This window comes from Triticum aestivum, chromosome 3A (assembly GCF_018294505.1).
Source record: "Triticum aestivum cultivar Chinese Spring chromosome 3A, IWGSC CS RefSeq v2.1, whole genome shotgun sequence".
Taxonomy (NCBI): Eukaryota; Viridiplantae; Streptophyta; class Magnoliopsida; order Poales; family Poaceae; genus Triticum; species Triticum aestivum.
The window spans coordinates 174,048,149-174,120,237 of record NC_057800.1 but is presented as its reverse complement, the minus strand read 5'-3'; the positions used below and the strand labels follow the sequence as shown (position 1 = coordinate 174,120,237).

Here is a 72,089-nt window from a genome sequence, read left to right as displayed (position 1 = left end):
TCTTGAGGTCGTCGTCGCTGGCGCCGCGGTCGACGCCGAGGACCTTGTAGTAGTCGACCCCCATCTCTTTGGGCGCCGGAGCTGCCGGCTCCGTCCGCCGGCGGCCGCCCCGCGTGGACGACGACTCTGCTGCCTTCCGCTTGGTTCCGCCGGCCCCTCGAATCTTGCCGGCCTTGTCGTCCCCGTCCCCTCACCGGAGAGGTTCGCTCGCTCCCTCGGTCGGTCTCCCTTATCGCACGCCGCTGCGCCGAGCCGTGGGTGGCCTCGGTGCCCGGTTCCGTCTCGTGCTCGTGACGGGAAAGGCGGCTCGCACCGGGTTGCGAGGAAATTAGTAAGGGATGGAAGCTTCCAGAAGCATGCCATACGTGTACAGGTAGATAGAATTCGGTCGCGGTTGGGCTCTGCGGCGCGGGCCGTCCGGTGGGACCTGTCAGCCCATCTATCTTTTGATGCGCTTGTGGTTAAGAATGTGCCCAGCAAAAAAAAGCCCGAATGATCATCAAAATAAAGAGCAAAAAACCCCAACTGACCCTTAACAAAAAAAGCCCGACTCAGGGCTCCTTTGGTTTGATTTGTATAAGTTGAAGATACTCTTTTTTTTAGGAAATGCCATTATGGCGATTTATATTTCATGTGAGAATAAAGATACATCGTTTGACAAAACGTCTACTAAAAACCTCGGAGGCTCCAACTTCTAGAGAATTATTCGAGAAGTCTCCAAGTTCCTAGAAAATATATCCGCCGCCATATTAGCCTCCCTAGGACAGTGATGAAAATATATCGAAAAAAAATGCGAGCTAAAAAGAGCATTCTTCATAGATTGCTGCCGCTGGGCCAAGGGAATTGCCGCCATTCTGCATGATCTCAATTACCTCCATACAATCCACCTCCACGTAGATTTTGTTGCAGCCCATATCATTAGCCAGAAGAAGCCCATCCCTAAGACCCCGAGCTTCTGCTGTCCCAACATCTTTCATGAACGGAATATCAACACAAGATGCAGCCAAGAAAAAAGTTGTGTCATCACGTAAACTTGCACCCGTACTTCCAGTACCTCTGTCTTGATCAAATGTAACATCAACATTGAGTTTAACTAGACCATCCAGCGGCTTGTTCCATCCATGTCTCCTGATTCTCATATTTTTGAATTGTGCATGTGTGAAGTTTTTTGCCAAAGCTAAAATTGCTTGTGCTGATCTCGTTGGCTCAAAAAGGAGCTCACCATGAGTGAACTGGCGACGCTCCCACCACACATACTAGACACCTATGGCCAGTAGATCATTGCGGTTAACATCAGCCACCAATGACTGAATTTGACTCCTGGACAGTAGCATATCCGCCGGCACAGACCCCCTTCCCTTTCAGATGTACATACCTCATTGATCAAGGGTCCCAGACCAAGAATTCGCCATATTTCTTGCACCCTTGGGCACAGAAACAAAGCGTGCCTAATTCTCTCATAGTCGGATGTACAAAGCAGGCATTGGGAACTACTCCCTTCTTTCCAGTTTATGGGCTCAATTCAAAAATCCCACCAACCAAGATAGATGGTGAGTGATGGAATACTTTTTGTAATTTGCAAAAGCACCCAATTAATGCTCTTGTTTTCCTCAAAAAATTATGTTTACCAATGTATTAATTGCAATGCATGCATGCATAAAGTACACACATTGGTCAATTTTCTCTTAATACTTGCATGCAACGATTTAATGCACCTTGGAATCTGAACTTGTGATGAGGAACAACCAAATTGAGCCTTATAAAATGAAAAAACTAAGATTTTGAGATAAGCCATATAAACCGAAAAGGAGGGAGTTGTTATCATATGCCTATTCGCAAGGACTCCGTAACAAGGAATTGCTCCAAGCAAAGCTCTCCACACATGGATTTTTATTTTTGTCGGCACACGCAATTTCCAAATGGTTCGCCAGACTGGACTAGTACTTGAGGCTTGAACTGAGTTTGTCATTCTCAACTTTCGTGGTAAGCCATTCTTCATGATAAGCCGGTCTAACAAAAAAATCCCACTTCTGTTAAAGTGCCATGAGACAAAATCATCCATCATACCCATTGCCAAAGGAATGTTCATAATTCGTTGCACATCAATAGGCCAAAATATATCATTTAATAACTGTTCATCCCACGTCCTTTTTTCGGCATCAATGAGTTCAGAAACTCTTATAATCAAAATTTTACCTCTCGATGTCATAACTTTCTGTGTAGGACTGCTCGGTATCCATGGATCTTCCCAGATCTTAATTTGAGAACCGTCGCCTACTCTCCAAGTAATTTCATAAGCACCGCCTCGTCAAGGTGGACCTCCTGAGGCCGACCCAAAGCTTGTAAGAGCATATATAATCAGGACTGACTAATTTTGATCCCCAAACATCCGTGGATGTGCTCGGTCAGTGACCGGGCGTGTCCGTTTTGAGTCTTTATTTGTGCATGCATGTAACCATGTCCCCTACATTCTCCCAAATTGCCCAGTCAAATGCATCTGATTGATGGGCATGAAGAAAGAGAAAATGTGGTCCGAGGTAGGCCGCATCCTACATAGAGGGCTGCCCGAACATCCTCATATCCTTCCCACATATGAATTGAATATAGGAATTTGTGGACTTACCGGACACGTTGGGACAAAGTGAGGGTTGTGCTTGGGCGACTCCTTTCCTCCCCTCATCTGTCCGAACAATGTTCAAGTTGTCTGATTAGACGTTTGAGAGGTCAGATTGTACACGTCCAGAGTAGATGCTAAGAATGCAAAATGGGTTGCACCCTAAAAAACTGGAGCTCATGTTAACTTTTAATCTCTCCGTTCCAAATTACTCGTCGCAGAAATGGATGTATCTAAAACTAAAATACATCTAGATACATCCATACCTGCGACAAATAATTCCGAACGGAGGAAGTACAATCGTTCGTTTCCCGTTTCAACCATCCAGATTCATATAAGAGATACATATGAAGTTGTGTCAGGGTCGTGAAAAGCATCGTCCTAAAATGTCTCGAGAAAGAACATGTTTTGCCTCTACGCGGCGTCGTTTATTTAGGTGAGACGTGGGAAGGAAACACGACCAAATCATATCTCCGGCCTCTCGTTCAGCAAGCATGCAAACTACTCCCTCTGTCCGGAAATACTTACAATAAAAATATATGTATCTAGACGCATTTTAATTCTAGATACATCTACTTTTATTTATTTCTATGACAAGTAATTTCAGACGGAGGGAGTACAACTGAAAACAAGATGACAACATTTACTTCAGAAGTACAATTGAGCAGCCTAGCAGGGGATCTGCCTGATGAACCAGCGGATGACCTTGACGGGCATCTGGACGAGGCCCACCGCCAGGTTCGCCACCGCCGCGCAGCACACGCAGCACGGGCACACGCAGCTCAGCGCCGACCTACCAAGAGAAAACGAGTTCAGACACACACTCACGTTATGCTAACAAGCCGAAGCAGAGAAACCAAAGTTTAAGCCAATGTCGCAAGCACCCAGAAGATGGGGCTGGCATGCATGAGGGTCGAGGGAGCAGCCAGGAAGAGACGCGCACGCACCCGAGGATCCAGACGACGGCGCCGGCGAGCGAGAGCACTAACGCGAGGGCGGCGAACGGCAGGCCGATCAGGAGCCCCAGCGGCCGGCACTGCCAGCCGTCGTCGTCGCGACGACCATCGTCCGCCCCCATCGATCGATCTCCGGCTCCTCCAGCCGGTTGTTCTTCCGCAGCGTCCTACGTAGGTGCGTGTGCGAACTGGGAGGTTGGAACTATGCCCGAAACCGAGAAACCAAACGGTTGGTAAAGAACGCTGTGAATTGAACTCGAACTGCCAGCACCGAGTACGTGCGGTGCGGGGCGGGGGAACTCCACTCCGGAGAGTGGCGCAAAACCGAACGGGCAGCGTGCGTGGCAGTCCTTTCTTTTTCCCGCCAATCACAGCCTTTGGTATGTTTTGGTTAACTGTTCTTACCAAAGCGTAGAAGCTCGTCATGAGGTCGGTTGCCAGGTCCGCCTGGGATCCGGATGCGCCTGCGCGAACGACCACGAAAATGAATCCGATTTCGCCTCGTACAGTGTTTGCTCCGGTGCCGCGGCTTTAAGAGGGGGATATCGCCGCCCTGGTTTTCGCTTGCTCACACTGATTCAATCCCGAGTTTACCCGGTACTGAGTTTGCGAGGCGATCCGCTCCTGCTCAGAGCGCGGGTATGTTGGCGAACAGCATGGAGCCGATCATGGCGGCGGGCAGAGTGCCGTGCGCACAGGGGCAGGGCCATGAGCTGCAGCAAGATTTCAACTAGTGGACTTCGAGGCGACGTGCGAGAAGGACGCGCGGATCTACAGATCATCGAGTTCCCCGCCGTCCTCGTCGACGCCGCCACCGGCCGCCTCGAGTCCGCGTTTCGCCGCTACATCCGCCCGAAACACCACCCCGTGCTCACCCAGTTCTGCAGGGACCTCACCGGCATCCGGCAGGAGGACGTCGACGGCGGCGTCGACCTCGGCCAGGCGCTCCGGCTGCACGACGCTTGGCTGAGCGCGGCGACGACGGGGGGCAGGGGACAAGAGATGCGGCGGCCGATTGGCCGTCGTCACGTGGGGAGACTGGGATTGCCGCACCATGCTCGAGTTCGAGTGCCGCTTCAAGGGCATCGAGAAGCCCTCCTACTTCGATCAGTGGATCAACCTGAGGGTCCCCTTCCAGGCGGCGCTCGGCGGCGGAGGGCGGTTCACCCTGCAGGAGGCGGTCCGCGCGGCGGTACTGGACTGGGAGGGACGCCTGCACTGCGGGCTGGACGACGCGCGCAACACGGCGTGGCTTCTTGTCGAGCTCATGCTGCGCGGGGTCAAGATGAGCATTACCGGCTCGCTGGCGCCGCCACGACCGATCCAGCAGCAGCCGCCTCACACAAGCCCTTGCCGTGGCTCCTCAGCACTGGCGCCGCCGCCCATCCAGCAGCAGCAGCAGCCGCAGCCTCACGTAAGCACCTGCAGTGGCTCGTCTGTGACGTGCTTCTCCTACTGCGGCCAGCGGGTGGCGACCAGAGGAGGTGTGGTGTCGGTGCCGGGATCGATGCAGGGGAAGTGCTTCTTTGCGTGCGTCAATGGGTGCCGTGTGTTGTTCGTGTGTAGCAACTGAACGAGCCACGACATGAGTCTAGTATATGGAGTAGCATAATACGGTGCGTTGCCAACGATGTTTGACGAAACAAAGATGTACAGACTCTTCCAATAATAATTTATATATTTTCTTTATTATTTTACTATATGTAGAATAGGGCACTCTAGAATCAGACATACTCTACATGAGTCGCATGTTCCTTTCCATAGAGTTCTTCAAAAGTGTTAGATGAACGATGAAGTCACTAAACAAGTGAAAATAAATAATGCAGAAGAGTGATAATTATGAACGAGAATATTTCTTAGTTCAACATCAACAAGCATTTATAATTTATTCTTTATTAATTTTGTCTGGACGAGAGCTAATCGAGCTTATTTTTCTGGCTTTCACAGGCGGCACGGTGTTATACCATATACAAAAACATATATTTCATCACAGAGGGGTTCCATCGTGGTAGCATGCCACCAAGACGTAACATGTGTCATGTCAGAGTCTCTTCAAGCCTGGGCTTCTTTGTTGGAGGCTCTTTGATTAGTTCAGCACGCTCGGCAGTTTATCAGAAACATCGCCCAACTATATTAATATCAACCAAAAAAATGTAATAATGCATGCCAAAGAAATATGCATGGTCATCATGTGAGGATGCACATTGTATAGCACATGTTGTAAGTCATAGTTAACTTGGACATGGAACTGCAGATGGTAAATATATTTAGAGTCAAAAGAAGATTGCCACCCTGGCGCGGCGGGCTTGCTCGCCAACACGCACAAGCATCGATGGGACAATGCACGCGGCACCGTCGAGCTTGCCTTATCACCCCAACTCAGTGCGGCGCCCAACAGGCTGCGAGGCAACTAGGCTGGGGAGTTGTTGTCGTGATACGGTGCATCGACGGTGGTAACATGGTTGCGACATAAGTCTGCTTATCCGGGTGAAATTCGATATGAATGTCCCTAGGCTCCTCAAGCTCCCTCCTGTGATGACGTGTGAGGGAGTCCTGTATTAGGAGGTCTCCGGACAGCCGGACTATAACCTTTGACCGGATTGTTAGACTATGAAGATACTAAATTGAAGACTTCGTCTCGTGTCCAGATGAAACTCTACTTGGCGTGGAAGGCAAGCTAGACAATACGAATATGCATATCTCTTCTTTTGTAACCGACCTTGTGTAACCCTATCCCTCTCCGGTGTCTATATAAACCGGAGGGTTTTAGTCCGTAGGACAACAATAACATACAATCATACCATAGGCTAGCTTCTAGGGTTTAGCCTATCTGATCTCGTGGTAGATTACTCTTGTACTACCCATATCATCAATATTAGTCAAGCAGGACGTAGGGTTTTACCTCCATCAAGAGGGCCCGAACCTGGGTAAAACTTTGTGTCCCCTGCCTCTTGTTACCATCCGCCTAGACGCACAGTTCGGGACCCCCTACCCGAGATCCGCCGGTTTTGACACCGACATTGGTGCTTTCATTGAGAGTTCCTCTGTGTCGTCGCCGTTAGGCTTGATGGCTCCTTCTATCATCGTTAGCGATGCAGTCCAGGGTGAGACTTTTCTCCCCGGACAGATTTTTGTATTCGACGACTTTGCAGTGCGGGCCAATTCGCTTGGCCATCTGGAGCAGATTGAAAGCTACGCCCCTGGCCGTCAAGTCAGGTTTGGAAGCTTAAGCTACACGGCCGATATCCGCGGAGACTTTATCTTCGACGGATTCGAGCCTCTGCCTTGTGCGTCATGTTGGAAATATGCCCTAGAGGCAATAATAAAAGTATTATTATTATATTTCCTTGTTCATGATAATTGTCTTTTATTCATGCTATAACTGTATTATCCGGAAATCGTAATACACGTGTGAATACATAGACCACAATATGTCCCTAGTGAGCCTCTAGTTGACTAGCTCGTTGTGATCAACAGATAGTCATGGTTTCCTGGCTATGGACATTGGATGTCGTTGATAACGGGATCACATCATTAGGAGAATGATGTGATGGACAAGACCCAATCCTAAGACTAGCACAAAAGATCGTGTAGTTCATTTGCTAGAGCTTTGCCAATGTCAAGTATCTCTTCCTTTGACCATGAGATCGTGTAACTCCTGGATACCGTAGGAGTGCTTTGGGTGTATCAAACGTCACAACGTAACTGGGTGACTATAAAGGTGCACTACGGGTATCTCCGAAAGTATCTATTGTTTTATGCGGATCGAGACTAGGATTTGTCACTCCGTGTAAACGGAGAGGTATCTCTGGGCCCACTCGGTAGGACATCATCATATGCGCAATGTGACCAAGGAGTTGATCACGGGATGATGTGTTACGGAACGAGTAAAGTGACTTGCCGGTAACGAGATTGAACAAGGTATTGGATACCGATGATCGAATCTCGGGCAAGTAAAATACCGCTAGACAAACGGAATTGTATACGGGATCGATTGAGTCCTTGACATCGTGGTTCATCCGATGAGATCATCGTGGAACATGTGGGAGCCAACATGGGTATCCAGATCCCGCTGTTGGTTATTGACTGGAGAACGTCTCGGTCATGTCTGCATGTCTCCCGAACCCATAGGGTCTACACACTTAAGGTTCGATGACGCTAGGGTTATAAAGGAAGCTTGTATGTGGTTACCGAATGTTGTTCGGAGTCCCAGATGAGATCCCGGACGTCACGAGGAGTTCCGGAATGGTCCGGAGGTAAAGATTTATATATAGGAAGTCCTGTTTCGGGGTCATCGGTATTGTACCGGGACCACCGGAAGGGTCCCGGGGGCCCACCGGGTGGGGCCACCTGCCCCGGGGGGCCACATGGGCTGTAGGGGGTGCGCCTTGGCCTACATGGGCCAAGGGCACCAGCCCCAAGAGGCCCATGCGCCTAGGGAACCCTAGAGGGAAGAGTCCTCGAGGGGGAAGGCACCTCCGAGGTGCCTTGGGGAGGATGGACTCCTCCCCCCTCTTGGCCGCCGCACCAGATGCCATCTGGAGGCTGGCCGCCACCCCTTGGGGTGGGAAACCCTAAAGGGGGCGCAGCCCCCTTCCCCCCTATATATATGAGGCCTAGGGGCTGCCCATAACACGCGATTTGATCTCTCGTTGGTGCAGCCCTGCCCCTCTCCCTCCTCCTCCTCTCCCATGGTGCTTGGCGAAGCCCTGCGGGATTGCCACGCTCCTCCACCACCACCACGCCGTTGTGCTGCTATTGGATGGAGTCTTCCTCAACCTCTCCCTCTCTCCTTGCTGGATCAAGGCGTGGGAGACGTCACCGGGCTGTACGTGTGTTGAACGCGGAGGTGCCGTCCGTTCGGCACTTGGTCATCGGTGATTTGAATCACGACGAGTACGACTCCATCAACCCCGTTCACTTGAACGCTTCCGCTTAGCGATCTACAAGGGTATGTAGATGCACTCTCCTTTCTACTCGTTGTTGGTCTCTCCATAGATAGATCTTGGTGATACGTAGGAAATTTTTTGAATTTCTGCTACGTTCCCCAACAGTGGCATCATGAGCTAGGTCTATTGCGTAGATTCTTTGCACGAGTAGAACACAAAGTAGTTGTGGGCGTTGATGTTGTTCAATATGCTTACCGTTACTAGTCCAATCTTGTTTCGACGGTATTGTGGGATGAAGCGGCCCGGACCGACCTTACACGTACTCTTACGTGAGACAGGTTCCACCGATTGACATGCACTTGGTGCATAAGGTGGCTAGCGGGTGCCAGTCTCTCCCACTTTAGTCGGAACGGATTCGATGAAAAGGGTCCTTATGAAGGGTAAATATCAATTGGCATATCACGTTGTGGTCTTGCGTAGGTAAGAAACGTTCTTGCTAGAAACCCATAGCAGCCACGTAAAACATGCAACAACAATTAGAGGACGTCTAACTTGTTTTTGCAGGGTATGCTTTGTGATGTGATATGGCCAAGAAGAATGTGATGAATGATATGTGATGTATGAGATTGATCATGTTCTTGTAATAGGATTCACGACTTGCATGTCGATGAGTATGACAACCGGCAGGAGCCATAGGAGTTGTCTTTATTTTTTGTATGACCTGCGTGTCATTGAAGAACGCCATGTAACTTACTTTACTTTATTGCTAAACGCGTTAGCCATAGAAGTAGAAGTAGTCGTTGGCGTGACAACTTCATGAAGACACGATGATGGAGATCATGATGATGGAGATCATGGTGTCATGCCGGTGACGATGATGATCATGGAGCCCCGAAGATGAAGATCAAAAGGAGCAAAATGATATTGGCCATATCATGTCACTATTTGATTGCATGTGATGTTTATCATGTTTATGCATCTTGTATGCTTAGAACGACGGTAGTAAATAAGATGATCCCTTACAACAATTTCAAGAAGTGTTCTCCCCTAACTGTGCACCGTTGCTACAGTTCGTCGCTTCTAAGCACCACGTGATGATCGGGTGTGATGGATTCTTACGTTCACATACAACGGGTGTAAGACAGTTTTACACAGCGAAAACACTTAGGGTTAACTTGACGAGCCTAGCATGTGCAGACATGGCCTCGGAACACGGAGACCGAAAGGTCGAGCATGAGTCGTATAGCAGATACGATCAACATGAAGATGTTCACCGACGTTGGCTAGTCCGTCTCACGTGATGATCGGACACGACCTAGTTGACTCGGATCATGTGATCACTTAGATGACCAGAGGGATGTCTACCTGAGTGGGAGTTCATAAGATGAACTTAATTATCTTGAACATAGTCAAAAGACCTTTTTGCAAATTATGTCGTAGCTCGCGCTTTAGTTCTACTGTTTTAGATATGTTCCTAGAGAAAATATAGTTGAAAGTTGATAGTAGCAATTATGCGGACAGTAGAAAGCTTATGTCCTTAATGCACCGCTTAGTGTGCTGAACCCCAAACGTCGTTTGTGGATGTTGCGAACATCGGACATACACGTTTTGATAACTACGTGATAGTTCAGTTAAATGGTTTAAGTAGAGGCACCAAAGACGTTTTTTTTGAAACATCGCGGAACATATGAGATGTTTCGAGGGCTGAAATTGGGATTTCAGGCTCGTGCCCATGTCAAGAGGTATAAGACCTCCGACGATTTTCTGAGCCTGCAAACTAAGGGAGAAAAGCTCAATCGTTGAGCTTGTGCTCAGATTGTCTGAGTACAACAATCGCTTGAATCGAGTGGGAGTTGATCTTCCAGATCAGATAGTGATGTTTCCCCAAAGTCATTGCCACCAAGTTGCTAGAGCTTCGTGATGAACTATAACATATCAGGGATAGATATGATGATCCTTGAGGTATTCGCGATGTTTGACACCGCGAAAGTAGAAATCAAGAAGGAGCATCAATTGTTGATGGTTGGTGAAACCACTAGTTTCAAGAAGGGCAAGGGCAAGAAGGGATACTTCATGAAACGGCAAATCAGCTGCTGCACCAATGAAGAAACCCGGGGTTGAACCCAAACCCGAGACTAAGTGCTTCTGTAATAAGGGGAACAACCACTGGAGCAAGATTACCCTAGATAATTGGTACATGAGAAGGCTGGCAAGGTCGATAGAAGTATATTGGATATACATTATGTTAATGTGTACTTTACTAGTACTCCTAGTAGCACCAGGGTATTAGATACCGGTTCGGTTGCTAAGTGTTAGTAACTCGAAATAAAAGCTACGGAATAAAACGGAGACTGGCTAAAGGTGAGCTAACGATATGTGTTGGAAGTGTTTCCAAGTTTGATGTGATCTAACATCGCATGCTCCCTCTACCATCAAGACTAGTGTTAAACCTGAATAAGTGCTCTTGCACCTAAAGGAATGGTTTATTGAATCTCGATCGTAGTGATACACATTTTCATGCCAAAAGATATAAGATAGTAATGATAGTACCACTTACTTGTGGCACTGCCATGTAAGTCAAAATGGTATAAAACGCATGAAGAAGCTCCATGTTGATGGATCTTTGGACTCACTCATTTTTGAAAAGTCTGAGACATGCGAACCATGTCTATTGGTATATATGCATGAAGAAGCTCCATGCAAATGGACCGTTCGGACTCACTTGATTTTGAATCACTTGAGATATGCAAATCATACCACATAGGCAAGATGACTGAAAAGCCTCGGTTTCAATAAGATGGAACAAGATAGCAACTTGTTGGAAGTAACACATTTTGATGTGTGCAGTCCAATGAGTGCTGAGGCATGCAGTGAATATCGTTATGTTCTTACTTCACAGATGATTCGAGTAGATGTTGAGAATATTTACTTGATGAAACACAAGTCTGAATTATTGAATGGTTCAAGCAATTTCAGAGTGAAGTAGCAGATCATTGTGACAAGAGGATAAAATGTCTATGATATGATCATAGAGATGAATATCTGAGTTACAAGTTTTGGCACACAATTAAGACATTGTGGAAATTGTTTCGCAATTAATACCGCCTAGAACACCATAGTGTGATGGTGTGTCTGAGCATCATAGTTGCACCCTATTGGATATGGTGCGTACCATGATGTCTCTTATCAAATTACCACTATTGTTCATGGGTTAGGCATTAGAGACAACCACATTCACTTTAAATAGGGCACCACGTAATTCCGTTGAGATGACACCGTATGAATTATGGTTTAGAGAAACCTAAGTTATCGTTTCTTAAATGTTTGGGGCTGCGACGCTTATGTGAAAAAGTTTCAGGATTGATAAGCTCGAACCCAAAGCGGATAAAATGCATCTTCATAGGACACCCAAAACAGTTGGGTATACCTCCTAATTCAGATCCGAAAGCAATATGAATTGTTTCTAGAATTGGGTCCTTTCTCGAGGAAAGGTTTCTCTCGAAAGAGTTGAGTGGGAGGATGGTGGAGACTTGATGAGGTTATTGAACCGTCTCTTCAACTAGTGTGTGGCAGGGCACAGGAAGTTGTTCCTGTGGCACCTACACCAATTGAAGTGGAAGCTTATGATATTGATCATGAAACTTCGGATCAAGTCACTACCAAACCTCGTAGGACGACAAGGACACGTACTACTTCGGAGTGGTAAGGTGATCCTGTCTTGAAGGTCATGTTGCTAGACAACAATGAACCTACGAGCTATGGAGAGCGATGGTGGGCCCGGATTCCGATAAATGGCTCGAGGCCATAAAATCCGAGAACGGATCCATGGACTTTGGTGGACTTGCCCGATGATCGGCAAGCCATTAAGATAAATGGATCTTTAAGAAGAAGACGGACGTGGATGGTAATGTCACCATCCATGAAGCTCGACTTGTGGCAAAAAGTTTTTCACAAGTTCAAGGAGTTGACTACGATGAGATTTTCTCATCCGTAGCGATGCTTAAGTCCGTCGGATTCATGTTAGCATTAGCTGTATTTATGAAATCTGGCAGATGGATATCAAAACGAGTTTCCTTACCAGTTTTCGTGAGGAAAGGTTGTATGCAATACAATCAGAAAAGTTTTGTCGATCCTAAGGATGCTAAAAGGTATGCTAGCTCCAGCGATCCTTTTAAGGACTGGAGTAAGCATCTCGGAGTTGGAATGTACGCTTTGATGAGATGATCAAAGATTTGGATTTATACAAAGTTTATGAGAAACTTGTATTTCCAAAGAAGTGAGTGGGAGCACTATAGAATTTCTGATGAGTATATGTTGTTGACATATTGTTGATCAGAAATGACGTAGAATTTCTGGAAAGCATATAGGGTCATTTTGAAAGTGTTTTTCAATGGAAAGCCTGGATTAAGCTACTTGAACATTGAGCATCAAGATCTATAAGGATAGATCAAAATGCTTAATAATACTTTCAAATGAGCACATACCTTGACATGATCTTGAAGGTGTTCAAGATGGACCAGTCAAAGAAGGAGTTCTTGCCTGAGTTGTAAGGTACGAAGTTAAGACTTAAAGCTCGACCACGGCAGAATAGAGAGAAAGGACGAATGTCGTCCCCTATGCTTAAGACGTAGGCTCTTCAGTATGCTATGCTGTGTACCGCACCTGAAGTGTGCCTTGCCATGAGTCAGTCAAGGGGTACAAGAGTGATCCAAGAATGGCTCACAGGACAGCGGTCAAAGTTATCCTTAGTAACTAGTGGACTAAGGAATTTTCTCGATTATGGAGGTAGTAAAAGAGTTCGTCGTAAAAGTTACGACGATGCAAGCTTGACACCTATCCGGATAGCTCTGAGTAGAGAGACCGGATACATATAATGGAGCAATAATTTAGAATAGCTCCAAGTAGAACAGTTGTTTGGAATAGCTCCAAATAGAGCGTGGTAGCTGCATCTAGGAGATGACATAGAGATTTGTAAAGCACACACGGATCTGAAAGGTTCAGACCTGTTGACTAAAACCTCTCTCACAAGCAACATGATCAAACATAAAACTCATTGAGTGTTAATCACATAGTGATGTGAACTAGACTACTGACTCTAGTAAACTCTTGGGTATTAGTCACATGGCGATGTGACCTGTGAGTGTTAATCACATGGCGATGTGAACTAGACTATTGACTCTAGTGCAAGTGGGAGACTGTTGGAAATATGCCCTAGAGCCAATAATAAAAGTATTATTATTATATTTCCTTGTTCATGATAATTGTCTTTTATTCATGCTATAACTGTATTATCCGGAAATCGTAATACACGTGTGAATACATAGACCACAATATGTCCCTAGTGAGCCTCTAGTTGACTAGCTCGTTGTGATCAACAGATAGTCATGGTTTCCTGGCTATGGACATTGGATGTCGTTGATAACGGGATCACATCATTAGGAGAATGATGTGATGGACAAGACCCAATCCTAAGACTAGCACAAAAGATCGTGTAGTTCATTTGCTAGAGCTTTGCCAATGTCAAGTATCTCTTCCTTTGACCATGAGATCGTGTAACTCCTGGATACCGTACGAGTGCTTTGGGTGTATCAAACGTCACAACGTAACTGGGTGACTATAAAGGTGCACTACGGGTATCTCCGAAAGTATCTATTGTTTTATGCGGATCGAGACTGGGATTTGTCACTCCGTGTAAACGGAGAGGTATCTCTGGGCCCACTCGGTAGGACATCATCATATGCGCAATGTGACCAAGGAGTTGATCACGGGATGATGTGTTACGGAACGAGTAAAGTGACTTGCCGGTAACGAGATTGAACAAGGTATTGGATACCGACGATCGAATCTCAGGCAAGTAAAATACCGCTAGACAAACGGAATTGTATACGGGATCGATTGAGTCCTTGACATCGTGGTTCATCCGATGAGATCATCGTGGAACATTGTAACGCCCGGATAATCTTGCTACAGTAATCCCACGCTAATCAGGGCACGTCATCCCGATTACTGTTGCTATCCTCGAAATAATTCGAAACCGTTCAAATTCAAAATTCAAATTGATGAAAACAATAAAAGTTTTCAAAATTTAAAATAAAATTGTTCGGTGGTTGACGAATATTACAAGGGTAATTATGATGCAACAAACAAATTTTTATTAAATGCCTAAGTGTTTATAGATAAATAAAAAAAACATAAAAGAAAATAAATAAAAGGAAAACAGAAAAACAATACAAAAAAAAAGAGAAAAGAAACCCCCTGGGCTTCGGCCCAGCTGACCACAGGCCAACTGGGCCACCACCAGGGCCCAGCCGGCCACTCCCCCCCCACCTTATCCACTCCTTTCCCCCCCCCACTCACCACCGACAGCCCCCACTCCCCCCCCCCCGAAATATCCCCTCTCCCCCGATCTGGATCGGGAGGAGACCCTCGCCGCCGCCCGGATCGCCCGTTGCCGGAGCCCTCTCCGCCGGCCTGCTCTCCCTCGCCGGACTCCTCCACTCCGTCGCTCATCCCCGTCGGCCTCCCCAACCTCCCCCGAGCTCGCTCCCGAGACCCTACGCGTCCCTCCCCGTGAGCTCCTCTCCTTCCTTTCCCCTCTGTCGCCGGCGACGTCCGCGCCCAGTCGCCGCGCCCGACGGCGTGCGCCGCGCGCCGTCGCCCCGTCTCGACGCGTCTCGCCTGGTCAACCGCCCGCACGGGCGCCCCTCCTCCCTGCCCCCCCCTCCGTGCCGACTGCGCCATGGCCTCGCGCGCCCCGGCCGTTCTCCCCTCGCCTTGGCCTCGCCTCTCCACGCCGGCCTGCGCGTGGTTTTGGTCGCCGACGCCCGCGGCCGGCCACCACCGCTACCTGCCGGCCTCACCCGCCTGTGCCCCGCCTCCTCTGCACACGGCGCCCGGCCCCGTGACGCCCCTGTTTCCCCCCGCTCCGCCCTGTGCGCCGTCGCTGCCGCCGGCGAGCCTGCGCCCCGGCCTCGCCGTGCCCTGCTATCGCCGGCGCCCCCCTGGTGGCCCGGATGGGCGCGTGCCCGCACCCGCGCCCGACCCGCAAGGCCTCTGTGCCTATGACAAACGGGGCCCTCGCCCCAGAACATAAAAAAAAATAAAAAATAAAAATAAAAATAAATAATAATAATAAAAAAATATAAATAAATAAATAATAAATAATAAAATAAATAAAAACAATGAATATAATTAATAAATTAAAATGATTTAATAATATTATTAATTAATTAATTAATTAAGTTAATTAATCCGGTTTAATTAAATTAATTAACTAGTTAAGTTTAATTAAACTGTAATTAGATTAACCTAAACCCTAATTAATTTAATTAGAGAATGACAGGTGGGTCCCACTGGACCCACATGTCAGGGTTGACTCAGTCAACCCCTGTTGACTGCTGACGTCAGCATGACATCATGCTGACGTCATAAATACATTTTTTTCGAATTAATTAAATAAATAATTAAATTCCAAAATTGTTAAAATCTTTTAAAATTCATATCTTTTAATCCGTAACTCGGATTAAAATATTTTCAACGTGAAAGTTGCTCAGAACGACGAGACGATTCCGGATACGCAGTCCGTTCGTCCACCCCACCCCCTAACCTATCGAACCCGCAACTTTCCCCCTCCGGCTCCTCTGCCCGAAAACACGAAACACCGGGAATACTTTCCCGGATGATTCCCCCTTGACCAGTACCACCTTATACCACGTTAGGGCACGCCTAGCATCGCTTCTTGACATGTCATGCACCGATATGCATCTGTTTACTTGGTATTCATTGTTTCTTCCCCCTCTTCTCTCCGGTAGACTACGAGACCGACGCTGCTGCTGCCCAGTTCGACTACGGAGTTGACGACCCCTCTCTCTTGCCAGAGCACCCAGGCAAGCCCCCCCCTTGATCACCAGATATCGCCTATTCTACTCTATACTGCTTGCATTAGAGTAGTGTAGCATGTTACCGCTTTCGTTAATCCTATTCTGATGCATAGCCTGACATTGTCGCTACATCTGTTGATACCTTACCTGCAATCCTAAATGCTTAGTATAGGATGCTAGTTTATCATCATTGGCCCTACATTCTTGTCAGTCTGCCTTGCTATACTATTGGGCCGTGATCACTCGGGAGGTGATCACGGGTATATACTATACATACATACATACTATACAGATGGTGACTAAAGTCGGGTCAGCTCGAAGAGTACCCGCGAGTGATTCACGGATTGGGGGCTGAAAGGACCTTTGTCCCGACGGCCCTCTGTGTGGATCTTTGTGGCGGAGCGACAGGGCAGGTTGAGACCGCCTAGGAGAGAGGTGGGCCTGGCCCTGTTCGGCGTTCGCGGACACTTAACACGCTTAACGAGATCTTGGTATTTGATCTGAGTCTGGCTACGAGCCTATACGCACTAACCATCTACGTGGGAGTAGTTATGGGTATCCCGACGTCGTGGTATCAGCCGAAGCACTTCAGACGTCAGCGACGGAGCGGCGCGCGCCGAATTGGACTGGAACGCCACTAGGCTAGGTCTGCTTTCGGCCGCGTACGCAACGTGCAGGTGTGCTATGGGCGATGGGCCCAGACCCCTGTGCGCTTAGGTTTAGACCGGCGTGCTGGCCTCTCTGTTTTGCCTAGGTGGGGCTGCGACGTGTTGATCTTCCGAGGCCGGGCATGACCCAGGAAAGTGTGTCCGGCCAAATGGGATCGAGCGTGTTGGGCTATGTGGTGCACCCCTGCAGGGAAGTTAATCTATTCGAATAGCCGTGATCTTCGGTAACAGGACGACTTGGAGTTGTACCTTGACCTTATGACAACTAGAACCGGATACTTAATAAAACACACCCTTCCAAGTGCCAGATACAACCGGTGGTCGCTCTACCTCAGGGATATGAGGAGGGGATCGCCGGGTAGGATTATGCTATGAGATGTTACTTGGAGATGCTACTTGGAGGACTTCGACCTACCCTCTTCTGCCTGTTGCAAGACGAAGGTGACCAGAAGCGTAGTCTTCGACAGGATTAGCTATCCCCCTCTTATTCTGGCATTCTGCAGTTCAGTCCACTGATATGGCCTCCTTACACATATACCCATGCATATGTAGTGTAGTTCCTTGCTTGCGAGTACTTTGGATGAGTACTCACGGTTGCTTTCTCCCCCCTTTTCCCCCTTTCCCTTCCTTCTGGTTGTCGCAACCAGATGCTGGAGTCCAGGAGCCAGACGCCACCGTCGACGACGACCCCTACTACACCGGAGGTGCCTACTACTACGTGCAGCCCGCTGACGACGACCAGGAGTAGTTTAGGAGGATCCCAGGCAGGAGGCCTGCGCCTCTTTCGATCTGTATCCCAGTTTGTGCTAGCCTTCTTAAGGCAACTTGTTTAACTTATGTCTGTACTCAGATATTGTTGCTTCCGCTGACTCGTCTATGATCGAGCACTTGTATTCGAGCCCTCGAGGCCCCTGGCTTGTATTATGATGCTTGTATGACTTATTTGTATTTGTAGAGTTGTGTTGTGATATCTTCCCGTGAGTCCCTGATCTTGATTGTACACATTTGCGTGCATGATTAGTGTACGATTAAACCGGGGGCGTCACAAGTTGGTATCAGAGCCGACTGCCTGTAGGAATCCCCTTTCCAACTCCTTGGCCGAAGTCGAGTCTAGACGTTACAAAAACTTTTACTAACTTGGCTGTGAGCCTTACGGGCCCACGTCGCCATCGGGTGGTACTAGGATCTTTTACTCCTCAACCTTTACTCTGGGACTCTGAACTCTTTTCTACTCGGGTTAAACGAAATTACTAACTCTGACTTTAGGATCCCGTTACCACGTTCACCCCAAAGTTGGATAAGCCATAGTTATTTTGCAGGATAGCATTTTGAATAGTGCCCGTGTTGTCATTTGACTCCATTGAAACATCTTTGTTTTCAGATGGAACCCGCGAGGCAGGTCGTGCGCCACACTGCGGCCATTGGTGCCTCAGGATCACCTGCTGTGCTAGCTGATATGATGACCTATCTGGGTTATCGCTGGCACCCTGAGTACACCGTCTACGAGGAGTACCAGGACTTTAACCAGGAGCAGTACCGTGCCATCGTCCACCTCTACTCTCGGGAGTATGAGTCCACTACCGTGCTGCACACCGCTCATGGTGTTGGAGTGACCATCGAGATGGCAGTCCACGATGCGGCTCATGCTGCTCTGACACGTCTTCGTGGAGAGTATCAGGCATTGGACACTTCCCCTTTCAGGCACATTCCTATCGCATCTGACGTTGGTGCGGAGGGATACTACACTGCCGCCTACTCCACCGTCACCCGAGAGCCTTTCCACCATCAGCGCCTGGTTCTGCATGCTGATGGGCTGGACCGAGCTAACAGAGCTCTTCGCCACGAGTTGTACACCACTCGTCAGCACCTTTACAGGGCTCTGACGCGGTTGCACCCCTTTGTCCGGTCTGGACAGCTGCCGCGTTCTGCGATCTACCCAGCCAGGACCGTGATGCCCCACGGTGTCGGATGGCCAGAGGTGGGAGGCTACTCTCCCGCACTTGGTCCTCTTCTGCCACCTGAGCGTCGGGTTCTACACCAGAGTATCCGCGGCCCCCAGGCCACTGACGTGGAGGACTATCCGTTGCCTCACTACCAGCTGTCAGGTTACAGCTACCTTCACAATACCTCCTGGGACTGATGTAGTCTTGCTCATTAGTTTTAGATGCACTCGCGAGCCTGCGTGCCGCCTATGATGACTTAGTCTATGTACGGAACTCTGTGTACTGAACTCTATGTCCGACCCCTTTTGTAAGTTATGCCGGCTATCTATGTGGTATCTGTCGTGCTCCTTTCATTATGCATGTTTCATCATGAATGACTCTTGTCTATGCAAATTCTCAATACTGAACTACCCCTGTTATATATTAGCAGGATGGTTAGACCAGCTGGTCGTGGTCGTGGTGGCAACTTCCCACCACCGCCTGAGTACATGGCTGGTATGATCCAACAGCTTGAGATGAATCGCCAGTTCATGGAAAACATGATGGCTCAGTTTCCTCGCCCCAATATGAACCAGCATCCAAACACAACAACTCTGCAGGATTTCATACGCCTCAACCCAAGTGTGTACCGCAGCTCAACCCAGCCGCTGGATGCTGATGACTGGCTCCGTGACATCACCTATGAGATGGAGTCTGCTGATGTAGCCCCTGCCAGCTATGTCACTTTTGCTTCCTTCTTCCTGAAGGGACCCGCAGCGCAATGGTGGGACAGCCACAGGCGTACTCTGCCAGTTGGAACAATCATCACCTGGCCAGACTTCCAGGCTGCCTTCCGTGCCCGCTTCATTCCTCAGGGAATCATGGACAGGAAGAAGCGTGAGTTTCGCAACCTCACCCAAGGCAACAAGACTGTTGAAGCTTATCAGCGGGAGTTTCTGGACTTATCCCGCTATGCTGAAGAAGACATTGCAACTGATGCTCGCAGACAGGAGAAGTTCCGTGAAGGCCTTCAAGCTGACATCAAGCTCACACTTCTAGTGCATGACTTTGCCGATTTCGCCACCTTGGTGAACAAGGCCATCAATGTCGAGACTGGTCTGCAAGAACACCAGAGCTCTCAAAGGCGCAACCGTGACACGGGCTCATCTTCGGGCCCGCCCTCGCAGAAGCGTAAGATATGGATCCCGAACAGCATGTACCGTCCAACTGCACCTGCCCCAAGGCAGTCTTATGCTGCACCTCGTCTGCCGGCTGCTCCAACCAGGCAGCCGAGGCTTCCAGCTCCACCACCCCAAGCTCCTGTTCCTACCCCCGAGAATGGGTTGTGTTTCAGGTGCGGACAGCCAGGGCACCGTGCTAGGGAATGCAACCAGAAACAGAATCAACTGGCCCTTCCAGCAACTGGCCGTGGGAACAACCAGGCCCGCAACAACAATGCCAAGTCTTATGGCCGTGTTCATGCCAACCACATCGATCTGAATGAAGCTCAAGACCAGCCTGCTACTGTGATGGGTACACTCCTCGTAAATTCAGTACCAGCATCCGTTTTATTTGATACAGGTGCATCGCATTCATTCATGTCAGAAGATTTTGCATACAAGCACGATGTTAAATATGAGCAGATGAACACTTCGGTAGTGGTAAAAACCCCCGCGGGACAATGTCAGACCTCCATGGTTGGCATTGACGTCCCTGTGGAAATCGAAGGGTTGGAGTTTCGTGCCTCGCCCATTATACTGAAATCGTCTAACATCGACCTCATTCTGGGAATGGATTGGTTAAAGGCGCATACTGCTTCTATCGTTTGCGCCACTAAGACCGTCCATCTGCTACACCCTTCTGATGAAATAATTAGCTATGATGCTCATCTGGTTCGGAATGCCGAGGCCAGGCTTTATGCCTTAAACGCATTGAACGTTACACCACTCAAGGGCATTGAAAACATTCCCGTCGTGCGTGAATTCCTAGACGTCTTTCCTGAAGAACTCCCAGGGATTCCCCCTGCTAGAGCTGTCGAATTCGTCATCGACTTGAAACCGGGCACCACTCCTATAGCCAAGCGACCCTATAAGATGCCGCCGCATGAACTCCTTGAGCTTAAGGAGGAAATCGATAAATCTCTTCAAAGTGGTTTCATCCGCCCAAGTTGCTCTCCTTGGGGAGCACCTTCTCTCTTTGTCAAGAAGAAAGATGGGACAAACCGATTGGTCCAAGACTACCGTCCTATAAACCAAGCTACCATTCAGAATAAGTATCCTCTTCCTCGGATCAATGATCTGTATGATCAATTAGCTGGATCATCAGTGTTCTCTAAACTCGACTTGAGGTTGGGTTACCACCAGATCCGTGTTCGTAAGGAGGATATCCCCAAGACCGCATTTGTGACTCGTTATGGTTCATACGAGTACACCGTCATGTCTTTCGGCTTAACCAATGCTCCAGCCACCTTCTCTCGCCTGATGAACTATATATTCATGGATTACCTCGACAAGTTCGTCGTGGTTTATCTGGATGATATTCTGGTATTTTCCAAGAACGAAGAGGAACATGCGGAACATCTTCGCCTCGTGCTGGAAAAGCTACGAGAGCATCAACTTTATGCCAAGTTCTCCAAATGTGAATTCTGGCTTCCCGAAGTAACCTATCTCGGGCATGTCATCTCTAAGGATGGTATTGCCGTCAACCCTGAACGAGTTCAGGCTATTCTCGATTGGACTCCTCCGAAGAACGTTAAGCAAGTCAGAAGTTTTCTCGGTCTCGCCAGCTACTGCCGTCGATTCGTCGAGAACTTCTCCAAGATTGCCAGGCCTCTGACTAACCTATTGCATAAGGGCGTCAAGTTCCAGTGGACAGACAAATGTCAGGAAAGTTTCCAAGCACTCAAGGACAAGTTAACTTCTGCCCCAGTACTAGCTCCTCCTGATACTAAGAAGGACTTCGTCATTTACTGCGACGCTTCCCGTCAAGGACTAGGCTGTGTCCTAATGCAAGAGCGCAAAGTGGTTGCTTATGCCTCTCGGCAATTGCGCCCTCACGAAGAGAACTACCCAGTTCACGACCTCGAGCTTGCTGCTGTTATTCATTCACTGAAACAGTGGCGACATTACCTTCTCGGTAATCGTTGCGAGATCTTCACTGACCACCAAAGTCTGAAGTATCTATTTACTCAGCCAGACCTGAACCTCCGTCAGCAGAGATGGATGGAGACTGTTGCAGATTTTGATTTGGGTATTTCCTATACACCAGGCAAGGCTAATGTAATGGCTGATGCCTTGAGCCGCAAGTCTTACTGCAACCACCTCCAGGTTCACAAAGTTCAGCCCTCACTTGTTGAAGAATTCAGAAAGCTAAACCTCCATATTGTTCCTCCGGGTGCACTCGCTCCCCCTCCTCCGGAGTTCCGCAAGATGAATCTCCGTGTTGTTTCCCAGGGTTCTCTCTATACCCTGGCTGTTGAACCCGATCTCGTGGGCACCATAAAGACAATGCAGGGATTTGACTCTGAAGTCTACAAGATTAAGCAAGACCTCAAAGAAGGAAGTTCCTCATCCTTCACTATTGCTGATGATGGCGCCTTGTACTTCAAAGGCCGCCTAGTGGTGCCGTGTAAGAAGGAAAACCTGAATATGACTCAGGAGGTTATGAAAGAAGCTCATGATACGCCTCTATGTATCCACCCTGGTAGTACAAAGATGTACCAAGACATCCGCCAGAGATTCTGGTGGTCTAACATGAAGCAAGACATTGCTCGTTATGTTGCTGAATGTGACGTTTGCCGTCGTATCAAAGCAGAACATCAAAGGCCTGCTGGAACTCTGCAACCTATATCTATTCCGGAATGGAAATGGGACCATGTCGAGATGGACTTCGTTACTGGATTCCCCAAATCGCAGAAAGGCAATGATGCTATTCTTGTCGTCATTGACCGACTTTCTAAAGTTGCACATTTTCTGGCTGTCAAGGAAACGATCACTGCTAGTCAGCTGGCAAACCTCTACATGACCAGAATTGTCTCGCTTCACGGTATTCCATTGGTTATCAGTTCAGACCGTGGCAGTTTATTCACTTCAAGATTCTGGGCAAGTTTCCAAGAAGCTATGGGCACTCATCTGTCTTTCAGCACTGCTTTTCATCCTCAGTCACAAGGGCAAGTTGAACGTGTCAACCAAGTTCTCGAAGACATGCTTCGAGCTTGTGTTATTTCCTTCGGCAAGAAATGGGAGGAATCTCTTCCGTATGCTGAGTTCTCTTATAATAATAGCTATCAAGCTAGTCTGAAGATGGCCCCCTTCGAAGTGTTATATGGACGAAAGTGCCGAACCCCTCTGAACTGGTCAGAAACTGGGGAACGTCCACTCTTTGGCCCGGATATTATCCAAGATGCCGAAGAACAAGTCCGCATTATTCGCGAGAATCTCAAGACTGCTCAGTCACGTCAGAAGAGTCAGTATGACCGTCATCATAAAGACATGGTCTATCAACTTGGCGAAAAGGCCTATCTTCGCGTTACACCAATGAAGGGTGCTCACCGCTTCGGGATCAAAGGGAAGCTAGCTCCCCGCTATATTGGCCCATTCACTATTCTCGAGAGGCGTGGAAAAGTGGCATATCAACTGGAGCTTCCGTCGAACCTTTCTCAGGTTCACGATGTGTTCCATGTGTCACAACTCCGCCGTTGCTTCAAGGACCCAATCCGAGCTGTGGATCATGAAGTGCTCGAATTGCAACAGGACCTCTCCTATAAAGAGCATCCGGTCCGCATTCTCGACCAAGCTGAACGCCGCACACGCCAGAAGGCGATCAAGTTCCTCAAGGTCCAGTGGTCGAATCACTCTGAAGACGAAGCCACCTGGGAACGCGAGGATCGTCTGCGTGATGAATACCCCGCACTGTTTCCTTCTACCTCCTAAAATCTCGGGACGAGATTTCTTGTAGTGGAGGAGATTTGTAACGCCCGGATAATCTTGCTACAGTAATCCCACGCTAATCAGGGCACGTCATCCCGATTACTGTTGCTATCCTCGAAATAATTCGAAACCGTTCAAATTCAAAATTCAAATTGATGAAAACAATAAAAGTTTTCAAAATTTAAAATAAAATTGTTCGGTGGTTGACGAATATTACAAGGGTAATTATGATGCAACAAACAAATTTTTATTAAATGCCTAAGTGTTTATAGATAAATAAAAAAACATAAAAGAAAATAAATAAAAGGAAAACAGAAAAACAATACAAAAAAAAAGAGAAAAGAAACCCCCTGGGCTTCGGCCCAGCTGACCACAGGCCAACTGGGCCACCACCAGGGCCCAGCCGGCCACTCCCCCCCCCACCTTATCCACTCCTTTCCCCCCCCACTCACCACCGACAGCCCCCACTTCCCCCCCCCCCGAAATATCCCCTCTCCCCCGATCTGGATCGGGAGGAGACCCTCGCCGCCGCCCGGATCGCCCGTTGCCGGAGCCCTCTCCGCCAGCCTGCTCTCCCTCGCCGGACTCCTCCACTCCGTCGCTCATCCCCGTCGGCCTCCCCAACCTCCCCCGAGCTCGCTCCCGAGACCCTACGCGTCCCTCCCCGTGAGCTCCTCTCCTTCCTTTCCCCTCTGTCGCCGGCGACGTCCGCGCCCAGTCGCCGCGCCAGACGGCGTGCGCCGCGCGCCGTCGCCCCGTCTCGACGCGTCTCGCCTGGTCAACCGCCCGCACGGGCGCCCCTCCTCCCTGCCCCCCCCTCCGTGCCGACTGCGCCATGGCCTCGCGCGCCCCGGCCGTTCTCCCCTCGCCTTGGCCTCGCCTCTCCACGCCGGCCTGCGCGTGGTTTTGGTCGCCGACGCCCGCGGCCGGCCACCACCGCTACCTGCCGGCCTCACCCGCCTGTGCCCCGCCTCCTCTGCACACGGCGCCCGGCCCCGTGACGCCCCTGTTTCCCCCCGCTCCGCCCTGTGCGCCGTCGCTGCCGCCGGCGAGCCTGCGCCCCGGCCTCGCCGTGCCCTGCTATCGCCGGCGCCCCCCTGGTGGCCCGGATGGGCGCGTGCCCGCACCCGCGCCCGACCCGCAAGGCCTCTGTGCCTATGACAAACGGGGCCCTCGCCCCAGAACATAAAAAAAATAAAAAATAAAAATAAAAATATAATAATAATAATAAAAATATAAATAAATAAATAATAAATAATAAAATAAATAAAAACAATGAATATAATTAATAAAATTAAAATGATTTAATAATATTATTAATTAATTAAGTTAATTAATCCGGTTTAATTAAATTAATTAACTAGTTAAGTTTAATTAAACTGTAATTAGATTAACCTAAACCCTAATTAATTTAATTAGAGAATGACAGGTGGGTCCCACTGGACCCACATGTCAGGGTTGACTCAGTCAACCCCTGTTGACTGCTGACGTCAGCATGACATCATGCTGACGTCATAAATACATTTTTTTCGAATTAATTAAATAAATAATTAAATTCCAAAATTGTTAAAATCTTTTAAAATTCATATCTTTTAATCCGTAACTCGGATTAAAATATTTTCAACGTGAAAGTTGCTCAGAACGACGAGACGATTCCGGATACGCAGTCCGTTCGTCCACCCCACCCCCCTAACCTATCGAACCCGCAACTTTCCCCCTCCGGCTCCTCTGCCCGAAAACACGAAACACCGGGAATACTTTCCCGGATGATTCCCCCTTGACCAGTACCACCTTATACCACGTTAGGGCACGCCTAGCATCGCTTCTTGACATGTCATGCACCGATATGCATCTGTTTACTTGGTATTCATTGTTTCTTCCCCCTCTTCTCTCCGGTAGACTACGAGACCGACGCTGCTGCTGCCCAGTTCGACTACGGAGTTGACGACCCCTCTCTCTTGCCAGAGCACCCAGGCAAGCCCCCCCCTTGATCACCAGATATCGCCTATTCTACTCTATACTGCTTGCATTAGAGTAGTGTAGCATGTTACCGCTTTCGTTAATCCTATTCTGATGCATAGCCTGACATTGTCGCTACATCTGTTGATACCTTACCTGCAATCCTAAATGCTTAGTATAGGATGCTAGTTTATCATCATTGGCCCTACATTCTTGTCAGTCTGCCTTGCTATACTATTGGGCCGTGATCACTCGGGAGGTGATCACGGGTATATACTATACATACATACATACTATACAGATGGTGACTAAAGTCGGGTCAGCTCGAAGAGTACCCGCGAGTGATTCACGGATTGGGGGCTGAAAGGACCTTTGTCCCGACGGCCCTCTGTGTGGATCTTTGTGGCGGAGCGACAGGGCAGGTTGAGACCGCCTAGGAGAGAGGTGGGCCTGGCCCTGTTCGGCGTTCGCGGACACTTAACACGCTTAACGAGATCTTGGTATTTGATCTGAGTCTGGCTACGAGCCTATACGCACTAACCATCTACGTGGGAGTAGTTATGGGTATCCCGACGTCGTGGTATCAGCCGAAGCACTTCAGACGTCAGCGACGGAGCGGCGCGCGCCGAATTGGACTGGAACGCCACTAGGCTAGGTCTGCTTTCGGCCGCGTACGCAACGTGCAGGTGTGCTATGGGCGATGGGCCCAGACCCCTGTGCGCTTAGGTTTAGACCGGCGTGCTGGCCTCTCTGTTTTGCCTAGGTGGGGCTGCGACGTGTTGATCTTCCGAGGCCGGGCATGACCCAGGAAAGTGTGTCCGGCCAAATGGGATCGAGCGTGTTGGGCTATGTGGTGCACCCCTGCAGGGAAGTTAATCTATTCGAATAGCCGTGATCTTCGGTAACAGGACGACTTGGAGTTGTACCTTGACCTTATGACAACTAGAACCGGATACTTAATAAAACACACCCTTCCAAGTGCCAGATACAACCGGTGGTCGCTCTACCTCAGGGATATGAGGAGGGGATCGCCGGGTAGGATTATGCTATGAGATGTTACTTGGAGATGCTACTTGGAGGACTTCGACCTACCCTCTTCTGCCTGTTGCAAGACGAAGGTGACCAGAAGCGTAGTCTTCGACAGGATTAGCTATCCCCCTCTTATTCTGGCATTCTGCAGTTCAGCCCACTGATATGGCCTCCTTACACATATACCCATGCATATGTAGTGTAGTTCCTTGCTTGCGAGTACTTTGGATGAGTACTCACGGTTGCTTTCTCCCCCCTTTTCCCCCTTTCCCTTCCTTCTGGTTGTCGCAACCAGATGCTGGAGTCCAGGAGCCAGACGCCACCGTCGACGACGACCCCTACTACACCGGAGGTGCCTACTACTACGTGCAGCCCGCTGACGACGACCAGGAGTAGTTTAGGAGGATCCCAGGCAGGAGGCCTGCGCCTCTTTCGATCTGTATCCCAGTTTGTACTAGCCTTCTTAAGGCAACTTGTTTAACTTATGTCTGTACTCAGATATTGTTGCTTCCGCTGACTCGTCTATGATCGAGCACTTGTATTCGAGCCCTCGAGGCCCCTGGCTTGTATTATGATGCTTGTATGACTTATTTGTATTTGTAGAGTTGTGTTGTGATATCTTCCCGTGAGTCCCTGATCTTGATTGTACACATTTGCGTGCATGATTAGTGTACGATTGAATCGGGGACGTCACAAACATGTGGGAGCCAACATGGGTATCCAGATCCCGCTGTTGGTTATTGACTGGAGAACGTCTCGGTCATGTCTGCATGTCTCCCGAACCCGTAGGTTCTACACACTTAAGGTTTGATGACGCTAGGGTTATAAAGGAAGCTTGTATGTGGTTACCGAATGTTGTTCGGAGTCCCGGATGAGATCCCGGATGTCACGAGGAGTTCCGGAATGGTCCGAAGGTAAAGATTTATATATAGGAAGTCCTGTTTCGGCCATCGGGACAAGTTTCGGGGTCATCGGTATTGTACCGGGACCACCGGAAGGGTCCCGGGGGCCCACCGGGTGGGGCCACCTGCCCCGGGGGGCCACATGGGCTGTAGGGGGTGCGCCTTGGCCTACATGGGCCAAGGGCACCAGCCCCAAGAGGCCCATGCGCCTAGGGAACCCTAGAGGGAAGAGTCCTCGAGGGGGAAGGCACCTCCGAGGTGCCTTGGGGAGGATGGACTCCTCCCCCCTCTTGGCCGCCGCACCAGATGCCATCTGGAGGCTGGCCGCCACCCCTTGGGGTGGGAAACCCTAAAGGGGGCGCAGCCCCCTTCCCCCCTATATATATGAGGCCTAGGGGCTGCCCATAACACGCGATTTGATCTCTCGTTGGTGCAGCCCTGCCCCTCTCCCTCCTCCTCCTCTCCCATGGTGCTTGGCGAAGCCCTGCGGGATTGCCATGCTCCTCCACCACCACCACGCCGTTGTGCTGCTGTTGGATGGAGTCTTCCTCAACCTCTCCCTCTCTCCTTGCTGGATCAAGGCGTGGGAGACGTCACCGGGCTGTATGTGTGTTGAACGCGGAGGTGCCGTCCGTTCGGCACTTGGTCATCGGTGATTTGAATCACGACGAGTACGACTCCATCAACCCCGTTCACTTGAACGCTTCCGCTTAGCGATCTACAAGGGTATGTAGATGCACTCTCCTTTCTACTCGTTGCTGGTCTCTCCATAGATAGATCTTGGTGATACGTAGGAAATTTTTTGAATTTCTGCTACGTTCCCCAACACGTCACACGGTCATGATGAGTACGATTTAGCTCTACCATCCGACAGTGTTCAGGAGATCGCACCGGCAGCCGCTCCGACCCACAATTCGGAGCCAGTTGCGCCGTCCATGGACAGGTGGATGGACCCCGCCACGGAGGCCTTACCCCCATCGGCGATCGAGCCGAACATCGACCTTACTCTGCACGAGAGCCGTGTTGACAAACTGCCGGATCTCTCTCCGGCCACGGACTCCGAACCGTCTGCGCCCGTTCCTAACGAATCCAATTGGGCGCCGATCATGGAGTTTACCTCCGCGGATATTTTTCAGCACTCGCCCCTTGGCGACATACTGAACTCATTAAGGTCTCTCTCCTTGTCAGGAGAATCCTGGCCGAACTATATCCGGCTGGATTGGGATACGGATGGCGTCAAAATTCACCGCCCACCCACCACCCACTTAGTAGCCACTGTCGATGACCTAACCGACATGCTCGACTTCGACTCCGAAGACATCGACGGTATGGACAACGAGACGAACAGGAACCACTGCCCACAGGGCACTGGACGCCCACTCCCTCACATGACGTATACATGATGGACACACCAAAAGAAAACGACCACGAGGAACATAAGGATGCAATAAAGGGTTGTCCCCTCGAGAAGCAGTCAAAGCGGGGGCGTAAGCGCCGCTCCAAATCCCGCCTCGGCAGAAACAACAATCATACAGACCCAGCGTTAGAGAAGGGTGAACCATCGCCGGACCACGGCAACACGGAGAATCAAACCAAACAACCGATTCTGTCAAAGATAACAGTCCGGATGACATCACACCGGACAGACACCTGGAGCAACAGAATGCCTGTCAAAGGCTCGTTGCCACCGCGAGGAGTCTAAGAAAGCAGAAGCAATGGCTCAAGGCTGCGCAAGACACACTTAAAATCAGATGGAGTAAAGTACTCAATACAGCAGCGAAGTATGGCGGTAATTGCCCCACCAAGAGCTACCCGAAGCGGAAGTTGCTACCTGAATTTGATGAGGAGGCCTTAGATCCCCCGCAACCAAAAATTAAAACGGCCACCTGGCCAGATAGACAACCTCGCGGCCAACATAGAGCGGCAAACAACGCCGCACATAAGCCAATACGCGATCCACGCGAGGGCTCGCATCAAAAGGACGGCGCAACCAGATCCATCTATGGACCACGCAAGCGCGCTCCAGCATACGATGCAACACAACAAACATCCGAACAACACGGTAAACCCAGATACAGGGGTGCCGCACACCCCCTATGTTTCACCGATAAGGTGCTGGACCATGAATTCCCAGAGGGATTCAAATCCGAAAACATAGAGGCATACGATGGAACAACAGACCCTGGGGTCTGGATTGAGGACTATATCCTTCATATCCATATGGCTCGTGGAGATGACCTCCACGCCATCAAGTACTTACCCCTCAAGCTCAAATGGCCAGCTCGGCACTGGCTTAAAAGCCTCCCCGAAAACTCCATTGAAAGCTGGGAAGAGCTCGAAGATGCTTTTCGGGCAAATTTTCAAGGGACTTATGTCCGACCTCCGGATGCGGATGATTTGAGTCATATAACTCAACAGCCCGGAGAGTCAGCCCGAAAGCTTTGGAACATGTTTCTTACTAAAAAAACCAAATAGTCGACTGTCCGGACGCCGAAGCCTTGGCAGCTTTTAAGTATAGCGTCCGCGACGAATGGCTTGCCAGACACCTCGGCCAAGAAAAGCCGATAACAATGGCAGTATTAACAAGCCTCATGACCCGCTTTTCGCGGGTGAGGACAGCTGGCTAGCCAGATGCAGCACCAGCGACCCAAGTACATCCGTAGTTAGAGATGAAAACGGGAAATCACGACGCAACAAAAATAATAAGCGCCGGAATAAAGAAGACAGCCCGAAGAGCACGGCAGTAAACGCCAAATTCAGAAGCTCTCGGTCAGGTCAGCAAAAGCCGCCCCCTAAAGGTGCCAGAGATGAACTGTCCAGCCTGAACAAAATTCTGAACCAAATATGTCAGATCCATAGCACCCCTGGTAAACCCGCTAATCATACCCACAGAGAATGTTGGGTCTTCAAGCAGTCCGGCAAGCTAAACGCGGTACACAAGGGGGAGGATACACCAAGCGAAGACGAGGATGAGCCTCTCAAGCAAGACACTGGGGAATAAAAGAAATTTTCACCAGAAGTCAAAACAGTAAATGTGTTACACGTGATCAAGGGAAGAAATAAAGCGGCACTCCCAGAGAAATATGCCCAAGGGCCTATCACCGCGTAGTCCTGCCACTGGTCGGTTCAACCGATCATTTTCGACCATCAGGATTACTCAGCAAATATCCGGCATGCAGGATGGGCTGCCTTGGTATTAGACCCAATAATTGACGGATACCATTTCACACGAGTTCTGATGGACGGGGCAGCAGTCTAAACCTGATATATCAGGACACAATCCGCAAAATGGGGATAGACCCAACGAAAATTTGCCACAACAATACTACCTTTAAAGGAGTAACGCCAGGCCCAGGGGCTCACTTCACGGGCTCCCTGCTACTAGAAGTTATATTCGGCTTCCCCGATAACTTCCGTAGCGAAAATTTAACCTTCCACATTGCTCCTTTCCAAAGTGGCTATCAAGCACTACTTGGACGCGAAGCTTTCGCTCGCTTTAATGTAATACCGCACTACGCTTCCCTCACGCTTAAGATGCCCGGTCCACTTGGCATCATTACAGTAAATGGAAATATGGAGCGATCCTTGCGCGCCGAAGAGAATGCGGCTGCCTGGGCAGCCGCACATTAAAACGGCCTCACCAACTAAAGTATTCGATAGGTTATCAAGACCACGGACACGGTTAGACGAGTCCGGCGTAGTTGTATATAATTTGTACAGGCTTGATGGCCACACCCCTATCACAAATACAAGGGGCTCAACGTGCGCAGACAAGTGGCAATTTTTACTCATCTTAATTTATACATGGTTTTTTCAAAAAACCTACCTTTTTGCACGACAACTTTTCACCTAAGTTCCTCTCTTTTACAGATGACTACCGTGCTACACCCGTCCAGGATACGGCACAACGGAGACACAGGCGTAGACGTGCAGCAGGGACCCGTTTCAAGGATTCTTTTTAGATTAAGACCCTGTGTCAACCTTTTTTACTGTCTCTTGTTGATACACATCCCTCGGATTCTCAGTACAATTGAGAAGAATGCTGGCGTCTTGGCATGTGGCCACGTTAGAATAATGCACGTACCTGAACACCAGGGGCTTCTTACAAAGGGCACTGATTAGGCCCGGTTCATACCATAAAGACCGAATACTTTAGGGAGTGTTCGGCGTCGCGAGTTTGGCCCTATATGTATCAGCTCTGAATCATGTCTTTGGTCAAATATTGGGTTTGCCCGGCTCATATGTTTTGGTACCTTATGTTCCGCTCTATTGGCTAAGGTAGCACTAGGAGAACTACTACGATTGTGCCCCGGGTCATCCAGACGTGCACCTCAGTAGAGAAAGCCGAAAACTGACTGTCATGATATAGCGTGAGACTGGTCAATCACTCGATAACCTATCAGAATGTTAGAATTCCTCCGCCTTAACGAAGGGCCGTTTCCCAGCCAGGCATGTATGCACCCCGAATTCAGGAGAGTGTAGAGCCACCAGGGGCTATATAGTAGCCCCACCGTCAAACTCCTATGACTAAGTGAAAGTGTTAAAGCATCATAGTCCGGTTGCCTCGTTCGCTGTGCTATCACCTCCTTAATAGGACCAAGACGTTGGGTTAAGTGTGAACACACGTCTTCTGCGAACACCTCCGCATTATATGTGTGGGGGCTGAAGCCGACGACTGCAATCTTTCAGGTTATACACATGTATACATAAACGGCCGCACAGGAGGCATCATATTACTTTCAGGCAAAAGTATAAACACAGCCTTAATGAATTTCATAAAAACATTATGTTTACAATAGGAATACATGTCACTCAAACATAATATTCTTCGAGCATTGGGCCTCTATCAAACGAGCACCCTCGAGAACCTCTTCGAAATAGTGCTCGGCAGCCACTCGGCCTATGGCCGAACCCTACGCCGCAACAGTGGTAGCATCCATCTCCGCCCAGTATGCTTTAACACGGGCAAGGGCCATCCGCGAGCCTTCTATGCACGCCGACCTCTTCATCGCATTGATGCGCGACACCGCACCAAGGAACTGCTGCATAAGCTGAAATAGCTATTCGGCTTCGGCTTTTCCGACCACAACTGATCCACGACATACCTCATGGCGAGTCCAGACAACCTATTGAGTTCGGCCCATTCGGCTAGCTGATCAGTCAACGGAAGCGGATGCTCTGGAACGTTAAATTGTGACCATAACAGCTTGTCCACTTCACGATCTATTTGATCTTGAAAGTATTTGGCTGCATCGACAGCGCTCGCCGCCAAGTCCATATATGCGTCTGCCGAACTCCACAGCCGATCCAGAGGGGCATACCACGGATCTCCGAACTTCCTCCACAGCATAAAGGGCTTCCCAGCCGCAATATCCCCGGCTTCACGCAGCTCCTCCTTCTTCGCTCTCATAGCAGAGTGGGTGTCTTTGTTCGCCATCGTGGCCTTTTCAAGGTCTGTTGCCTTCGCTCAGTTTTCTTTTTCAAGGAACTGGCAATGGTCGGCAGTGTCTTTTAACTTTACGACTATCTTGGCCATCTTCTCTTTGCTCTCGCAATGTGCGGCCTTCTCGGCTGTCAACTCTTTGGCCACCTTCAAAGCAGCCGCATTACTAATCCTTACTTGTTCTTTGGCTCAGGCAAGTTCCGCCCGCAGGGTTTCCACGATGGCAGCTCCATCTGCAGTCACAACATATTAAAGATACTGGCATCATGCTGCTCTTACTACGTGACATTCACCAGAAAATACCACTTACCTGTTGGGGAACGTTGCAGAAAATTAAAATTTTTCCTACGGTTTCACCAAGATCCATCTATGAGTTCATCTAAGCAACGAGTCTAGGGAGAGAGTTTGCATCTACATACCACTTGTAGATCGCGTGCGGAAGCTTGCAAGGTGATGATGTAGTCGTACTCGACGTGATCCAAATCACCGATGACCAGCGCCAAACGGACGGCACCTCCGCGTTCAACACACGTACGGAACAGCCACGTCTCCTCCTTCTTGATCCAGCAAGGAAGGGAGGAGAGGTTGAGGGAGATGGCACCAGCAGCAGCACGACGGCGTGGTGTTGATGGAGCTGCAGTACTCCGGCAGAGCTTCGCTAAGCACTATGGAGGTGGAGGAGGTGTTGGGGAGGGAGAAGGAGGCAACCAAAGGCCAGGGCGTTCAGGTATCAAGTCCCTCCTCTCCCCCACTATATATAGGGGTGCCAAGGGGGGTGGCCGGCCCTAGGAGATCCAATCTCCTAGGGGGTGCGGCGGCCAAGGGGGGTTTTCCCTCCCCCCAAGGCACCTAGGAGGTGCCTTACCCTCCTAGGACTCTTGCCCCCTTGAACCCTAGGCGCATGGGCCTATGTGGGGCTGGTGCCCTTGGCCCATTAGGCCAAGGCGCACCCCCACACAGCCCATGTGGCCCCCCGAGACAGGTGGACCCACCCGGTGGACCCCCGGGACCCTTCCGGTGGTCCCGGTACAATACCGATAACCCCGAAACTTGTCCCGATGCCCGGAACAGGACTTCCCATATATAAATCTTTACCTCCGGACCATTCCGGAACTCCTCGTGACGTCCGGGATCTCATCCGGGACTCCGAACAACATTCGGGTTATTGCATATACATATCCCTATAACCCTAGCGTAACTGAACCTTAAGTGTGTAGACCCTACGGGTTCGGGAGACATGCAGACATGACCGAGACTCTCTTAGTCAATAACCATCAGCGGGATCTGGATACCCATGATGGCTCCCACATGCTCCTCGATGTTGTCATCGGATGAACCACTATGTCGAGGATTCGATCAAACCCTGTATGCAATTCCCTTTGCCAATCGGTACGTTACTTGCCCGAGACTCGATCGTCGGTATCCCAATACCTTGTTCAGTCTCGTTACCGGCAAGTCACTTTACTCGTACCGTAATGCATGATCCCGTGTCCAACACCTTGGTCACTTTGAGCTCATTATGATGATGCATTACCGAGTGGGCCCAGAGATACCTCTCCGTCATACGGAGTGACAAATCCCAGTCTCGATCCGTGTCAACCCAACAGCTACTTTCGGAGATACCTGTAATGCACCTTTATAGTCACCCAGTTACGTTGTGACGTTTGGTACACCCAAGGCACTCTTACGGTATCCGGGAGTTACACGATCTCATGGTCGAAGGAAGAGATACTTGACACTTGCAAAGCTCTAGCAAAACGAACTACACGATCTTTTATGCTATGCTTAGGATTGGGTCTTGTCCATCACATCATTCTCCTAATGATGTGATCCCGTTATCAACGACATCCAATGTCCATAGTCAGGAAACCATGACTATCTGTTGATCACAACGAGCTGGTCAACTAGAGGCTTACCAGGGACATAGTGTGGTCTAAGTATTCACACGTGTATTACGATTTCCGGATAATACAGTTATAGCATGAATACAAGACAATTATCATGAACAATGAAATATAATAATACTTTTATTATTGCCTCTAGGGCATATTTCCAACATTACCTTGTGCCTCGTTAAGCCTCTTGTTAACAAGCTCGATGTCGGCATCCGCCGCATCCAGTTGCCGCTTCAGTTCGGCAAACTCATGAGTCCGGCTAGCCACCGGAGCTCCCACTACCTGCACATTAAAGCGGTATGGTTATTGCCTGGGACTACGATCCTCTGATTGCCGCCGTTCTCGGTGACAACCAGAGTCTCAGGGGCTACTATCTACAGGGCACACCTAAAAATGTGCGGTACCATCACAAATGTACATCATTTTTACGTACCTCAAAGCCCGTCAGTAGACTCATAAAGGCATCATGCAACCCGCTTTCGGCGGATGAAATCCTTTCCATCACCGTACCCATCAAGGTACGGTGTTCTTCTGAAATGGCCGCTCGCTCCAACAGCTCTCTCAGTACGTCCGACCGCATACCAGTCGGTGCCGGACTCTTCTGTTTGCTCTCTTCGAGAGCCGGACACTGGGGACTTAGGGTGACTATAGGATTATCTTCTGGCCTCACCGGATCCGGAGAGGCCCTCCGTGACGACACTTGAAGGTCGCCTGCTTCTTGAGCGGAGGAGTCCGAGGGAGGCGTTTCGCTCTCCATCATCTCCGGAAGAAGATCCCCCGAAGACGAGCTCTGCTGAGAAGGGCTAAGATCCGAACTGCAAGATAAATACTTCGGTTATTTTCCTCAGGGGTAAGGTAATATATCTTCACTATTAAAGTACTTTTTGTTTACTTACAGCTCGTTAGAGGGCTGATCCCCGCGCGGACTTTGTGCGGCAAGAGCACCCTCCAAGGCAGGACCCTCTGGTGGAGATTTCTTCTCCTGCTTGGAAACCTTGGTTTCCGGATCTTTAGAGGTAGTCCTCTTCCTTTCCCGTGGTGAGAGAATGTCAGATTCCTCCCCTCGGTTATCCTCCCACATGGAGGCGCTCGTTCCCTCGGTTGGAATAGGTAGCGGTGGAGGCCCGCTTTCGCCCTCATTATTCCCCCCTTTGTCTTCCTTTGAGGGCTCCGGGCAAGGTGCTAGCTCGAGCATCTTTTCCAGTACCGGATTTTCCAAACCCTCAGGAAGGGGGGGCCGAACACCGAATCATCTTCGCCTTTGTTATCCAGTCCTAGTCAAAGAGCGATTTCTCAGAATAACGTCATGATAAATGAAAGACGGTGTGTTCGGCTAGAGGATAACTTACTTGGTCGGCGGTGCGGTTGTTGCTCAGGCCCACGTCCTCGGTGGTATCCGGACACTCTATATGGGGTATGAAGAATGATCTATACATCTCCTCGTGCGTCAGGCCGAGGAAATTCTGAATAGCGCGCGGTCCTTCTGGGTTGAACTCCCACATGCGAAGAGGCCGGCGTTTGCATGGCTGGATTCATCGAACCAGCATGACTTGCATTACCATAATCAAACTGAAATCTTCTTCGAAGAGACTTTGAATGCGGCTTTGCAGTACAGGCACGTCCTTGGCGGGACCCCACCTCAGCCCTCTGCTAATCCATGACATCAGTTGTGGTGGAGGGCCTGAGCGCAAAGCAGGGGCAACCGCCCACTTGGTACTTTTGGGAGCTGTGATGTAAAACCACTCCCGTTGCCATAATCCGGACACCTCTGGAATAGAACCCTTCGGCCATGGAGCTCCGGCGATCCTGCTTATTAATGCGCCTCTGCACGCTACATGCTGCCCCTCGACCATCTTCGGCTTCACGTCAAAGGTCTTGAGTCATAGGCCGAAGTGAGGGGTAATGCGGAGGAAAGCCTCACATGCAACAATAAATGATGAGATGTGGAGAAAGGAGTCTGGGGCTAGATCGTGGAAATCTAGCCCGTAATTAAATATCAGCCCCCTGACGAAGGGATCCAGAGTGAGGCCTAGACCTCGAAGGAAGTGGGAGATGAACACGACATCTTCGTTGGGTTCAGGAGTAGGGACGGCCTGCCCTCAGGCGGGCAGCCGATGCGAAACCTCGGCGGTCAGGTATCTGGCCTCCCTCAACTTCTTGATATATTCTTCCGTAACGGAGGAGGGCATCCACCGGCCTTGAAGGCTAGATCCGGACATGATTGAGGGTCCGGAGCACCTGACCTGGGCTTTGGGTGTTAGAACTCGAGGTGGGGGAAGGATTCGATTGAGCACGGGAGGGAAAGAGTAAAAGCCTTGTCCCTTTATGAAGAGGGTGAATATCAAGCGTCCTCTCCGTAGCCATTTGGGACTTGCCTAATCTAGGAGTTCTAGATACGGTTGGGTTACCCACGACCGTATTGATGAGAATCCCGTAATTAGGGAACACGATCTCTGCTTTGACAAGACGTGTCAAAAAACTGCATCGCATTATGTGTCGAGCTGGTTGAAGAAAAACGGTTCGAATAATTACCGGGCCATGGCATAATGTCGTGTTGCCAAAACATGTCAGCAGATTAGATTTGTGGAAATATTATTCTCTCTACGGTGGTATGTGGAAACTTATTTTGCAGGGTCGGACACTATCCTTGTATTCAAATTCTTCCGTGATGTATTCGGAGGAGGAACCCGCCTTGCAATGCCGAAGACAATACTGCGCGTCGGACTCATCGTCATTGAAGCCTGGTTCAGGGGCTACTGAGGGAGTCCTGGATTAGGGGTTCTCTGGACTGTCGGACTATAACCTTTGGCCGGACTGTTAGACTATGAAGATATTAAATTGAAGACTTCGTCTCGTGTCCGGATGGAACTCTATTTGGCGTGGAAGGCAAGCTAGGCAATACGGATATGCATATCTCCTCCTTTGTAACCGACCTTGTGTAACCCTAGCCCTCTCCGGTGTCTATATAAACCGGAGGGTTTTAGTCCATAGGACAACAATAACATACAGTCATATCATAGGCTAGCTTCTAGGGTTTAGCCTCTTTAATCTCGTGGTAGACTACTCTTGTACTACCCATATCATCAATATTAATCAAGCAGGACGTAGGGTTTTACCTCTATCAAGAGGGCCCAAACCTGGGTAAAACTTCGTGTTCCCTGCCTCCTGTTACCATCCGCCTAGATGCACAGTTCGAGACCCCCTACCCGAGATCCGCCAGTTTTGACATCGACAACGTGTGTGTATCAATAATCCTAGACATACGAGCTTGTTACACGCAGTTTACGGGGCCCTTCGTTAAATTTCTTTGCCCCCCCCCCCCCCCCGATTTCTCCCCGGGGCGGCCCGCCTCACTCCCTTCTTTCCAATCCCACTTTGCCATGTCAGCGTGTAACTAAATTCAGCCTGTAAGTGCCTGTACGTCTAGCATTACTGTGTGTGTATGGTGGAGAAGAGGAAGAACGAGGTTTTTTAGGAGGGAAGGATGGTGTGTTAGGAAGATGTGGGCCGTCGCTTTATGATTTGGAAGGACATGTGAGAGATTAGTAATCCTGGAAAATCAGGTGCCTTCAGTTTAGGAAGTTGATCCTGAGTATTTTTTGTCATTGTGCATGATTCGTGTAGTTTTTGTATTCATTGCCTAATATTTATGAAGATTATTGTCTTATGATTGATTCATTTTCATGATTTGACTACAAAATATTTATGAAGATTACCGTCTTCTGATTGATTCTTATCCGTGAATTGATTACCAATTTTTTTGGAGTATATATTGGTGATCGTGAAAAAAATAGCAAGCAAACTAAGAGGAGAGAATGAGTATGACAAAGAAATAAAGTATCGTTTTGATTTAGAATTATGTATGTTGGTTTTGTTTTGTGCAACGTTCGTTTAAATTACTAAAGAAATCTAGAGGAAACCAAAAGAGAGGGGGCATGGGGAGGAAAAAACCCAGGAGGAGGTGAGGCAAACCTAGAAACTCTCCTTTAATAGTAGTGATTATTCATGTTAATTGTGCTAGTCATTAGAGTCAGAGTGTAGCTCAGCTGATTCCAGTCTAGTTTAGGTGTGAATTGCACACCGAAATCAAAAGTCACCATTGGGCTATTCTCATTGTAATCAGTCTCTGGATTGTTATATTATTGGTAGAAGATTAGTTTTAGTTATGTTGCTTCTCCATAAAAATTTTCCATATCGATAATTATGTTCATTCTCTGTGATTTTTTTCATATCAATGACTGAGGGGCGAATACCGACCATGATGTCTTACTCAGCGATCGCTCCTGTTCCACTCAGTGATACAGGTGTCGCGCTCTGGCGAGGGTGTTGGACCGGGCTCAAGCAGCACTAGTTGTTGCTTGCTTGCATGTCGTTCGCTAGCTGGTGTCTTTTTTTATTCTAATGCTTTGAAGGAGAATAGAGGAAGATGCAAATTTGAAAAACAATTCAGGATTTTTAAAAATACACATGAATTTATATAATAAAAATGAAACAAAAAAGATTAATAAAAGAGAAAATGAAACAACCCTGTGGAAAAGGTAATGCCGGCAAAAATATATATAGAAAAACCCATACACGAAAGGTTCTAAAACCTTTCCAAAACTGATGGACAAAAGACACATTAAAAAGGCGACAATCAGCCAAACATGGTGCAGGTTTTTTTTTTTTTGAGAAACACATGGTGCAGGTGGGAAACACTTTATTCAGCGCCTTTAGCCCCGGATTGCTCCTATAACCTCTGGCGGGCTGGCTAAATGGTGTTCTCTTTGTAAACTTTGCTCGTTATTTTTTATATGGTGGCGCTCGCTCCTCTGAAGAAAAAATTGTTGTTCAATGAACAATATCGACTAGTGGTATTTTCACCAGAACTAAAAAATAAATGTACATTCAAAAAATGTTCATGGATTATTAAAATGTTCACGAATTTTTTTAAATAAAATTTAAGATATTCCATGGATTTAGAAAAGTCCAAGAATTATTGATGAATTAAAAAAAGGGTATGTCTATGTTACATCTAATCTGTCCCCACTTGTTGACAAACAATACGCGTGGTTGCTCCCCGATCACCTCGTGTCGACCAGTTTGTTTGTTGTGTGGGCAGCCCATCCCTTCCAGCCCAACAACCCCCGCAACCTGCCCTTGTTTTTGTTGGGCTTTTTGTTTGTTTGTTCTTGTTTGTTTGAGAAGGAAAAGGCCACATGTGTACACAGACCTGGGCCTCGTTAGTAGAAAAACATATTGAAGTAGTTTTCTTTGTCAACGAGTACCTTGTCCCTTTGCTCTTTTAAAACACTCATTTCCTGCTTCCTCTCTTGTCTTTTCTGCAACTATACAAATAAATGAAGTTTTTGTCAGAGAATTCAACTTATGAAAATCAAAGAGGAGAAAAATAAAAATACAAGAAAAAGGAAAACAAACACAAAAAGGAAAAGAGTAGCTTCCTGTAGTTTAGAACATACTTACGATTGTTCTCAAGCCATCAAGCAACATGCCGTCTGATGCATCACTTTCTGTCAAATCAACTATAGTTTACGTAGCTTGTGAACAAATGCCACGAGATGTTTGCTCCTGCTGGTCAGTCATGCTGTCATTCCCTGAGTCATGTTGTTGATTATTGTTGTTCAACTCCAACTGGTCAGAATTTGTATCTTTGCTTGCAAAGCTCCTGTTTAAAAAAAGACACGAACATTTGCACCAAAAACATGAGCACCAACAAAAAAGGTAAATCTCTTACAGTGATAGGGAAAATGAAAATCGTAAACCAAACATGAGGACAGCAAAAACCACTGAGTCTACGTCGAAAAGCTATTGTGTACATTGAAAAAAAAACATGAAAGAACAACTTGCAAAAACCACTGACTCTATGTCGAAAAGCTATTGTGTACATTATAAACATTCTTACGGACATTTTTGTACACTCTGCTTTGTTCAGGCAACTTGAGGCGTTATGCATATTCAAGCATTTTTCATACGCGTTGTGCACATTCAGATAATTCTCTGGGGCAGAGAGAAAACATTAACCATTAAATTAAGAAAAAACTTGCTTTTGTCTCACTGAAGTTGGTTATCAAAAAAATTGAGAATGTGTCCCTCTACTAAAAGCTACACTACTACTGGGAAACAAAAACCTTGAGGACACATCGCCCTCTCATGCACGACACAGATACACATGTTAATCACTGAACATACAGACTGAAAAATGAAAAAAAATGAAAAAAGCCTAAATCCAACAATCTCAATCACTGAGCTTACGTACTCAAAAATGTATGCTCTCTCTGAAAATAAACATCCTGGAAATCCCACATTCCGAATCCAACTAAAAAATGTGTGCTAAACATCCTGAATCCCACACTCTAAACTTGCAGATCAAAAATGAAAAATAAAACATCGTGAATCCCAAATTCTAAAAACTAACAGATTCAGAATGTGTGGTATGCTCTGCAAAACACTCTGAATTCAGCGTGTTGGATTCTGCATTTCAGTAAAACACTATGAATTCTGTTTTTATACCCTAGAGATGTGAACAATAACTTAATTTACAGTCTAAAGTCTGAAAACTTACAGATCAAATCAAAAACAGCCTGCTTAACCTCATTGTCATCAACTAACACCCCTCCCCCCAGCACAATAATGGGCAGACAAAAAACAACTACCAGAAGCTAAGCTGAATTCATTAGTGTAGATGCTAGCTTCAACACACAGTATAATTTGTTTGTTGCTGACTCTAGACAAAACACCGACAACAAAAATCGACGTATATGGCTCCTGCCATTCATTGTTGGCTGAGGCAACAACCTCCTGTAGCCGAAGCTCCATGGCTCCCCCTCGCGTATCCCCTACCCCACCCCTATACAACCGGCTTACAAAACACCTGGGTGGTTTCCTACACATGACATGAACAGAGATCTATCCAACAACAAAACAAGTTTGCTCCTGACTCCTCGCAAACACAGCTGACGAAATGGCAACGGGCAAAATTAAGCTATGTAGGTGAACGAGGGGGGAGAGGAGCCGGCCTTATTACCTTGACCGGACCGTCCGGCGCAGAGCTCGTGGGCGGTGCCCATAGCTGGGGCGCTTGTCCGCCGCGGACTGCTTGGTGAAGGTGCGGATGCCGCGGTCCTCGTCGGGCGCGCAGGGTTGGACGACGAGGACGACCACCGTGGGAACGGCAGATGCGGAGTGTTTCACCCCCGTCTTTTCTCCCTTCTCTTGTCTCCCACAGCAGAGCCACACAAATAACGGTGGGTGGATATTTGGAGGGAAACAAAGATCTGGTACTCTTCTTTTGGAAAACATGCAGAAAGACCCCTGTAAAAGAAAAAACATGCAGCTGCACCATAAAAAGTGGTAGGTTGTTAAGTTAAAAAAACATATTTGACATTTCAATAAAAGGAAACCTTTAGAAGGCTACCTATTTGTGAGTCAACCGATAACCTGCAAAAAAACTGGTTGCTCAGTTGTATGCAAAAAAATCATGTGCCGAGATTGCAAAAAAATACGGGTAGCCTATAGTTATGTAAAAAATTCTACCCCAAATGCAACAATCAAAGACCCGACTTGCATGTGTGTTGGTAAAACAATCTTCAGCAAATACGACTACACACAAAACACCGCTTGCGAAAGTGGCATCAAGCAAAAGACCCTGGTTGCAAGTCAAGGGTTGACTTGCAAGTGGGAACAAAACAAGGAACCCGGTTGCAAAGTTGAGGGTTCGCTTTGCAAGTGGCATGAAAGAAAAACTACAGGCGCACAGTTGCGAGTTGACGGTTGAAGTGGAATGAAAGAAAGAACCCAGATGCAAGTTGAGAGCCGACTTGCAAGTGTCATCAAACAAAAAAGACCCAATTGCAAAGTCGAGGGTTCAATTCCAAGTGGAATGAAAAAGATAAAATACGGGGCGACAGTTGCGAGTCGATGGTGGACTTGCAACTAGGGCAACTACAAAACTACTGTAGGGGAACGTAGTAATTTCAAAAAAATTCCTACGCACACGCAAGATCATGGTGATGCATAGTAACGAGAGGGGAGAGTGTTGTCTACGTACCCTCGTAGACCGAAGCGGAAGCGTTGACGCAACATAGAGGAAGTAGTCGTACGTCTTCCCGGTTCAACCGATCCAAGCACCGTTACTCCGGCACCTCCGAGTTTTTGGCACACGTTCAGCTCGATGACGCTCCCCGGGCTCCGATCCAGCAAAGCTTCGGGGAAGAGTTCCGTCAGCACGACGGCGTGGTGACGATCTTGATGTTCAACCGTCGCAGGGCTTCGCCTAAGCACCGCTACAATATGACCGAGGTGTAATATCGTGGAAGGGGGCACCGCACACGGCTAAGGAACGATCACGAAGATCAACTTCTGTCTAGAGGTGTCCCCCTGCCCCCATATATAAAGGAGCAAGGGAGGAGGAGGCCGGCCCTAGGAGGGGGCGCGCCAAGTGTGGAGTCCTACTAGGACTCCCTAGTCCTAGTAGGATTCCACCTCCCATATGGAATAGGAAAATAGGAAGGGAAAAGGAGAAGGAAGGAAGGGGGCGCCCCCTTTCCCTAGTCCAATTCGGACCAGACCAAGGGGAGGGGTGCGGCCACCCTTGAGGCCCTTTTTCTTCTTTCCCGTATGGCCCAATAAGGCCCAATACGTATTCCCGTAACTCTCCGGTACTCTAAAAAAATACCCGAATCACTCGAAACCTTTCCGATGTCCGAATATAGTCGTCCAATATATCGATCTTTACGTCTCGACCATTTCGAGACTCCTCGTCATGTCCCCGATCTCATCCGGGACTCCGAACTCCTTCGGTACATCAAAACTCATAAACTCATAATATAACTGTCATCGAAATCTTAAGCGTGCGGACCCTACGGTTTGAGAACAATGTAGACATGACCGAGACATGTCTCCGGTCAATAACCAATAGCGGAACCTGGATGCTCATATTGGCTCCTACATATTCTACGAAGATCTTTTATCGGTCAGACCGCATAACAACATACGTTGTTCCCTTTGTCATCGGTATGTTACTTGCCCGGGATTCGATCGTCGGTATCTCAATACCTAGTTCAATCTCGTTACCGGCAAGTCTCTTTACTCGTTCCGTAATACATCATCTCACAACTAACTCATTAGTTGCAGTGCTTGCAAGGCTTATGTGATGTGCATTACCGAGAGGGCCCAGAGATACCTCTCCGACAATCGGAGTGACAAATTCTAATCTTGAAATACGCCAACCCAACATGTACCTTTGGAGACACCTGTAGAGCACCTTTATAATCACCCAGTTACGTTGTGATGTTTGGTAGCACACAAAGTGTTCCTCCGGCAAACGGGAGTTGCATAATCTCATAGTCATAGGAACATGTATAAGTCATGAAGAAAGCAATAGCAACATACTAAACGATCGGGTGCTAAGCTAATGGAATGGGTCATGTCAATCAGATCATTCACCTAATGATGTGATCCCGTTAATCAAATAACAACTCTTTGTCCATGGTTAGGAAACATAACCATCTTTGATTAACAAGCTAGTTAAGTAGAGGCATACTAGTGACACTCTGTTTGTCTATGTATTCACACATGTATTATGTTTCCGGTTAATACAATTCTAGCATGAATAATAAACATTTATCATGGTATAAGGAAATAAATAATAACTTTATTATTGCCTCTAGGGCATATTTCCTTCAGTCTCCCACTTGCACTAGAGTCAATAATCTAGATCACATCGCCATGTGATTTAACATCAATAGTTCACATCATCATGTGATTAACACCCATAGTTCACATCATCATGTGACCAACACTCAAAGGGTTTACTAGAGTCAATAATCTAGTTCACATCTCTATGTGATTAACACCCAAAGAGTACTAAGATGTGATCATGTTTTGCTTGTGAGAGAAGTTTAGTCAATGGGTCTGCCACATTCAGATCCGTATGTATTTTGCAAATTTCTATGTCAACAATGCTCTGCACAGAGCTACTCTAGCTAATTGCTCCCACTTTCAATATGTATCCAGATTGAGACTTAGAGTCATTTGGATTAGTGTCAAAACTTGCATCGACGTAACTCTTTACGACGAACCTTTTTGTCACCTCCATAATCGAGAAACATATCCTTATTCCACTAAGGATAATTTTGACCGCTGTCCAGTGATCTACTCCTAGATCACTATTGTACTCCCTTGCTAAACACAGTGTAGGGTATACAATAGATCTGGTACACAGCATGGCATACTTTATAGAACCTATGGCTGAGGCATAGGGAATGACATTCATTCTCTTTCTATCTTCTGCTGTGGTCGGGCTTTGAGTCTTACTCAATTTCACACCTTGTAATACATGCAAGAACTCTTTCTTTGACTGTTCCATTTTGAACTACTTCAAAATCTTGTCAAGGTATGTACTCATTGAAAATTTTATCAAGCATCTTGATCTATCTCTATAGATCTTGATGCTCAATGTGTAAGCAGCTTCACCGAGGTCTTTCTTTGAAAAACTCTTATTCAAGTATCCCTTTATGCTATCCAGAAATTCTATATCATTTCCAATCAGTAATATGTCATCCACATATAATATCAGAAATGCTACAGAGCTCCCACTCACTTTCTTATAAATACAGGCTTCTCCAAAAGTCTGTATAAAACCAAATGCTTTGATCACACTATCAAAGCACTTATTCCAACTCCGAGAGGCTTGCACCAGTCCATAAATGGATCGCTGGAGCTTGCATACTTTGTTAGCTCCTTTGGATCGACAAAACCTTCTGGTTGCATCATATACAACTCTTCTTTCAGAAATCCATTCAGGAATGCAGTTTTGACATCCATCTACCAAATTTCATAATCATAAAATGCGGCAATTGCTAACATGATTCGGACAGATTTAAGCATCGCTATGGGTGAGAAGGTCTCATCGTAGTCAACCCCTTGAACTTGCTGAAAACCTTTTGCGACAAGTCGAGCTTTGTAGACAGTAACATTACCGTCAGCGTCAGTCTTCTTCTTGAAGATCCATTTATTCTCAATTGCTTGCCGATCATTGGGCAAGTCAACCAAAGTCCATACTTTGTTCTCATACATGGATCCCATCTCAGATTTCATGGCTTCAAGCCATTTTGCGGAATCTGGGCTCACCATCGCTTCTTCATAGTTCGTAGGTTCATCATGATCTAGTAGCATGACTTCCAGAACAGGATTACCGTACCACTCTGGCGCGGATCTTACTCTGGTTGATCTACGAGGTTCAGTAGTATCTTTTTCTGAAGTTTCATGATCATTATCATTAGCTTCCTCACTAATTGGTGTAGGTGTCATAGAAACAGGTTTCTGTGATGTACTACTTTCGAATAAGGGAGTAGGTACAGTTACCTCGTCAAGTTCTACTTTCCTCCCACTCACTTCTTTCGAGAGAAACTCCTTCTCCAGAAAGTTTCCGAATTTAGCAACAAAAGTCTTGCCTTCAGATCTGTGATAGAAGGTGTATCCAATAGTTTCATTTGGATATCCTATGAAGACACATTTCTCCGATTTGGGTTCGAGCTTATCAGGTTAAAGCTTTTTCACATAAGCATCACAGCCCCAAACTTTCAGAAATGACAACTTTGGTTTCTTGCTAAACCACAATTCATATAGTGTCGTCTCAACGGATTTAGATGGTGCCCTATTTAACGTGAATGCAGCTGTCTCTAATGCATAACCCCAAAACGATAGTGGTAAATCGGTAAGAAACATCATAGATTGTACTATATCCAATAAAGTACGTTTATGATGTTCGGACACACCATTATGCTGTGGTGTTCCAAGTGGCATGAATTTGTGAAACTATTCCACATTGTTTTAATTGAAGACCAAACTCGTAACTCAAATATTTGTCTCCGCGATTAATTCGTGGAAACTTTATTTTCTTGTCACGATGATTTTCCACTTCACTTTGAAATTCTTTGAACTTTTCAAATGTTTCAGACTTATGTTTCATCAAGTAGATATACCCATATCTGCTCAAATCATCTATGAAGGTCAGAAAATAATGATACCTGCTGCAAGCCTTAATATTCATCGGACCACATACATCAGTATGTATGATTTCCAACAAATCTGTTGCTTGCTTCATTGTTCCGGGGAACGGCGTTTTAGTCATCTTGCCCATAAGGCATGGTTCGCAAGCATCAAGTGATTCATAATCAAGTGATTCCAAAAGCCCATCAGCATGGAGTTTCTTCATGCGCTTTACACCAATATGACCTAAACGGCAGTGCCACAAATAAGTTGCACTATCATTATTAACTTTGCATCTTTTGGTTTCAATATTATGAATATGTGTATCATTATGATCGAGATCCAACGAACCATTTTCATTGGGTGTGTAACCATATAAGGTTTTATTCATGTAAACAGAACAACAATTTATTCTCTTACTTAAATGAATAACCGTATTGCAATAAACATGATCAAATCATATTCATGCTCAACACCAAATAACATTTATTTAGGTTCCACACTAATCCCGAAAGTATAGGGAGTGTGCGATGATGATCATATCAATCTTGGAACCACTTCCAACTCTCATCGTCACTTCACCCTTAACTAGTCTCTGTTCATTCTGCAACTCCCGTTTCGAGTTACTAATCTTAGCAACTGAACTAGTATCAAATACTGAGGGGTTGCTATAAACACTAGTAAAGTACACATCAATAACATGTATATCAAATATACTTATGTTCACTTTGCCATCCTTCTTATCTGCCAATCACTTGGGGTAGTTCCGCTTCCAGTGACCAGTCCCTTTGCAGTAGAAACACTTAGTCTCAGGCTTAGGACCAGACTTGGGCTTCTTCACTTGAGCAGCAACTTGCTTGTTGTTCTTCTTGAAGTTGCCCTTCTTCCCTCTGCCCTTTTCTTGAAACTAGTGGTCTTGTCTACCATCAACACTTGATGTTTTTCTCGATTTCTACCTTCATCAATTTCCGCATTACGAAGAACTTGGGAATCGTTTCCGTTATCCCTTGCATATCATAGTTCATCACGAAGTTCTACTAACTTGGTGATGGTGACTAGAGAATTCTATCAATCACTATCTTATCTGGAAGATTAACTCCCACTTGATTCAAGCGATTGTAGTACTCAGACAATCTGAGCACATGCTCACTAGTTGAGAGATTCTCCTCCATCTTTTAGCTATAGAACTTGTTGGAGACTTCATATCTCTCAACTTGGGTATTTGCTTGAAATATTAACTTCAACTCCTGGAACATCTCATATGCTCCATGACGTTCAAAACGTCTTTGAAGTCCCAATTCTAAGCCATTAAGCATGGTGCACTAAACTATCAAGTAGTCATCATATTGAGCTAGCCAAACGTTCATAACGTCTGCATCTGCTCCTGCAATAGGTCCGTCACCTAGCGGTGCATCAAGGACATAATTCTTCTGCGCAGCAATGAGGATAAACCTCAGATCACGGATCCAATCCGCATCATTGCTACTAACATCTTTCAACACAATTTTCTCTAGGAACATATCAAAATAAACACAGGGAAGCAACAACGCGAGCTATTGATCTACAACATAATTTGCAAAATACTACCAGGACTAAGTTCATGATAAATTTAAGTTCAATTAATCATATTACTTAAGAGCTCCCAGACATCCCTCTAATCCTCTAAGTGATTACGTGATCCAAATTAACTAAACCATGTCCGATCATCACGTGAGATGGAATAGTTTCATTGGTGAACATCGCTATGTTGATCATATCTGCTATATGATTCACGCTCGACCTTTCGGTCTCCGTGTTCCGAGGCCATATCTGTATATGCTTGACTCGTCAAGTATAACCTGAGTATTCTGTGTGTGCAACTGTTTTGCACCCGTTGTATTTGAACGTAGAGCCTATCACACCCGACCATCATGTGGTGTCTCGGCACGAAGAACTTTCGCAACGGTGCATACTCAGGGAGAACACTTCTTGATAATCAGTGAGAGATCATCTTATAATGCTACCGTCAATCAAAGCAAGATAAGATGCATAAAAGATAAACATCACATGCAATCAATATAAGTGATATGATATGGCCATCATCATCTTGTGCTTGTGATCTCCATCTTCGAAGCACCGTCATGATCACCATCGTCACGGCGCAACACCTTGATCTCCATCGTAGCATCGTTGTCGTCTCGCCAATCTTATGCTTCCACGACTATCGCTACCGCTTAGTGATAAAGTAAAGCATTACAACGCGATTGCATTGCATACAATAAAGCGACAACCATATGGCTCCTGCCAGTTGCCGATAACTCGGTTACAAAACATTATCATCTCATACAATAAAATTTAGCATCATGTCTTGACCATATCACATCACAACATGCCCTGCAAAAACAAGTTAGACGTCCTCTACTTTGTTGTTGCAAGTTTTACGTGGCTGCTACGGGCTTAAGCAAGAACCAATCTTACCTACGCATCAAAACCACAACGATAGTTTGTCAAGTTGGTGCTGTTTTAACCTTCGCAAGGACCGGGCGTAGCCACACTCGGTTCAACTAAAGTTGGAGAAACTGTCACCCGCTAGCCACCTTTGTGCAAAGCACGTCGGGAGAACCGGTCTCGCGTAAGCGTACGCGTAATGTCGGTCCGGGCCGCTTCATCCAACAATACCGCCGAACCAAAGTATGACATGCTGGTAAGCAGTATGACTTATATCGCCCACAACTCACTTGTGTTCTACTCGTGCATATAACATCAACACAAAAAACCTAGGCTCGGATGCTACTGTTGGGGAACGTAGTAATTTCAAAAAAATTCCTACGCACACGCAAGATCATGGTGATGCATAGCAATGAGAGGGGAGAGTGTTGTCTACGTATCCTCGTAGACCGAAGCGGAAGCGTTGACGCAACGTAGAGGAAGTAGTCATACGTCTTCCCGGTTCAACCGATCCAAGCACCGTTACTCCGGCACCTCCGAGTTCTTGGCACACGTTCAGCTCGATGACGCTCCCCGGGCTCCAATCCAGCAAAGCTTCGGGGAAGAGTTCCGTCAGCACGACGGCGTGGTGACGATCTTGATGTTCAACCGTCGCAGGGCTTCGCCTAAGCACCGCTACAATATGACCGAGGTGTAATATCGTGGAAGGGGGCACCGCACACGGCTAAGGAACGATCACGAAGATCAACTTGTGTCTAGAGGTGCCCCCCTACCCCCGTATATAAAGGAGCAAGGGAGGAGGAGGCCGGTCCTAGGAGGGGGCGCGCCAAGTGTGGAGTCCTACTAGGACTCCCTAGTCCTAGTAGGATTCCACCTCCCATATGGAATAGGAAAAGAGGAAGGGAAAAGGAGAAGGAAGGAAGGGGGCGCCCCCTTTCCCTAGTCCAATTCGGACCAGACCAAGGGGAGGGGTGCGGCCATCCTTGAGGCCCTTTTTCTTCTTTCCCGTATGGCCCAATAAGGCCCAATACGTATTCTCGTAACTCTCCGGTACTCCGAAAAATACCCGAATCACTCGGAACCTTTCCGATGTCCGAATATAGTCGTCCAATATATCGATCTTTACGTCTCGACCATTTCGAGACTCCTCGTCATGTACCCGATCTCATCCGGGACTCCGAACTCCTTCGGTACATGAAAAGTCATAAACTCATAATATAACTGTCATCGAAACCTTAAGTGTGCGGACCCTACGGTTTGAGAACAATGTAGACATGACCGAGACACGTCTCCGATCAATAACCAATAGCGGAACCTGGATGCTCATATTGGCTCCTACATATTCTACGAAGATCTTTTATCGGTCAGACTGCATAACAACATACGTTGTTCCCTTTGTCATCGGTATGTTACTTGCCCGAGATTCGATCGTCGGTATCTCAATACCTAGTTCAATCTCGTTATCGGCAAGTCTCTTTACTCGTTCTGTAATACATCATCTCACAACTAACTCATTAGTTGCAGTGCTTGCAAGGCTTATGTGATGTGCATTACCGAGAGGGCCCAGAGATACCTCTCTGACAATCGGAGTGACAAATCCTAATCTCGAAATACGCCAACCCAACATGTACCTTTGGAGACACCTGTAGAGCACCTTTATAATCACCCAGTTACGTTGTGACGTTTGGTAGCACACAAAGTGTTCCTCCGGCAAACGGGAGTTGCATAATCTCATAGTCATAGGAACATGTATAAGTCATGAAGAAAGCAATAACAACATACTAAACGATCGGGTGCTAAGCTAATGGAATGGGTCATGTCAATCAGATCATTCACCTAATGATGTGATTCCGTTAATCAAATAACAACTCTTTGTCCATGGTTAGGAAACATAACCATCTTTGATTAATGAGCTAGTCAAGTAGAGGCATACTAGTGACACTCTGTTTGTCTATGTATTCACACATGTATTATGTTTCCGGTTAATACAATTCTAGTATGAATAATAAACATTTATCATGGTATAAGGAAATAAATAATAACTTTATTATTGCCTCTAGGGCATATTTCCTTCAACTACATCCTCGAGTTGCGAGCACTTGGTTGACTTGCAACTTGGGCGATTACAAACTCATTGCTCGAGTTGCGAGCTGCGGTGGACTTGCAAATGCGATGAATACAAACTACATCCCCTCGACCTGCGAGTCGAAGGTGGACTTAAAACTAGGCCGACAGAAACCCCTAGTTGCAGGTCGAGGGTCTAATTGCAACTACCATGAAACAAGAACAAACGACAACACCCCTCGAGTTGCGAGTCAAGGGTGGACTTGCAACTACAAAACTACACCCCTCGAGTTGTGAGTCGAGGGTGGACTTGCAGCTAGGGTAACTACAAAACTACACCCCCGAGTTGCGAGTTGAGGGTGGACTCGCAACTAGAGCAACTACAAAACTATATCACCAAGTTGCGAGTACATGGCTTGCAACTAGGGTGATTACAAACTACATCCCTCGAGTTGCAAGTCGGGGGGTGGACTTGCAACTGGGGTGAAAACCAAAACAAACACCCCCCCCCCCGAGTTGCAAGTCAAGGGTGGACTGGCAACTGGGGCGATTACAAACTACATCCCTCGAGTTGTGAATCGATGGTTGACATGCAATTGGGTGATTACAAACTACATCTCTCGAGTTGCGAGTCGGCGGTTGACTTGCAACTGGGGTAATTAGAAAACTACATCCCCAAGTTGCGAGTACATGGTTGACTTGCAACTGGGGGTGAAAACAAACAACACCCCTCCTTCCGAGTTACGAGTCGAGGGTGGACTTGCAACTGAGCCGACAGAAACCCCTAGTTGCAGGTCGAGGGTCTAATTGCAACTACCATGAAACAAGAACGAAAGTCAACACCCCTCGAGTTGCGAGTCGAGGGTGGACTTCCAACTAGGGCAACTACAAAACTACATCCCCGAGTTGTGAGTACATATTTGACTTGCCACTGGGGCAATATAAATCTACATCCCTCAAGTTGCAAGTCGGGGATGGACTTGCAACTGGGGTGGAAACAGACAACTCCCCCCTCCAAGTTGCGATTCAAGAGTGGACTTGCAACTGGACCGACATAAAACCCCTAGTTGCAAGTCGAGGGTCTAATTGCAACTACCATGAAACAAAAACAAAATACAACACCCCTCGAGTTGCGAGTCAAGGGTGGACTTGCTACTAGGGCAACTTTGAAAATTACACCCTCGAGTTGCGAGTCGAGGGTGGACTTGCAACTGGGGTGGAAACAAACAACACCCCCCTCCAGGTTGCGATTCAAGAGTGGACTTGCAACTGGACCGACATAAAACCCCTAGTTGCAGGTCGAGGGTCTAATTGCAACTACCATGAAACAAGAACAAAAAAACAAAACACCCAGCAAGTTGCGAGTCAAGGGGTGGACTTGCAACTAGGGCAACTACAAAACTACACCCCGAGTTACGAGTCGAGGGCGGACTTGCAACTAGGGCAACTACAAAACAATATCCCCGAGTTGCAAGTACAAGGTTGACTTGCAACTGGGGCAATTACAAACTACATACCTCGAGTTGCAAGTCGGGGGTGGACTGGCAACTGCGGTGAAAACCAAAACAACACCCCCTCCCCGTGTTGCAAGTCGAGGGTGGACTTGCAACTGGGGAGATTACAAACTACATCCATCAAGTTGCTAGTCGGTAGTGGACTTGCAACTGGGGCGATTACAAACTACATCCCTCGAGTTGCGAGTCAGCGCTGGACTTACAACTTGGGCGATTACTAAACTACATGCCTGAGTTATGAGTACAGGGGTGACTTGCAACTGGGGGTGAAAACTAACAACACCCCTACTCCGAGTTATGAGTCGAGGGCTGACTTGCAACTGGGCCGACAGAAACCCCTAGTTGCAGGTTGAGGGTCTAATTGCAACTACCATGAAACAAGAACAAAATACAACACCCCTGGAGTAGCGAGTTGAGGGTGGACTTCCAACTAGGGCAACTAGAAAACTACATCCTCGAGTTGCGAGTACATCGCTGACTTGCAACTGGGGCAATACAAAACTACATCCCTCGAGTTGCAAGTCGGGGTGGACTTGCAACTGGGATGAAAACAAACAACACCCCCTCCAAGTTGCGAGTCGAGGGTGGCTTGCAACTGGGCCTACAGAAACCCCTAGTTGCAGGTCGGGGGTCTAATTGCAACTAGCATGAAACAAGAACAAAAAAACAAAACACCCGTCGAGTTGCGAGTCGACGGGTGGACTTGCAACTAGGGAAACTACAAAACTACACCCCCAAGTTGCGAGTCGAGGGTGGACTTGCAACTAGGTCAACTAGAAAACTATATCTCCGAGTTGCAAGTACATGGTTCACTTGCAACTGGGGCGATTACAAACTACATACCTTGAGTTGCAAGTTGGGGGTGGACTAGCAACTGGGGTGAAAACCAAAACAACCCCCCTCCCCCCGAGTTGCTTGTCGAGGGTGGACTTGCAACTGGGGTGATTACAAACTACATCCCTCGAGTTGCCAGTCGGTGGTGGACTTACAACTAGGGCGATAACAAACTACATCCATCGAGTTGCAAGTTGGTGGTGGACTTGCAACTGGGACTTACAAAATTACATCCCCAAGTTGCGAGTACATGGTTGACTTACAACTAGGGGTGAAAACAAACAACACCCCCCTCCGAATTGCGAGTCGAGGGTGGACTTGCAACTAGGCCAACATAAATCCCTAATTACAGGTCGAGGGTCCAATTGCAACTACCATGAAACAAAGAACAAAAGACAACACCCCCTCGAGTTGCGAATCAAAGGTGGACTTGCAACTAGGGCAACTATAAAACTACACCCCCGAGTTGCAAGTCGATGGTGGACTTGCAACTAGGGAAACTATAAAACTACATTCCCGAGTTGCGAGCACATGGTTGACTTGCAACTGGGGCGATTAGAAACTACATTCCTCGAGTTGCGAGTCGGGGTGGACTTACAACTGGCCGACAGAAACCCCTAGTTGCAGGTCGAGGGTCTAATTGCAACTATTATGAAACAAGACAAAAACAACACCCCCCGAGTTGCGAGTCGAGGGTGGACTTGCAACTAGGGAAAGTACAAAACTACTGGGGCGATGACAAACCACATCCCTCGAGTTGCAAAGTCGGGGGTGGACTTGCAACTGGGGGTGAAAAACAAAACAACACCCCCCGAGTAGCGAGTTGAGGGTGGACTTGCAACTGGGCCAATAGAAACCCTTAGTTTCAGGTCGAGGGTCTAACTGTAACTACCATCAAAACAACAACAAAAACTAACATGCCTCGAGTTGCGAGTCGAGCGTGGACTTGCAACTAGGTGCAACTACAAAACTGCATTCCCGAGTTGCCAGAACATGGTTGACTTGCAACCGCGAACTACAATCCTCGAGTTGCGAGTCGGCGGTGGACTTGCAATTGGGCAATTAGAAAACTACATCCCCGAGTTGCGAGTACATGGTTGACTTGCAAATGGGGCGACTACAAAGTACATCCCTCGAGTTGCAAGTCTGGGTGGACTTGCAACTGGGGTAAAAAGAAACAACACCCCCCTCTGAGTTGCGAGTCGAGGGTGGACTTGCAACTGGGCCGACAGAAACCTCTAGTTGCAGGTCGAGGGTCTAATTGCAACTACCATGAAACAAGAACAAAAGACAACACCCCTCGAGTTGCAAGTCGAGGGTGGACTTGCAACTACAAAACTAGAAACGTTTTCTGACACCCTGCTATTTATAAAAATACAAACATTTTGAAAAATCTGACCATTTATAAAAACATGAACACTTTACAAAAAACACAATTTCTATAATAAACGAGAACATTTGCTTTTTAAATTCCCGAACATTTTTTGAAAACCTGATTTGTTATGAAAACATGAACATTTTTTGCAATTTTTAAAAAGGGAACATGTTTTGACATTCAAGACATTTCTTATATACAAACTGAACTTTTTTTAGCTTAGGATGAACTATTTTTAGTATACGATGAATATTTACTTTAACAAACAAAACTTTTTTGGTCTATGGTGAAGTTTTTAGTATATTTGTATGCGCTGATCGTGGTGCATGCTTTTTATATCTTGGCCTTGGATATATGCATGTACTAGCATGATACCTTGACATGCTTGCACATGTAAAGCTCGTCTAAGGATACATGCACCCTCAACTTGCAACTGTGACAATAAAAGGTTGAGCCCCAGTTGCAAGTCAACAGTGGATTTGCAACTGGGACAAAAAAAGGTCAGGCACCAGTTGCGAATCAAGGGTAGACCTGCAATTGTTACTAAAAAACTCGGGCTCCCAGTTGTGAGTTGAGGGTGAACTTGCAACTCAGACAAAAAATAATAATTATGTAGGGGTACTGGGTTGGGGATGAGTTGTGTGCAGAGGGTGAACATGCAACTATGTCGGAAATGAGTTGCATGTTTGGCTTGGACATGCAACTAGGTCAGGTGGGTTTACATGTTGGGATTGGACATGGAACTAGGGGCCAGGGCAAGTTGCGTGTTGAAAACAAGCACAAGCCTAGTTGCAAGTCAAAGGGTGGGCTTGCAACTAGGAGAACTACGAGGTGAGTTGCGAGTCAAGGATGAACTTACAACTGGGACAACTACAAACTATGGGACCAGTTGCGAGTCAAGTGTCGACTTGCAACTGGGATAAAACAAACTACGGTCCTAGTTGCGAGTCAAGGGTGCTCTTGCAACTAGGATAACACAAACTACGAGCCTAGTTGCGAGTCGAGGGTGAACTTGTAATTGAGACAAGTATATAAAACTATGATGCGAGTTGCGAGTTGAGGGTGGACATGGAATTGAGATGAAAAACAAAATAGATCCGAGTTGCGAATCGAGGGTGGACTTGTAACCGGGACAACAACAAACTATGGGCCCAGTTTCAAGTTGAGGGTGGACTTGCAACTTGGCAACAAAAAGCTATGATCCCAGTTGCGATTCGAGAATGGACTTGCAATTAAGACAACTACGAAACAATGACCCAGTTGCGAGTGAAGGGTCGACTTGCAACTGGAATGAAACAAACTACAGTCCCAGTTGCGAGTCAAGGGTGGACTTGGAACTGGGATGAAAAACAAAACACATGCCTAGTTGTGAGTCGAGGGTGGGCTTGCAACTGGGAGAAGTATCAGCACAATTGCAAGTCGAATGTGGACTTGCAACTGGGACAACTACGAAACTATGAGCCCAGTTGCGAGTCAAGGGTCGACTTGCAACTACGATGAAACAAACTACAGTTCCAGTTGCGAGTCAATGGTGGACTTGCAACTGCGATGAAAGACAAAACACGTGCCCAGTTGCGAGTTAAGGGTGAGCTTGCAACTAAGATAAAACAAATTAGGGGCCTAGTTGCGAGTTGAAGGTGGACTTACAACTTAGACAACTATATAAAACTATGATATGAGTTGTGAGTTGAGGGTGGACATGCAACTGAGATAAAAAACAAAGTATGTCCTAGTTGCGAGTTGAGGGTGGACTTGTAAATGGGACAGCAACAAACTATGAGCCTAGTTGCGAGTTGAGGGTGGACTCGCATTTGGGGCAACAACAAACTATGATTCTAATTGCGAGTCGAGGGTAGACTTGCAATTAAGACAACTACAAAACAACGAGCCTAGTTGCGAGTCAAGGATCGACTTGCAACTAGGATGAAACAAACTACGGGCTCAATTGTGAGTCAAGGGTGGACCTGCAACCGGGTTGAAAAACTAAACACAGACCAAGTGGCGAGTCAAGGGTGAACTTGCAACTAGGTTGAAACAAACTACGGGTCTAGTTGTGAGTCGATGGTATACTTGCAACTGGGACAACTACACAAAACTATGATACGGGTTGCGAGTCGAGGGTGGACTTGCAACTAAGATAACTACACAAAACTACGATACAAGTTGTGAGTCGCAAGGGTGGACTTGCAACTGACACAACTACGAAACTACGAGCCTAGTTGTGAGTTTAGGGTGGACTTGTGATCGGCATGAAAAACAAACCACATGCCTAGTTGTGAGTCAAGGATGGGTTTGCAACTGGAATGAAACAAATTACGGACCTAAATGCGTGTCAGGAGTGAATTTGTAACCAGGACAACTACACAAAACTAAAAAGAAAAGGGGAAATAAAAAACAAAATAAAAAAAGCAAAATAAAAACTGAACCATAGCTCAACGAAAGAAAGAGAGTGAGAGCAACGAGTCATGTTACTATATACAAAAATTGAACCCGCACCCACCACATAGAGTGAGGAAAGTTGCTGCCCCGACAAACTGAAAATTGACACAACCCCGACAATCCGACGCGAAATGCATCCAACGTGCGACGTCACATAACCGGCGAACAATGGATGGAAGCCGTGAAACGGGTCGACAACGTGATGAAGATCAAAGCACTGCATGAAAATTTCAGCAACAAAAGATTGTACATTTAAAAATTTAGATGAGATGACATTGCTGATCTCGTCCGGATGAGTCACAACCTATGGAGGATCGTATACTCACACTTACACCAACATGGAAGATAATGAGAAAAACGACCACCAATACGACACGAGAAACCGGCCCGACAACGCAAACACCAGCACGACCCAAGGTACATGCATGTGAACAAAACATTTTTGCACGAAACATACATGTCTGATCAAGTGGTGAACAACTTAGTTGTAAAATCATATAGATGTGAATTAGCAAATCCAAAAGAAAAAATATATGAAAATAACGATATTTAAAATAAAAGTAAAAATCAAAAACAAAAAAATGCGCGTGGCATTTTCATATTTTTTCTTCAATTTTCACCTCTTGGGGTAAGATAACAAATAAGGAAAAAATTAAAATAGAAAAAATGCAACTAATAGTGTGCTGCAGGGTGTGTTTGCTTACAGCCCATGCATGCAGCTACACATACGTGCAAAATGGGTCACATCCCCAAAACAATGTGAAAAGAAAAAAAATTGACGTTTAATGAAGTCCCATGGGCCGATACGTGAAACAAGCTAGTACAGGTGCAGCGCAAGAACAACAACGAGAAAAAAAGAACACACTGTACTGAGACAAGAGAACAAATCTTAAAGGGCTTTCATCCTATGGTGATAGAGTTAGATATGAGGTAATTATTTCACATCTAGCAAAAGACAACAACAAGCGACGTAGCCTGTCTCTTCCACTTCTACAAAGCAAACCAGATAAAAAGTGGTCACAAGAGCCCAAGCAAAAACAAAAGTCCAACAAAAAAACAGACATGCACCACGAACGGGTCAACAAAAAGTGGACAGAACAGGACAAGAGACACATAACTACATTAGTCGATGATGCGAAATCAAGAATTTGCGTGAAAATTACACCAGCATGATCCCAACAGAAAACAACTTAGCAATAGGCCCTTAACAAAAGCCTTGATTATTCTCCCAGTTCTTATTAGTACAACGGTCATGCAACCAACAAAAGAAAAGCCCAAAAAGTCACATCACATGCAGCAGACATGGGCTATCTTCTCAAAAGAAAAAAAAACAGACATGGGCTAAGGCCCTCACGTACGACACGAAACAAGCAACAGCAACACAACGTGCAATCGACAAACACGACAAGCGCAGCCTGGGGATAGCAGGCAGCGACAAGAGATCAAGACGTTTACACGATTTTTTCAGCAATTAGATCGTGTGGTGGAAAACTTAGATGTGAGATACTATTTCATCCACAGATGTAACAATGTTTCCGTATTTGAAATGTTTAGGAATTACAAAAATATTCATGAGGTTAAAAAATATTCACCAAATTAAACAAATATGTGTGAATATAAAAAATTGTAAATGAATTTGGAAGGTTTAGGGACTATAAAAAATGTTCAACAGTTTTACAAAATATCCATGAATTTTATATAATATGTAAAATACCAAAAATATTCATCAATTAAGAAGTCAAGTAAAAACTTTATGAATTTTGAGATGATGACAATAAAAAATTGAATTGAAAAAGGGAAAAGGTAAAGGTAGAAAAAAGCGGACGAGGTAGGGTGGTTTATTTTTCAGCGGTTTTCCAATGGTATAACGAGCAAGTCCGGTTTTTCACGTGGCTTTCACTATTTTTGGCGGGTTTCTTCTAGAATCACTATTCGATGCATGCTGCTTCGAGTAGTGGACAAACATACATCATGCGCGATGCGCCAGAGTCCGTTATTGGGTTTCACTTCTTTTATTTACGGTTTATGATCTATTTCCTTCGGGATTTCATTTCTTGAGGTCTTATTTCTTTGTGGTTTCCTAATAATTTCTGCCTTTTCTTTTCTCAGTTTTGGGTGGCTTTCTTTAATTTTTCTTGGTTTTCCTTTATTTTTCCGTTTTGTCCTTTTACACAATTTTGTTTCTATTTTTATTTTTATTCCCCCTTTTCATTTTGTAAATATATTTCATTTTGTATACATCTATTTTTTCCGAAAAGATAGGATGAACATTTCTAAATATGGAGTGCCTTTAAAGTAAACACCGAACATTTTTTAAGTATACCTTTAAAAAAAGCATGATACATATTTTACGAAAACGTGACAAACATTCATAAAACACAAGTAATATTTTGAAGTTCCCAATGAAACATTTTTTAAGTAGATAGTGAACATTTTCTCAATACAAGGGGAAATATTTATTTTTAATACACTTCTTAGCAAATTCATTCAACATTTCTTAATAATTTCTCTAGAACTTTGAAGCTTATTGGGTCATTGTTGTGGGGACCCGGATATGAGGCGTGCGCGTTCGCGTACCAGTTTGAAGCTTAAGGGTGTTGGGGAACACAGTAATTTCAAAAAAAATCCTACGCACACGAAAGATCTATCTAGGTGATGCATAACAACGAGCGGGAGAGTGTGTCCACGTACCCTCGTAGACCGAAAACGGAAGCGTTTAGTAAAGAGGTTGATTTAGTCTAACGTCTTCGCGATCCAACCGATCCAAGTACCGAACGCACGGCACCTCCGCGATCTGCACACGTTCAGCTCGGTGACGTACCTCGTACTCTTGATCCAGCTGAGGTCGAGGGAGAGTTTCGTCAACACGATGGCGTGATGACGGTGATGATGAAGTTACCGACACAGGGCTTCGCCTAAGCACTACAACGATATGACCGAGGTGGAAATCTGTGGAGGGGGGCACCGCAGACGGCTAAGGCAAATGTCAACTTGTGTGTCTATGGGGTGCCCCCTCCCCCGTATATAAAGGAGGGGAGGAGGGGACGGCCGGCCCTCTCTATGGCCCACCCAATTTGGATTGGGCTTGGGAGGGGGCGCCCTCCACCTGGCCGGCTCCTCCTCTCTCCCACTAAGGCCCAATAAGGCCCATTGACTCCCCGGGGGGTTCCGGTAACCCCCCGGTACTCCGGTAAATGCCTGAACTCACCCGGAACCATTACGATGTCCAAACATAGCCTTCCAATGTATCAATCTTTATGTCTCGACCATTTTGAGACTCCTCGTCATGTCCGTGATCACATCAGGGACTCCGAACTACCTTTGGTACATCAAAACACATAAACTCATAATATCGATCGTCATCGAACGTTAAGCGTGCGAACCCTACAAGTTCGAGAACTACGTAGACATGACCGAGACTCACTTTTGGTCAATAACCAATAGCAGAACCTGGATGCTCATATTGGTTCCTACATATTCTATGAAGATCTTTATCGGTCAAACCGCATAACAACGTACGTTGTTCCCTTTGTCATCGGTATGTTACTTGCCCGAGATTCGATCATCGGTATCTCAATACCTAGTTCAATCTCGTTACGGGCAAGTCTCTTTACTCATTCCATAATGCTTCATCTCGCAACTAACTCATTAGACACATTGCTTGCAAGGCTTGTAGTGATGTGCATTACCGAGAGGGCCTAGAGATACCTCTCCGACAATCGGAGTGACAAATCCTAATCTTGATCTATGCCAACTCAACAAACACCATCGGAGACAACTGTAGATCATCTTTATAATCACCCAGTTACTTTGTGACGTTTGATAGCACACTAAGTGTTCCTCCGGTATTCGGGAGTTGCATAATCTCATAGTCATAGGAACATGTATAAGTTATGAAGAAAGCAATAGCAATAAACTAAACGATCATAGTGCTAAGCTAACGGATGGGTCAACTCAATCACATCATTCTCTAATGATGTGATCCTGTTCATCAAATGACAACTCTTGTCCATGGTTAGGAAACTTAACCATCTTTGATTAACGAGCTAGTCAAGTATATGCATACCAGTGACACTCTGTTTGTCTATGTATTCACACATGTACTAAGTTTCCGGTTAATACAATTCTAGCATGAATAATAAACATTTATCATAATATAAGGAAATATAAATAACAACTTTATTATTGCCTCTAGGGCATATTTCCTTCAGTCTCCCACTTGCACTAGAGTCAATAATCTAGATTAGATTGTAATGATTCTAACACTCATGGAGTCTTGGTGCTGATCATGTTTTGCTCGTGAGAGAGGCTTAGTCAACGGGTCTGCAACATTTAGATTCGTATGTATCTTGCAAATCTCTATGTCTCCCTCCTTGACTTGGTCGCGGATGGAATTGAAGCGTCTCTTGATGTGCTTGGTTCTCTTGTGAAATCTGGATTCCTTTGCCAAGGCAATTGCACCAGTATTGTCACAAAAGATTTTCATTGTACCCAATGCACTAGGTATGACACCTAGATCGGATATGAACTCCTTCATCGAGACTCCTTCATTTGTTGCTTCCGAAGCAGCTATGTACTCCGCTTCACACGTAGATCCCGCCACGACGCTTTGCTTGGAACTGCACCAACTGACAGCTCCACCATTCAATAAAAATACGTATCCGGTTTGTGACTTAAGAGTCATCCGGATTAGTGTCAAAGCTTGCATCGACGTAACCGTTTACGACGAGCTCTTTGTCACCTCCATAAACAAGAAACATATCTGTAGGATCTAGAAGTAGACGTGCCTAGAGGGGGGGGGGGTGATTAGACACTTAATGCTAAAGTTGCAATTTTTAGGCTTTTTGGTTTAAGTGGGTTTAGGCACAATTTCAACACACACAATACATATCAAGCAAGCATGCAAAGAGTATATGAGCAGCGGAATGTAAAGCATGCAACTTGCAAGAATGTAAAGGGAAGGGTTTGGAGAGATCAAACGCAATTGGAGACACGGATGTTTTCCCCGTGGTTCGGATAGGTGGTGCTATCCTACATCCACGTTGATGGAGACTTCAACCCACGAAGGGTAACGGTTGCGCGAGTCCACACAGGGCTCCACCCAAGGGTAACGGTTGCGCGAGTCCACACAGGGCTCCACCCACGAAGGGTCCACGAAGAAGCAACCACCCACAAAGGGTCCACAAAGAAGCAACCTTGTCTATCCCACCATGGCCATCGCCCACACAGGACTTGCCTCACTAGCGGTAGATCTTCACGAAGTAGGCAATCTCCTTGCCCTTACAAACTCCTTGGTTCAACTCCACAATCTTGTCGGAGGCTCCCAAGTGACACCTAGCCAATCTAGGAGACACCACTCTCCAAGAAGTAACAAATGGTGTGTAGGTAATGAACTCCTTGCTCTTGTGCTTCAAATGATAGTCTCCCCAACACTCAACTCTCTCTCATAGGATTTGGATTTGGTGGAAAGAAGATTTGAGTGGAAAGCAACTTGGGAAGGCTAGAGATCAAGATTCATATGGTAGGAATGGAATGTCTTGGTCTCAACACATGAGTAGGTGGTTCTCTCTCAGAACATATGAGTTGGAATGGTGTGTGTGTTCTGATGGCTCTCTCCTCAAATGAGAAGAAGGTGGAGGGGTATATATAGCCTCCACACAAAATCCAACCGTTACACAGTTTTCCAATCTCGGTGGGACCGAATCAATAAACTCGGTCGGACCGAAAATGTAAACCTAGTGACCGTTAGAGATTTTCGGTGGGACTGATATGCAACTCGGTAGGACCGATATGGTTAGGGTTTGGGCATAACGTAATCTCGGTGAGACCGATTACACAAACTCGGTGAGACCGAATTTGGTAATTAGCTAACCAGAGAGTTGGTCAGGCAAACTCGGTGGGACCGATTTGCTCTTTTGGTGAGACCGAGTGGAACTCGGTGAGACCGAAAAGTTACAAAGGGGAAACACTGAGTTTACATTGCAATCTCGGTGGGACCGATTCGCTCTTTCGGTGAGACCGAAAAGTTACGAAAGGGAAACAGAGAGTTTGCAACCCCATCTCGGTGAGACCGAGATCCCTATCGGTAGGACCGAATTGCTAGGGTTTGGCAGTGGCTAATGACAAGTGAAACTCGGTGGCGCCGGATAGGAAGAATCGGTAGGACCGAGTTTGGCTTAGGGTTTAGGTCATATGTGGATATGGGAAAGTAGTTGAGGGTTTTGGAGCATATCACTAAGCACATGAAGCAAGAGGCTCATTAAGCAACACCTCATCCCTCCTTAATAGTATTGGCTTTTCCTAAAGACTCAATGTGATCTTGGATCACTAAAATGTAAAATGAGGAGTCTTGAGCTTGAAGCTTTAGCCAATCCTTTGTCCTTAGCATCTTGAAGGGGTTCCCACAACCTTTAGTCCATGCCACTCCATTGTTGAACTTATCTGAAACATGCTAGATCGAAATGTTAGTCCAACAAGAGATATGTTGTCATCAATTATCAAAACCACCTAGGGAGCACTTGTGCTTTCAATCTCCCCCTTTTTGGTAATTGATGGCAACATACATCAAAGCTTTAGATAAAGATATAAAGAACAGCAGGTAAAGCTTTGGAAGAACATGTAACAAGCATAGGCTCCCCCTACATGTATGCACTCATGTAAATATGAAATATAGAGACATGTGAGAGCATAACCATGACAGAGTAGGCAATGTGTTACATGCATCTTGGCCATATGCATCAGAGCAAAAGATTATCAAGGAAATACCTTCATGCTCATGAGTCCTTCTTGCAAACAGTATGTACATAAGCAAGAACTCCTCATACTCATGATTTTGATGCATATACTTACCTTGTGGTCTTGAGTTGGCTTAGGATGGAATGAACCTGCACAAACAAGGTTAGATAACACAGGTACGTCCACTAGCCAGAGCAAACAAAAGAAGCCACAAGAATACCAAGATTGGGATGACATGTAGAGAGTGAGTACAAGGTACCATATTGAATTCAACATGTCCCCAAGAATAAAGATATGCAATGAATTTGACTGATTTCTTTTCCTTAGGTGTCTTGCTCCCCCTGAATCTTACATGGGATATTGGGAGAAGATAGGAAACAGAAAATCAGAGCTGAAAGATATGAGTAGAACTAAATTCAAATGAGTTCATATGAACATGTCTTTCCCCCAAAAAGACATGTGGCATCTCTCCTCTTGAGCATCAAGCATTTGGGATTGGGATCCTTGAGTATTCTCTCCCCCTTGGAGATTTCTCCTTTGTAGGTGATAAGCTTTTGATGTGATCTCTCTCTCTGATGATAAGCTTTGATGTGATCTCTCTCTCCCCCTTTGACATCAATTTCCAAGAAGGTTTTTCCTGGAATCCGTCGAATGGGTTTGGTCCTTGAGATTCAGTACAAAGCAGTGAATAAAACTGTGATGCTTGTAGAGGACAAGATTCATTGAGTGGAGCTGGATCGGAAGAAATATAGAATGTGTGGCAAACTGTTTTTCCTGTTTTGAAATCGGTGGCACCGAGTGGCATGTTTCGGTAGTACCGATGGGATTCGGTTGGACCGAGAATAGCTATTCGGTGAAACCGAGTTCATCACAGAGAGAAACACTTGTCACCTCAGCTCACTAGTCAAGTAAGATCTCACAAAGATTTGCGATGAATTAGCTGAAAGATTTGCAAGGAATTTGATGCAGAAATATGCAGAACAAAAAATCAAAAAGAAAAGAGTGAAAGTTTCTAGATGAAGTTTTTTTTGGATTGAAAAAGAAAGAAACAAATATGCAAGGGACAAATGCAACAACTCAGAAAAGAACACAAGAGAACTTCATCTAGAATTGGGCGGTGACATAGTCACTTATGTTAGAGTATATTGACTTAGGAGTCAAGTGAGAACACTTGATCATAGGTCATACTCATCGTTTAAGCTCAAAATGGGGTTACCATTTTTCGTTTAAGCATCTTGATGTATTTACATCTTGTTGAGTTGCTTTGACTCATGTCTTGGAGTAAAGCTTCTCTAAGATGAAATAACATACCTTGGGGGTGATGTGGTTCTTGCTCATGTAGTTGAACTTGTGTGAGTGCTCAAGGTTGATGTAGCTCATCGAGAGTTGGGAGCACCATTTGGAGTTTGAGTTCATCTACCTACATGGGTTAGTTCTTGCAAGGAAAAGCACTTGTGTATCCAAAAATGACAATCATGAAGCTTAATATAGAATTTGTCAAAGGATATGTTTGAATGGTTTTGTGCTTCCTTGTCTTCAACCACTATTGTGTAGAGTCTTGGTGATGTAGAGATCGCTCAGAATATGAGTGAGTCGCAATCTCATGGAATTAGATTCAACCAAGCACCTACATGGGTTAGACAACATGCAAGGTGCAAATATATCCAAGACATAAGATAGTTATCATAAGAGATATATCATGGATTAGTCATAAGCTCATGTCTTGCATGTATCCAATGGAGTTTCTACTCCAAGTTCGAAGCATCAATGATGTTCAATTCTCCTCTCAACCTGCAAAACACTTTCTCATCAAGCGGTTTAGTGAATATATCCGCTAATTGCTTATCGGTGCGAACATGCTTAAGATTGATGTCACCCTTAGCAACATGATCTCGAATGAAATGATGACGAACTTCAATATGCTTAGTCCGAGAATGTTGTACAGGATTATGACCAATTTTGATAGCACTTTCATTGTCACAAAGCAGTGGAACATGTTTCACATAAATCCCATAATCTTTAAGAGTTTGAGTCATCCAAAGTAATTGAGCGCAACATGAACCAGCGGCAATGTATTCAGCTTCGGCGGTGGATAAGGACACCGAGTTTTGTTTCTTGGAAGACCAAGACACAAGAGATCTACCAAGAAATTGACAAGTACCCGAAGTGGACTTTCTATCAACCTTGTCTCCGGCATAATCCGAGTCGGAATAGCCAACAAGATCAAAAGAAGACCTCTTAGGATACCAAATGCCAAAATTGGGTGTATGGATTAAATATCTCACTATCCTTTTCACAGCCTTAAGATGACAATCTTTAGGAGCAGCTTGATATTGTGCACACATGCACACACTTAGCATAATATCGGGACGTGAAGCACATAGGTATAACAATGAACCAATCATAGAGCGATAAACCTTTTGATCAACCGGTTCACCATCTTTGGTTAAATCATTATGTCCACTAGTAGGCATGGGTGTAGACATACCTTTGCATTCTTGCATATTGAACTTCTTGAATAAGTCCTTGGTGTACTTTGTTTGAGAGACAAATGTACCTTCCTTAGTTTGCTTGATTTGCAACCCGAGAAAGAATTTGAGTTCACTCATCATAGACATCTCAAACTTCTCTGACATTAGCTTTCCAAACTTTTCACTAAAGAGGGGGTTAGTTGAACCAAATATGATATCATCAACATAAATTTGGCATACAAATAGTTCTCCATTAACCCTTTTAGTAAAAAGAGTAGAATCAATTTTACCAATTTCAAAACCACTTGTAGTAAGGAATTTGGTCAAGCATTTATACCATGCTCTAGGAGCTTGTTTAAGACCATAAAGAGCTTTGTGAAGTTTGTAAACATGATTTGGTTTCTTAGGATTGATAAAGCCGGGAGGTTTTTTGACATAAACTTCCTCCTCTATTTCACCATTTAGAAAAGCACTTTTAATGTCCATTTGGTACAAGGTGATATTATGGTGATTAGCATAGGCAAGTAAGATGCGAATGGACTCAAGTCTAGCAACGGGAGCATACGTCTCACCATAGTCCATACCTTCGACTTGTGTGTATCCTTGGGCGACGAGACGTGCTTTGTTGCGAACCACTTGTCCATCTTCATCTTGCTTGTTGCGAAACATCCATTTGGTACCAATGATGTTGTGGTTGTTGTCGGGCTTCTCAACCAATGTCCAAACTTGGTTTCTTTCAAAATTATGTAGCTCTTCATGCATAGCGTTTATCCAATCCGGATCTTCCAATGCTTCTTCAACCTTCATGGGTTCAATGCTAGAGATGAATGAATAGTTTTCACAAAAGTTAGCTAAACGAGTTTTTGAGCGAGTGATTCTCCCGGTTTGTATGTCATTGAGGATTTGCTCGACGGGATGATCTTTGGCAATTCTTGCTCGAACTCGTGAGAGCTTTTGCTTGGGTCTTCGTTGACCATCTTCTTCATCTTGTTCTTCTTCTTGGCCTTCTTCATTGTTGACGTCGTCGTTCTCTTGTCGTGGTGGAGAAGGAGGTTGTTGATGTTCGTCTTGACGTATTTCCTCGTTTTCTTCATCTTGGTGTGTCCCACTTGTGGATGCTTCAGTGTCGATTCTTGGTTCACCTTGTCGTGAAGTAGAAGCTTCCACTTGGACGGATGAAGTACTCTCCTTCACCTCCGTTGGACGAATTTTGCTAATGGACAAGTCTTGAATTGCTTCTGAAGGGTCTTTGTCTCCTACATCAATTGGCAATTGCTCTACTTGCGAGCCATTAGATTCATCAAACTTCACATCTACCGTCTCTTCAACCTTTCGAGTGAAATTGTTGTAGACACGGTAAGTGTGAGAGTTTGAGCCATAACCAAGTAGAAAACCTTCATGAGATTTAGGAGCAAACTTTGAACGACGATGCTTATCAAGAATGTAGCACTTTGAGCCAAATACTCGAAAGTATCCAACTTGAGGCTTCTTACCGGTGAGGAGCTCGTATGCCGTCTTGCCGAGTAGCTTGTGAAGATATAAGCGATTTGTTGCGTGACAAGCTGTCTCAACCGCTTCTGCCCAAAAGTGCTTTGGCGTCTTGTATTCATCAAGCATCGTTCTTGCCATTTTGATGAGCGTCCGGTTCTTCCTCTCAACAACTCCATTTTGTTGAGGTGTGTACGTAGCCGAGAACTCGTGTGAAATCCCTTCTTCGTCAAGAAAGGTGTCCACATTTGCGTTCTTGAACTCCGTTCCGTTGTCACTCCGAACCTTCTTGATCTTCACATCAAACTGATTTTGGGCTTTCCTAGCGAAGTTTCTGAAGATCTTCTGGACCTGCGACTTGTCATTAAGAAAGAACACCCACGTAAATCTTGAAAAGTCATCAACTATAACTAGACCAAAAGAATTTCCACCGAGACTCTTGTAGGCGTTGGGACCAAAAAGATCCATGTGAAGTAGCTCGAGTGGCCTCCTTGTGGTCATGATGTTCTTCACGGGATGTCTTCCTCCAACCTGTTTACCTGCTTGACAAGCACTGCAAAGTCTATCCTTATCAAATATGACATCGTTAACTCCAAGGATATGATTTCCTTTAATAAGCTTGTCAAGGTTTCTCATGCCAACGTGACCTAGTCGTCTATGCCACAACCAACCTTTTGAGGATTTAGCAACAAAGCAAGTTTTAGGTTGTGCCTTTTTAGAGAAATCGACAATGTAAAGATCTCCTCTACGCATACCCGTAAAGACCATTTTATGATTGTCTCGACGAAATACTTGGCAATCTACCTCAGTAAATAGGACATTCAAACCGAAATCAGCAAGTCTAGATACTGAAAGTAAGTTGTAGCCCAGAGATTCAACGAGCATGACATTTTGAATGGAACTATCATGTGAGATGGCCACCTTACCAAGGCCAACCACTTTACCCTTTGAATTATCACCAAAGGTGACATATTTTCGAGGACCGTCATTTTCAGCAAGCTCGCGAAACATCTCTTCATCTTTGGTCATATGATCAGTACATCCACTATCAAGAACCCATTCCTTTCCTCCTGATTCATATCCCCAAAGATTTGCCATAAGACCAAAATGTCTCATTGCATCATCAAGATCGAAGTCACTATCATCATCATCATAATATTCATGTTCATCATGATCTTGTGATTCATCATTTCCTAGAGAGGGTAATTCATCAGATAAATGATCATCAAAGTGGTCACTTTTATGAATTCTTATAGCTTTGAGTATGATATTATTAATGATTCCAACATCTCCTTTAGCATGCTTAAGATTGGCAAGTTCAAGAAGACATTTACCAAAACTAGGATCACTAGAGTTCATCTTACTCAAGGCAATAGATTTATGGAGAATTTCATCCAAAGTTTTCAAGGAATGATTGGGAAACCGTTCCTCAAGAAGTTTCCATATAGTATAGGCGCAATTTTGAGTAGGCAAACTAGCAATCAAATTTTTGGGCAATCCTCTAATGATGAGCTCAATAGTTCTAAGATTGTGAATCATGTCAATATCTTCATCTAGGGTAGGATGCAAGGGATCAATATGGGGTGCACAAGGGCTAGCAATATACTTGTTCAAATGATATTGATTGAAGATTACAAGCATCTCATTTTTCCACTCATGAAAATACTTTCCATCAAGAATAGGCACTCTATGTCTAAGACTCCCTAGAGTAGACACATCCATCTTCCTCCAATGGTGATTAAACCAAGGCAATGGAGACCAAAGCTCTGATACCACTTGTAGGATCTAGAAGTAGACGTGTCTAGAGGGGGGGGGGGGAGTGATTAGACACTTAATGCTAAAGTTGCAATTTTTAGGCTTTTTGGTTTAAGTGGAGTTTAGGCACAATTTCAACACACACAATACATATCAAGCAAGCATGCAAAGAGTATATGAGCAGCGGAATGTAAAGCATGCAACTTGCAAGAATGTAAAGGGAAGGGTTTGGAGAGATCAAACGCAATTGGAGACACGGATGTTTTTCCCGTGGTTCGGATAGGTGGTGCTATCCTACATCCACGTTGATGGAGACTTCAACCCACGAAGGGTAACGGTTGCGCGAGTCCACACAGGGCTCCACCCAAGGGTAACGGTTGCGCGAGTCCACACAGGGCTCCACCCACGAAGGGTCCACGAAGAAGCAACCACCCACAAAGGGTCCACGAAGAAGCAACCTTGTCTATCCCACCATGGCCATCGCCCACACAGGACTTGCCTCACTAGCGGTAGATCTTCACGAAGTAGGCGATCTCCTTGCCCTTACAAACTCCTTGGTTCAACTCCACAATCTTGTCGGAGGCTCCCAAGTGACACCTAGCCAATCTAGGAGACACCACTCTCCAAGAAGTAACAAATGGTGTGTAGGTAATGAACTCCTTGCTCTTGTGCTTCAAATGATAGTCTCCCCAACACTCAACTCTCTCTCATAGGATTTGGATTTGGTGGAAAGAAGATTTGAGTGGAAAGCAACTTGGGAAGGCTAGAGATCAAGATTCATATGGTAGGAATGGAATGTCTTGGTCTCAACACATGAGTAGGTGGTTCTCTCTCAGAACATATGAGTTGGAATGGTGTGTGTGTTCTGATGGCTCTCTCCTCGAATGAGAAGAAGGTGGAGGGGTATATATAGCCTCCACACAAAATCCAACCGTTACACAGTTTTCCAATCTCGGTGGGACCGAATCAATAAACTCGGTCGGACCGAAAATGTAAACCTAGTGACCGTTAGAGATTTTCGGTGGGACTGATATGCAACTCGGTAGGACCGATATGGTTAGGGTTTGGGCATAACGTAATCTCGGTGAGACCGATTACACAAACTCGGTGAGACCGAATTTGGTAATTAGCTAACCAGAGAGTTGGTCAGGCAAACTCGGTGGGACCGATTTGCTCTTTCGGTGAGACCGAGTGGAACTCGGTGAGACCGAAAAGTTACAAAGGGGAAACACTGAGTTTACATTGCAATCTCGGTGGGACCGATTCGCTCTTTCGGTGAGACCGAAAAGTTACGAAAGGGAAACAGAGAGTTTGCAACCCCATCTCGGTGAGACCGAGATCCCTATCGGTAGGACCGAATTGCTAGGGTTTGGCAGTGGCTAATGACAAGTGAAACTCGGTGGCGCCGGATAGGAAGAATCGGTAGGACCGAGTTTGGCTTAGGGTTTAGGTCATATGTGGATATGGGAAAGTAGTTGAGGGTTTTGGAGCATATCACTAAGCACATGAAGCAAGAGGCTCATTAAGCAACACCTCATCCCTCCTTAATAGTATTGGCTTTTCCTAAAGACTCAATGTGATCTTGGATCACTAAAATGTAAAATGAGGAGTCTTGAGCTTGAAGCTTTAGCCAATCCTTTGTCCTTAGCATCTTGAAGGGGTTCCCACAACCTTTAGTCCATGCCACTCCATTGTTGAACTTATCTGAAACATGCTAGATCGAAATGTTAGTCCAACAAGAGATATGTTGTCATCAATTATCAAAACCACCTAGGGAGCACTTGTGCTTTCAATATCCTTAGTCAGGTATTTTAGGATGTTCTTGAACGCTGTCCAGTGATCCACTCCTGGATTACTATGGTCCCTCCCTGCTAAACTAATAGCAAGGCACACATCAGGTCTGGTACACAA

General features: G+C 46.3%; 2 protein-coding genes, 1 long non-coding RNA gene and 1 pseudogene across 3 annotated transcripts in view; 1 reads left to right on the top strand and 3 right to left on the bottom strand.

The window, feature by feature from the left end:
* The window catches only part of LOC123060851 (dnaJ homolog subfamily B member 4), a 3,763-nt gene extending 3,438 nt beyond the window's left edge, over positions 1-325 (bottom strand). The window contains exon 1 of the mRNA XM_044483710.1: positions 1-325. This exon is cut by the window's left edge and continues 101 nt beyond it. Within this exon, the coding sequence (XP_044339645.1) occupies positions 1-64 (64 nt within the window). The 5' untranslated portion in view covers positions 65-325.
* Positions 326-2,989: 2,664 nt separating this feature from the next.
* On the bottom strand, positions 2,990-3,791 carry LOC123058192 (signaling peptide TAXIMIN 2). Its single transcript, XM_044480996.1, has 2 exons — positions 3,562-3,791; positions 2,990-3,407 (listed from the first exon to the last, which is right to left on the bottom strand). The coding sequence occupies exons 1-2, from the start codon at positions 3,690-3,692 to the stop codon at positions 3,284-3,286; spliced, it is 255 nt and encodes an 84-aa protein (XP_044336931.1). The 5' UTR covers positions 3,693-3,791; the 3' UTR covers positions 2,990-3,283.
* A 203-nt stretch (positions 3,792-3,994) lies between these two features.
* Positions 3,995-5,223, top strand: LOC123056864 (ERI1 exoribonuclease 2-like; annotated as a pseudogene).
* A 33,207-nt stretch (positions 5,224-38,430) lies between these two features.
* On the bottom strand, positions 38,431-42,314 carry LOC123058191 (uncharacterized). Its single transcript, XR_006427089.1, has 3 exons — positions 42,110-42,314; positions 40,549-40,750; positions 38,431-40,412 (listed from the first exon to the last, which is right to left on the bottom strand). It is a non-coding gene; the product is annotated as an uncharacterized lncRNA (long non-coding RNA).
* Positions 42,315-72,089: the final 29,775 nt, after the last annotated feature.

Coding starts and splice junctions, on each gene's coding strand:
- LOC123058192 (XM_044480996.1), bottom strand. CDS start 3,692: ATGGGGGCGGACGATGGTCGTCGCGACGACGACGGCTGGCAGTGCCGG. Junction 3,408..3,561: donor GCCGTCGTCTGGATCCTCGG/GTGCGTGCGCGT, acceptor TTCTCTTGGTAG/GTCGGCGCTGAGCTGCGTGT.